This window comes from Ziziphus jujuba, chromosome 1 (genome assembly GCF_031755915.1).
Source record: "Ziziphus jujuba cultivar Dongzao chromosome 1, ASM3175591v1".
Classification (NCBI taxonomy): domain Eukaryota; kingdom Viridiplantae; phylum Streptophyta; class Magnoliopsida; order Rosales; family Rhamnaceae; genus Ziziphus; species Ziziphus jujuba.
In genome coordinates this window covers 24,194,991-24,262,277 of record NC_083379.1, presented here as the reverse complement: position 1 = coordinate 24,262,277, position 67,287 = coordinate 24,194,991, and the positions used below count along the sequence as shown (strand labels likewise).

General features: G+C 31.6%; 2 protein-coding genes across 4 annotated transcripts; one reads left to right on the top strand and one right to left on the bottom strand.

Annotated features, from left to right (window-relative positions):
• The first annotated feature begins 24,756 nt into the window (after window positions 1-24,756).
• On the top strand, window positions 24,757-37,639 carry LOC107425212 (homeobox-DDT domain protein RLT1). Of its 3 annotated transcripts, none has more exons than XM_048467299.2 (18): window positions 24,757-25,591; window positions 25,739-26,191; window positions 27,700-27,782; window positions 28,450-28,800; window positions 28,906-28,995; window positions 29,097-29,261; window positions 29,369-29,591; window positions 29,972-30,072; window positions 30,728-30,814; window positions 30,897-31,049; window positions 31,156-31,311; window positions 32,326-32,535; window positions 32,675-33,349; window positions 33,450-34,031; window positions 34,425-35,057; window positions 35,155-35,259; window positions 35,911-36,174; window positions 36,569-37,639. In XM_048467299.2, exons 1-18 carry the CDS (start codon window positions 25,435-25,437, stop codon window positions 37,340-37,342), a joined length of 5,262 nt encoding a protein of 1,753 aa, XP_048323256.2. In that variant the 5' UTR covers window positions 24,757-25,434; the 3' UTR covers window positions 37,343-37,639. The 3 variants fall into 3 exon arrangements, with proteins under 3 accessions (XP_048323256.2, XP_060669124.1, XP_048323257.2); XM_048467300.2 differs by having other exon boundaries at window positions 24,758-25,591; window positions 27,703-27,782; XM_060813141.1 differs by lacking the exon at window positions 30,728-30,814.
• A 658-nt stretch (window positions 37,640-38,297) lies between these two features.
• On the bottom strand, window positions 38,298-41,332 carry LOC107425032 (uncharacterized). Its single transcript, XM_016034963.4, has 3 exons — window positions 40,888-41,332; window positions 39,933-40,372; window positions 38,298-39,497 (listed from the first exon to the last, which is right to left on the bottom strand). Exons 1-3 carry the CDS (start codon window positions 41,050-41,052, stop codon window positions 39,059-39,061), a joined length of 1,044 nt encoding a protein of 347 aa, XP_015890449.3. The 5' UTR covers window positions 41,053-41,332; the 3' UTR covers window positions 38,298-39,058.
• Between the last annotated feature and the right edge of the window lie 25,955 nt (window positions 41,333-67,287).

Sequence of the window (67,287 nt, the reverse complement as noted above, 5' to 3'; positions counted from 1 at the left end):
AAAACTTTTTACAAGGGGCACTGCATATTATCTTGAAAAAATTATTAAACAAAAATAAATATGAATATTTTTTTTATAAAAGAAAGCAAATAAAGAAAATTAGCACCATTGCACCCGAAACTTTATTAAAGAATGTTTTCTAATAACTTGCACGCAAATTCATAAATTACTTACACGGATAATTCTTATGTTAAATACTAAAAGGAAACAAGAGGACAAAGTGTAATTTTATATACTTTAGGATACAATTTTGCAAAATTTTTTAAATAAAAAATAATTAAAGAGGATTATTATTTTTTAATAAGTTCATAAAAAATTGCAAATGTAATTTTCAAAAATAAAAATAAAAATCTTTACATATAATAAATATTCTAAAAAATTAAATAAAACTAATAAAAAATTCGAATATGTAAAAAAGAAAATTGCAAAGATTTTTACAAAAATACAAATTTAATTTTTTAAAAAACAAGAATAATAATTTCTGCATATTTTCTAGATTAGAAAAAAAAATGTAACGACCTATAAAGAAAAAGTGATCAAGTATTTCTAAAATATAAAGGAAAATTTTGAAAAAATATTTTTATAAGATATTTTTTTATTTATTATATATATATATATATATATTATACTAATATTTATTATTTACAATATAACAAAATCTTATAATAAAATCTTATAATAAATTTTATAAAATATTATTGTTATTTTATAAAATATTTTTTATAAAAAAATTTAACAATATTTTCATAATAATTAAACTATAATAGATTTTGTTAAATATTTTATAAATAACAAATAGAACAAAAACTTTTGTAATAAATTTTATAACATATTATCGTTAATGACAAAAACATAAATATAATAAATATGTAATAATTAAAAGAACATATTTTATGAAATAAATTTTCAAAGTTTTTCTTTCTTTTCTATAGATCTTTATGTTTTTATTTAATCTCTAAAATATGCAAAAATTATTCTTTTTATTTTTTTTAAAAATTCACACTTGCATTTATATAATAATCAATGCAATTTTTTTTTTCGTATTTAACTTTTGATATTGGTTTTTATTTAATTTATTATAAGATTTATTATATATAAAGATTTTTATTTTTACTTTTGACAAATTACATTCGCATATTTTTTTAACTAACTTATTAAAAAATAATAATCCCTTTATATATTTATTTTAACTTTCCATTACTTTCAAATTGAAAATTTTCGCAATATGCATTCTAAAAACAACTCAAATGGTAAATGGTATTTTAACATTGGCATTTTTACTTTTGGCATTAGTATATGCTCTTTAATAGTAAATATTAATGTCAATGTCAAATTTGAGGGTTATACTAGATCCATCTTGTATATATGAAGTAACTATTTTACCTTTGGATAGTTATCAAAATACTAAAAAAGGAAAAGACAACATTTTTTTTCTTACTTTTGTTAGGGATTATAATATAACTAAATTAAAAAAGAGAAAGCCACTTCATCCAAGTCTGATCAAAATAGGTACCTAGAGGTGTATTCTCAGTTCTACCACTGAACAAAGCTTATGGATTAAAATATAAAAAAGAATATGGTTAAATAAAATTAATTATTACATTAATGAAAAGAAACACTTTATTTTATCAAATATGGTTATTGAAATGTGATAACTATAGAAGAAAAGATATATACACGAAAGAAATACTTTCACAAAATTTAATTATTTTCATAAGAAGAAAAAGAGATTAATAATTATATAAAATACCAAATTATCCTAATATTGAAGTATCTTTGCTTAAAATGGGATAAATATTAACATTGCTAATGTTGTTATTTAAGTATTATTATTTTTCTATTTAAGAATTTAAAACCCTATTGCGTGTCATTTTGAAAAATAATTTTTTATTTTACAAATTAAAAAATGATCAAAAATGTGTTTTATTAAATGATCATTTGTTTCCAATTATTCTATCTATTATATTTTTTTTTATCACATCAGAAAAATAAATAATTATTTAAAAATCACTTTTTCAATGAAATTGTTTAAACATTCTATCAAATTAATATGATAAGAAAAATAAAATAGACACTGTTGGAATGATCTTTTACTTGGGGATGGCAATTTGGCCCGAACCTCGTAGTGTGGGCTCGAGGCATCCTTTTAAAAACTGAATCGGGGTCAGACCGAGCCCTAAGAATAAAAACACAGCTCGAATATGCCAAGATATATATATATATATTTATATATATATATATATATATATATATATATTATTTTTAATTTATGTAATTAATCAAGATACATTTTCTTCTTACAGTTTCAAGCCCTAACACTCATTAACAGCCCTAAACTCCTCTCGCCAACATCACCTTTACAAACAGTTGCTGTCGCACTAAGCCCCACCACTAACCCGCCGCCACCAAACTTCACTGTCATCACCTTCACTTTTACAAACAATGTTGCCGCACCAAGTCTCACCATGAAGCTACCACCACCAAATTTCATCGTCATCACCTTCACTTCATAGCCCTCACAAACGGCCAGCCACAAACGGGCTCTGTTTGATCTATTCTTATGCCTTTGTGATTTTTTTTTTTTTTTAACACATTTCTGCTGGTTTAGGGCTTTGACAGCAAAAGGAATTAGTTAATAAAGGGGTCGGTTTGATATGTTCTTGTGCCTTTGTGATTTTTTTTCTTCTTTTTTTTTTCCTTAACACATTTCCTAATTACTACTTAATTTGTTCCTAGGTCCTTAAACAAGAAATCAAATATTTCTTAGCAACCAAACAGCCAAATTCTTGGAAATATCTTAATTTAAAAGATGTCACTAGCGCTGAATTTGTCTTTATTTATTTGGTAATTTCATTTGTAAAATTTTCTTACCAATTTCAATTTTGATTTTGATTCTGTTCCTTTTTTCATTTTAAAATTTAAGATTGATGAAGAGGATGATGCCATGGACATGATTGAAATATTGTATTCGGTTATTTATTTCTCTCGGCATTTTCAATTCTTTTTTCTTCTAAAAAAACTTGTCTTTATGAATTATTTGGTTCATTTTAGGTGCGAAGAAAATGAAAGGAATTAAATTTAAGATTAAAAAATGATAAGGAAAGAAGTTTAAATTATCGAAGTTTACCTTATTGAATTGAATTGGTTCTGATGCAATTGTTTAGCTTCCTTGGGTTGTATTTAGTCTCTAAAATTTAGGAACCTAAAATTTAAAATTCCAAAAGGTATATTGGACTTGATTATGCCCAGATGAAAATATCGGTATCGATGGAAATGTCGAAGGTAAAATAATTTTATGGAAATATCGATGGAAACATCGATATCGAAGGAAATATCGATATCGATGGAAATGTTAATAAAATTACAGAAACTATAAATATTTAATTTAGAATGTAGATTTTTACATATGAGATAATTAATATAGTAAAATAATATAAAAAAATACAATAATTAGAATATAAGGATAATAACATAGTCCATAAATATTAAAAATAATTGTAAGTAAAGAAAATATAATATTTATTATCACAAAAATATAAAAAATTTAATAAATAATATTAAGATATATAAAATTATTAAACATAATTAATAATACATTATTAATACCAAAAAGAACTCCGTGATACTTCAAACTGATTTGTTAATTCCATACCACCAATTTACAATTTTATATTATAGTAGCAAAAAACTACTTATATTATAATAGCAAAAAACTACTTATTAATATCTTGATCATTTAGCCAAAATCAGAGTAACAATTTTAAAGATATTTTGGTCATTTAGCAATTGGATCCCCACATATTTAAGTATTTAAGTGTTGTACAATTTTGTTATTAAATTATTATTTTTCTGGGTAATTAAAATCCATCAATCCATTAATTATCTTTATGTATATATATATATATATATATATTTTCTAAATTATTAATATTTTATTATTTTATTATTTTTAATTATTTTAATTTTTAATTTTTTTATTCCTTTTATTGGGGATATTTTTCACTCTTCCACTCTTGTGTTCATTCTTCTTCCCGGATCACTCAAAAGAAAATAGAAAGAAACCAGCAACCTCACGGCAGCAACTCCCATAAACAATTTCTTTTTATTTTTGGACACCCACCAAAAAATACTTATGCCAAATTGATACCCACATTCTTAGGAACCTATAGCTACCTTTATTCCGCCGTAAAATGGCCTAGATTCACCGGAAAACCATGAAAACCGGTGGAGATTATATTTTTCGATCGCCGTTTTCCGGTAAGTACCAAGTCGAATGGATGGCTCTTGACATCTTAAGTAGCCCCTTGACGAGGGCTTTCATCAAATCTATCCATTTTTAGATTCACAGGTGTTATCTTTCTCTTTCTTTATAGTTTCCCTTTCTTGGTTTTGTTTTTTATTTTCTTTATCTCATATTTTCCATTTTTTGATCGAAAATTTTTAATCTTCTTTTCAATTGAATCGATGAGATTTTGGCTGAGGTTGGTTTTTGGATTTTTTTGGTTTGGAAAAGATTGAAAGAGATGAGAAAGAGGTAGCCAAGATTTCGGTGATTTCCATTAGTTTTCCACCAATATCCATTGTATTTCCATAAATTTTATGAAATTTCAACCGATTTCTTCTGACAACAACAATATTACACGGCACCGGGGATGTTTCCACGACACTACTGACAGAAATTTCTTCCCCCCTCTATTGGTGTCGATGGTTGGCGATACCCGATACTACCGACGACATTTCGATGATTTCGGCGATATTTTCTTCCTTGGTTATGCCTAATGCAAAATTACGATTTTTCTTTAAATTCTTATGAACCAAGCATCTTTATTCTACATGGGCATTCACTTTTTCTTTTGATTTGAGTTGGTCTTTACACCTGTAATTGGAATTTAATTGTTTCAGAAAATGGTATTGTAGTATTTATGATTCATATGAAGCTTATGTTGTTAGATAATATTTTATTGTTCGTCTTATAGAGAATGAAAGAGCTACAGTCTAGTGAGCCATCAACAGAGAAAAAGATGCTTAGGTTGAGTGTAGAAACTGATGGATGTTATGGGTTCCAATATGTTTTTGACTTAGACAAAAAAGCCAACCCAGATGACAGGTTTCTTTCTTTTGATATGTCCAATACATTTACTAAATTATATACTTTTGATAATATGTTTTTATTTATTTATTTATTGGAATATGAACGTTTTTTGTTGCAATTTCATTTTGACATTTATCCTCTTGTCCTTGTATTTGTAGAGTTTTCTACAGATTGTCGTCCAGCTTAAAAGATCTAGGATTTTCTAATTTGTGTCTCAATTCTCTGGCATCTAGAGTTTAAAAGATCTGCTGTTTCGATTGACTTAAAATGCAATTTTATTTTACTTTTGATGGAAATATGTTTGGGATTTTGAATTTTCTCATACAAATTGCACCTTTAAGTATGCTTTACTAATCTCTCACATAGGTAAGAGTAGGTTCGATGAACAGATGAAACTTTGCTAGAGCCAATCAAGTTTCAAGATCTGAAAGTGAAATATTTGGAGGATAAATATTTTTGTGTGTTTTTTCATGTATCCTAATCACTAGCTCGATGTATTTTGTTGTATTTTATTGTATTGTTATTATATTTTATTCATTTTATTTACATTTTATTTATGTAGATTTTTTTTAAAAAATTATATCAATTATAAAAAAAAAAGCAGAAAAAATCGTCATGTCCCATCTCCGATTGGGAAATCTCCTTCTCCGCCCCAACTCTAGAGAAATGGAAAAAACCGCGTAAATGAAATGGAAAATTCTCCACTGGATGGAGATGGGATTTCAAAAACCGGTTCGGTCTCGTCCCGTCCCATTGTAAGTTTTTTTAAAAATAAAATTTTTCTTAAAAGTTTTTCAAAAAAAAAAAATAATAAAATAAACATAATTAATTAACTGTCATAAATAACATTCTACACATTATTATTGGATAATAATTTTAAAATTGTTTATATATTTATACTACCTAAATTTACATAATATTAATTTATATAGCACAAAGGTAGCAATTCATAGTTATTATTGAAAACTCTCTCCGCTATTTTTGAAAGAATTTTTCTATTTGTCATCACTGGTAATGCTTACTAATTTATATTTTAATTGAGACATTTAATTCTATTAATTTTAAAAAAAATGATAATTATCACCAATGGTGATGGGATTCATATTTATGTGTAAATAACTAATTACTTCATGTTAAGAGTTTATTTTTCCATATAAGAACTTTGTTCTTGAAAACTTGAAATTGATTAATTTAAATGTAACTATATACTAATTAACATACAAGCGAAAATCCCACTGGTAATATTTAACAGTTATGAGAAATAGCAATGCTCTGATTTTTATGCTAAAATTTTAAAATTGAAAAATAATTATTTAAATTGTCATATAGTATATAGTATATAGGGCCCACAAATAATTATTCATCAATAATGACAAATAATATTTTTTTTTAAAATTCAAAATCTGAAAAAAAAAATTGAAAACATATTTCAAAATATAGGTAAATTTAGAAAACATCCCAAAAATGTTTTTAAAATAACTAAAAAATTCTGGAAACAAAAGTATTAAAGGGAACAAATAATATTTGTTATCTTAAAATAAAAATAATTATTTTATATAAACACATATATATCATATTTAACATATATTATATACAAATATAGATAAGGTTTATCATTTTCAATAATAAAGATTTTTTTTTCAGATATATATCACATTTAATTATTATCAAATATATTTTATCATTTTCATTCTTATAAAATAATTTTAAATATATTATCAGATATATTTTTGAATTCTTAAAATATGAAATACAATTTACTATTTTCGTTTTTCAAACTTGATTTGTAAAAATTGTTTTAGAAAACCTCACCAAACGGGCCTAAAATACCAATTGAATCAATTTTGTAGTTACAATTGAATAATACTGAAATTATTAAAATCTGTTATTGGACTGACAACAAATGTATATGTTATGCACAAAATTCAATAAGAACAATGAAAAAATTTAACAATAATTAACGATATATCAAATCCACAAATGTATTATTTTATTATTTTGTGTTTTTTTTTTTTTTCAGGCATCATACAATTTGTCTTTTTTTCTTTTTTTTTTTATTTAGTTCTTTTAGCCTTAAATTTGATTTCTTTCCTTTCCTTTGCCATTCCTATTTCTCCAAACAAGTTCAGTTAATTTGGGATTTCATAGTCTCAATAGTCTCAATCACAAAACTAGAATCTCATGAAATCTTTTCTTGTTTATGACCAATATTAAGTATACTTAAAAATGTTTTTAGTATGGGTCACACAGGTCCGCAACTTTATTATTCTTGGGCGATGCTCAACAGCTTTTGGGTTATTTCGACCCATTTCCCATGTAAAGGGGACCCAAATGAAGGATAACCATCCCACCTCACTAATTTTTGTTCCACCCAACATGCTTCCCATTTTAACCGTCATTTAATAAAAAATTAACCATCAACAGGATTCTCTTCGTCTTTCTACTTCCCTTAGCTCGCGCTCTGCATTGTACTTTAACTTCTTCGGTATATTTAGATAATGGTAAAATTAATAAAAATTTAATTTTTTTATAAAATAATAAATTTTTTATTTGGATATTTATTACGAGATGAAAAAATATTGATCCGAAGAATTAAATTTTTCACTAACGTAGAAAAATATGTGGAAAAATTGTTCCCATCTATAAATGTATCATGTTGAGAAATTAAAAAAAAAATAGTTTTAATTTTTTTTAAAATACATATTTGTTCTTAATTTATTATACAATATTAAATTTAATTATTTACATATCCCAAATTTTCTATTACTCACCAAATATACTAGAAAAAAAATTAATTCTTAGGAAACTAAATCTTAAAAAACTAAATTCTGAAGAATCAGTTTCCTTTCAACTTTAACATTTCCCAAATAGGATCTTATCTTTCCCTCTCTCCCTTTTTCTCTCTAAACTCGCTAACTTTCCAAACCTGGTAGGTGGGAATAGAAATATAAATAACTATTTTATAGAATAAGTTAGGGCATATTTGTTAGGTGAGAAGATGGTAAAGAATACAATAACTATTGCATAAAATTCGATGAACTTATGTTTGGTTAATTTTATGTCAAAAGAATATCCATTAATTATGTTCATAAAAAATACCCTTATACTTAGAGCATCTTTAATGGAATATCCATTGATTATGTCTATTAAAAAAAAAAAATTATCCTATTAGATTGACAGATAGCCTTTTAAATTAAAAAACCCTTCTATAGTGGTGTTGTACAAAAGGTTTGTTAAGGTAAGGTGGTAACCAAAAAAAAAAAAAAAAAGAAGCTATAATAAAACTTTTCCTTGTAAAATCTCCTCATCAATTCATAGTCTCTTCTCTCTCCTCTAATCTCTTTTCTTACATGTCAACTAATTTCATTTAAAAATATAAACACAATCCATTGTAAAAAAAAACAAAATTTAAATAGATATTGTGTATTGATAGACAGTATGCCATTCAAACTATAATATCTTCCAAATTCCTTACTACATAAGTTCCGATGAACATAATCATTGAAGATTCTCTCAAGCTCGACGAAGTAATATCTCCTCACCCCCTCACATTTCCTTTTGAAGTTTTTTATAACCTATTTAAAGTGAATGAAAATAAAAATTCGGCCCCCATTAATAATATACTAAATAAATTTTCCAAAATCAACTGTTATTTCAAAAGTTTCAAATTTGAATATATGTTATTTACATTAAAAATGAAAGGAATTTAGTTTAAATCTTAAATATATAATAAACTCAATTAATAATTTATGTATTTGTTTTAATAATAAATTGATGAACCACGGTAAATATATTTTATCCATTAAGTTTTGGTGTTAGTTTTTTAGTTAATTTTTTTTAATTAATATGCTTTTTTTATGTGGTATTACATACCTTTATAATTTTTTTTTTTTAAAGTACATTTATAGATGCTGCTAGTTAAATATATTAATTTAACAGTTAGACTAAAAGTTGAATTTACTCATAAACAATTTTTCTTTAATGATTCGGTAAAAATTCTGTTTAAAATATTAAAATATAACAAACTTGTCTAGAATTTAAATATTTGATTTTACCTATTTTCTTTATATCATATTTTTTGTTCTTGATATTTATATGGCTTCTTTAATACCTTTCATCCATTTTATTATAATATATTATTATTTATTTTAAATATTGAATTATTGTATATTAAAATGAAACGACATACATATATATATATATATATATATATATTTCTTTACATTAAGGTCCCCAAACTGACCATCCTCACTGTAATTCTTAAGGATTAACTTTCTTCCCTTTTGAAAGAATATCATCTATTTATATGATTAAAAAAAAAGAATATTTATTCCTTATCAAAACTTTTTTTTAAGCCGAAATATAATAAACTTTAAACTTAAAAATCTTAAAAATTTTAAATTTAATGTATTATCTATTTAAAATATATAAATAAAAATATTTTGAAATCACATAAAATAATATATTTATATATATATATATATATAATATATTCAAGTCAAAAATATAAACTATATACTGAATTAAACATGAACAAAATTTTTAAATGAAATTATAGAGAACATAAACATAAATATAAATAAATACTAAAAATTTTAAAAGAATACAATAGAAGAATTCAAAAAAATAAAACATAATAATAATTTTTCATGCTAATCATTAAATCTAATTCATAGACGTAAACAAACAAATGAAAAGTATTAGTTACCATCCTAACTTTTGAAATAATAATTTTTTTCAATTTTCAAAAAATAGCTTTTGATTTCTTGTTTACTTCTTTATGGAAAAATGATGGGATTTTTTTTTTTTCGAACTTTATTCTTTTTAGGATTTGACAAAGTTTATTTAGGTTATAAAAGTGTATTTGAGAAAATGCTTTCTTGTGTTAAATTATATGTAAGTGTATGTATAAGCTCATTTACCTTGTTTATTAGGAAATTTATTTTAATTTAAACCTTGGAATTTATCAATTAATATGTGTATACTTGTGTTTTACATATAGTAGGAATTGCAAAATATGCTCTCTTTTTTTTTTTTTTTCCTTTAATTTTGTTTTGGGAAAATCATTTAGGGAAATATGCAAGATTTAAATTACATGTAAGGTCATCTTTGACTTTTAACCAAAGATAGTCTTTGAAATTACCCAATATGCCTCTCACCATTGTTGCCTATCAAACCTCAAAACCACTTTATTTCCCTCTTCGCCTCCTTTTTCCACTCCCAAGTTGAAACCCCCTTCCTCCTAATACCACTCTTAGAGATAGCTCCACTAGACTTTCAACTTGAAAATTTGGTAGAACCTCCTTATAAATTGGACATAACCCTAATTGTACCTATAGATAAGAACATTTCTAATGATATTTAACTACAACCATAGTCACAATGGCTACCAAAACTCCAAATACATATACATATTTCCGAATATCAAAAGCAATGGGTCTCTAATTTGATCATCTTAAAAAAAGAAAAAGAAAAAAAAGGAAAAATAAGAGATTTAAAGTTGTGCACATTAGGGTTAGTCTTTAAGAGCAATTTTAAGGTTACAAATATCTGATACATGGGAAGACGAATATGTACCAGTACAAGTCCATCAGAATAGCAAAAGAAATATATATATATATATATATATATGTGTGTGTGTGTGTGTGTGGAGGAAGGATGAATGTGATGAAGATGTTTGGATGTGTGGTGAGTGAATAACAATATATATAAAAATATATACTATTAATAGTAGCTTAGAGGAATAGTAGAAAACAAAGAAAGCTTGAGACAAGCATAGTTTGTGACTAACAAGATATAGAACTACACACACACACACACACACACACACACATATATATATATATATATATGCATGTACAATTTTGAAAATCCATTTTCTCAAAGTCTTACTTTCATTCTTTTTAAAGGTTCCTCTATTTTGAAATAATATTTTCATTAAACCTATTGAATATGTCCCTTAAATATAAGAAATTTCAAAACTCATTGAAAACCATTGAAATCCATAGAAAATTTTCAAATGTCATAATATATTATTGAAATCCATAGAGAATCGAATTCGTAATTACATCCAAACCTATATGTAAATATATCTATATATATATATATATATACATAAATTTCATAAAACCCATGTGCCATAACTATTACTAAAACAACCATACGTCTACACGTAGCATACGAGGATGTCGCAAACTATCTAGCAGGGGGAAACTATTTACAGCCTTTAGCGTGTTGAGGCAACACAAGGTTAAGACCTTACATCCAATCTAATGAACCACATGTCAAAGTAGAAGATGACAATCTATAAGCATGCATATCATATCCATGCCCTCATGCCTTGGGCAACACATGTGCTATAATGGTTAGGACAAAGGGTCGCAATCTTGCAATGGTGAGATAAAAATCCTATTTCCTTTTCAACTGAAATCTTGGCACAAACCTAAGCTATAAAAAACTTAGAACGATCCAATGAAATAGAAAGGACAAAAAAAGGATTTCTATTTTTTAACAGTTTAAGGAATGGAAATTGAACTGCCTGTTGGCTCTCTCAAAGCCAACTTTCATTTTTGAACCTATTTTTAAAGAATTCAAAAAAAAAAAAATAAGAAATTTGAAAAAGCAATGTTTTCTAGTTCTAAGAATATTGAAAGAAAAAACAAAAATTTTTCTAAATGTTTCAAAAGACATTAAAAAAAAAAAAAAACTAGTTTAGTGAACCATTCTATTTCTTAGAGAAATAGTAAAAGAACTCAAAAAAATAAACCTAACTCTATTATTTGGCTTGAGAGAACTGAAAATATATTATTTAAGTGAAATTAAAAACAAAGACATGTCTATTTCATTGAGCCTCTCTTTGAGACATTGTCCAGATCTTTACGCCTTTTGTGTGGGTCGAAAGTTAATAAGGAATTTTGCTACCTTTGGACCCAGAGAGACCTGAATTCACACTATTGTCATAGAATTACTTAACTTGGATATCATATGAGCCGGCCAAGCAAAACCTTTTTATAGCTTCTTCGATTTCTCGATAAAGAGAAATATGACCAACAGTTGTTCAAATGTATCAGTTAGGGTGTAGCACTTTGCCTCTTCATCTAACAGCATGACACCTATATTGCTCTCCCACAGCCTCGTTTACACAACTTAGGTTTCTCACATTTAGCTTGTCACTACTACGAGAATCGCTTTGCTTTCTTTTCCTCCGGCTATTAAGAGGTAATACCAGATGAATCATTACCACAGGGCATAGAGAGGGAGGTCATAAGAATCTATACCGTAGATTTGTTTAAGTCACTTCCTTTATTTTTGTCCAAGTTACTTCTTTCTTTGTCTAGGTTTCTTCTCTTTTTATCTAACTCACTTCCTTTTTTCTTGTAAATTCCATAAACTTAGTACTGTAATGGTACACATAAAAATATCCATATTCACAATCTAAACTAATATCCATATTTATTTTTCCACAAAAATAATATCAAAATATATGTATTATATATTCTTTCTCAAATGCATAAATCAACACGAATAAAATATATAAATCTTTAGAATAAATAAAATATCATTTAAAACCATGTCAAACCATATAGTATCTAAAACATAAACATAACGATAACAAATCTTGTTCGTAACCCCAAAACTTTTCAAAAATAAATATTTACCCACAGAGATAACTCAAGCTTAATGCCTAGCCTCCGGACTCCAAGCACCTAAAATAATACCAAAGTATTCCATCAAGCTAAAGAAAAGCATATTGTTTGATGTGTGCATGCTTAAGATCCTATATTGCTCTCTCAACCCAACAATTCTTAATTTACATATTAATTCTCCAAAATTTTACATAAATTTGATTTTCCTAAAGTTCAAATTGGGCATTTTTTATATCTCCATGATTTCTTAAAATTGAGCTATGAGTTTTCTTCCATACATCACTAGAAATTCATATTAACCAATAATTGCTATGGAAAACACTTCATAGTAAACTAATTGCTCTAAAACTGAAATACCCTAACCTATAATTGGGTCTTTCTTAAAACTCAACCAATATCCACAACTATACACCAAAAGAAAGCTCAAGAGATATAAATCACATATTTTCCTTTGATTGAAACCAAGAATATCAATGGGTTGCCGAAAAAGCTAAAGAAAATTTGATCCTAAAGCTAAATAGTGAGATCTGATAAGATAGATAGGTTGTTAGGCTTATATAACACAAAAAATAAACTTAGGGGATTGAAGACTAGTGGAAAGTACCTTCCGTTGTTGTCAAAACTTACCAAATTTTGATGACAAAAAAAAGGTCCCACAATAACTTTCTTATTAGATTTTGGTCAATTTTGACTACTATTAGATAAAATCTTAGTACCAATGAGTTTATTACTTCACAAGATCTAGTTTGGGAGTCTGCTGCATTTAAGATTGTTCCTTCGGTATATCAGAATCCTTCAAAGAAGAAGACCTCCTAGGCAGACATGGTAGAACAAGATGATTGTCATTTGAATGCTTCTTCATCTATAGTTCCTCTCAAATTTGTTTTTCTTAATTTACAAAAGTTTACTTCTACTTCGAAAGGAACTTCTAATATTGTAGTTGTCGAATCTACCGTGAAATCATATGTAGTTGTTGTGTCATTCACAACTAGTGTAGTATCTCTTAATTAGTCTGCCTTTAGTGAATGCTTTATGCTTTATCAATACTTTTTGATTACACGTGTAATCCTCTTGAAAGGAGATACCCTATGGAAAAAAAGGACCTAAAAACCAAACACGGTTCAATTTGGGAGCTTTAAAAGTAGAGTTTAATTTCTCTTAAAAAGGGCTTTTATCATGTGCTTTTCCATTTATAGGAGGATATGAAGAAATAGAGGCTATTGGATCTTTTTATTTGAAACAAGGAGTTTTACGGTTGCAAGCTTGGACTCCTTTTCTTAATCTTGCTTTTCAGAAGTCCACTAATATACAGGTTTGGGTTTGATTTATAATCTCCACTAGATTTTTTAGCATCCTTAAGAACCTTGCAACAAGAGTTGGAGTTTCTCTTTGTATAGCTCATTCTATCATCACTGATGAATTTGATCATTATGCTAGAGTTTTAATTGGTATTGATCTTTCTTCTCACTTATCATCCTCTATTATGCTTGCTAATAATGGAGACTGCATTGAGGTGAACTTGTATCATGAAAATTGTTCTGCCTTTTGTTCTTCCTGTAACAGTGTGGGTCGTGAAATTACTCAATGTAGGGCATTGAGAAGGAAGTTTGATTCTGATAAACTAGTAGAGACCAAGAAAGATACTTCAAAGGTGAAACAAATTTATAGGCGGAAGTAAGCTGATCCTTAAACTCCTATTCAACATGTTGTTGGTACTGTTTTCAGTAATTCCATTCTTAATAACGCTAATGAGAAGAATTTTGATGGTGTTGTTGTGGATGTGGTACTTGATGATTTTGATAAGGAGTATGATAATAACTTGGACTCTCTTCATGGATGTCGTTCTCCTCTAAAACTTTTAGGAAAAAAGTGTTCGTGAAGATAGTAAAATCGGTTTAGAGGAAGTTGAACTCTATGATAAGCATGCTACTTCTTATGTGGCATAACATAAGAAGTCTCCATCTTTGGTGTGTGTTCCACCTTGTGAGGCTTTGGCTTCAGTGGTTGCTTTGGAAAAAAGAGAATTTATATGTGGAGTTCCTTTGGCTATTGCTCAAGACAATGAGGGCCCTTGGACAATGAAGACTTAGGGTCGTAGTATGTTGCCAAAAGTAGAGAGAGATAAGAGGATTGTGGACAAATGTTTTGGGGAGGGGGGTGTTATTACAAATTCCAACACTAGGGATTCTTTTAGAAAGAAATCTTAGTGATTGTGTTTTATTTGAATTGTAGAGGCATTGAAAATTTATATTCTCAACTCACTCTCTATGATTTTTGTAAAGCTTATCATCCAATTTTGGCTTGTTTAATGGGGCCTTTAGGTCTTTTTTATGCTGTTTTTGCTCCTTGTTAAAACTTTCTTAATTTGAAGCTTCATAGTTTGAACTCGCAAGATAGTTCTATTCCTATGATTTAGATTTTAGTTGTTTGTCTGTTAATATTTTTCATGATAAGCATCAAACTTTCGTTGAGGTTTGGATGCACAGTTCTTTTTAAGTGATTGCTTTTTGTTTATGCATATGCTTTGTATGCTCTTAAATGGACTCTTTGGTTTTTCTTTCTCAAATGGTTGTGTCTTTGTCTCATCCTTGGTTGGTGCTTGGTAATTTCAATTCTTTCTTAGGTGCACATGAGAAATGTGGTTTGCCTCATTTTGGCATTGCCTGTGATGATTTTTCATCAAGGTTTAAACAACTCAGATTTTTATCCTGATTCAAACAAGAGATATGTTTTTTACTTGGGCTAGAATGGGTGTTTCTTCGTCTATGATGAGTAAGCTAGATCATGCCTTCCGTTCTCAATCTTACTTGGAATTTTAGCATTCATTTTGTTGCTCTACGGTTCTGAGGCATCATTTGGTCATCATCCTCTTTTGGTGACCCTGTTTAAGGATTTTATTTCTCACTTGAAGACTTTTCATTTTCACGCCTTGTGGACTTTTCATTCAAATTTTTCTAATGTTGTATGGAATACTTGGTTGCTTCCTGTTGATGGTAATGCTCTCTTCCATGTTATGGGGAAAACTGAAAAATGTGAAGCTTTGTAACAACTTGTACAAAAATACACATGTTCTAATAAGTTTGACCCAGTTTGATCAAGTGAACAATATGTGGGTCCAAGTTGACTTTTTTAATGGTCAATATTTTTGGTTTGATTGAGTTACCATTGTATAGATCTCATTGATACGAGTTCATAGACTGGCGGCACGCCAAATTCTGAGTTGTTTTGAGAAGTTTTAAGCATAAGTTTTATATCAGTATCCAAACCAGTCCCTATTTTTTATTTGTTAGTGATCCAACGTTCTATATTGTGTCAAACAGGAAACCAATTTCTAAAATATCCATTTCATCCCTAAAACCCTAGAAATTTCTCCCCAGACCCATGGGTTCGAACAAAATCGTTTTGGATTCGTTTAATGTCGAACTGGGTCATCGCCATTTTTACCCATTCTGGCCAACTACCACTTCCATGCACCAACTAGGGAGGAAGCCCATGTGGAGGCGAGCTCGATCGTGAAATTTCAAGGTGAACGGTGGCCGAACGTGCCCGGATCTGGCTAGCAGTTGCCGCCGATGAGGTGGGTTACTAGATTTTGCATCTTTCGACCATTTCAGGCCAACCCATATGCCTATCCTACCATTTTTTAACCCTCTGAGCTCATTTCCATAGTTATTTTGCCTTGATTCCTCATCATTTGAGAGATACGACAGCGGGACTGAGGTGAGGATACTGATGGGTTCCTTGTCACTTGGGCTTTCCGTTAATTTAAAGTTTGTGAATTTTGGAGGTCGTTTGATAATTTTTCTATTTTTGGATCAATTAGTTAAATGCCGGATAAATTGGGACTGTGTTTGGACAAAATTGATCAAATTGGACAAAATTCAAGTTAGATTAGTCAAATTAGATATTATTAGGACCCATTGAAAGGTTCAATTTCGAAATATTATCCTTTGGATAAAAAGTTCCAATTTTGGATACTGGATCATAAGGGTATGCAATATAATCAGATCGGTCAGTATTCAGTTTGCATAATTTTATAGTTGTGCAAATTAATTTAAGACATTTGGTGTTTAAAAATGTCTTTGGTTTAGTTATTGCAGCCTGAGAAATATTTTTATTATATTACAGACACTCGTGTTAAGTTTGAAGACGGTCTTGCAGGGAAGCAGGAGTAAACATCTGCACTAATATGAGTGATTATATCATTTTAAAATGCTTTGGGTACAGAGTATAATATATATATATATAGTTTAAATATTTTATGTATGTACCATTTGATTGAAATGTTTGTTTTATGCATATATAAATATCCGTTTTCATATATATGTGCTATTATTTTATGTGACTTTTGACAGTATTTTAAGTGATATTCAAATCTAATGAGTTCATAAATGGACTTGTGGTATTTAAATATTTTGATATTTGATTTGAAGTTTTAAATCATCTTGGAAATTATTTGATTGAGAAAGCAGATTGAAAATCACATGATTCTAAGCATGTTCAAATATTTTAAAGTTTTATGTACTTAAAATTGGTTTATGGTGAATATATTTCACTGTGGTATTTCTGGTTTTAGCATGAACTGATATTTTGAAAATTTTGAAATATTTAAATAAGCGGTGGAATTTAAATATCAAATTATGATTTATAATACAGTATCGTTTAGAAAAGTACATATAATGTTACAGGATTGTTTAAGGATATTATATTGGTTATTTTTAATTGATGTACCATAGAGTACCAGAGTGTCGGTTCAGTATTATATTACAGCACACTGGGTTTGCCATAGTACTATGAGGTTGGTTTCACCCAACGGTTTATTATTGCCACGGACCGTGAGGTCGGATTTATCTAACGGTTTATTATTACCACAGTGTTGTGAGGCTGGTTTCACCCAATGGTTTATTATTGCTATGGACTGTAAAGTTGGGTACGTCTCGACGGTTTATTATTTCCATGACACGTTTCGTATATTGAAAGTCGTGAGGTGGGTATATCCCACAGTTTATGGATTGGTATATCGTATGGTACATTGTGTACGTTTGAATATATTGTTGGTTTTCAAATATTATGGTTATTACTGCGCTTTCATATTTATTTTGTGGAACTACATTTAGAATATTTTATGCTCACTATTTATATCATGATTAAGACATTTTATAATATTACAATGGTCGTTCACTTTATACTTTTGAGCATTGATTTTATGCTATTAAATTGGGGTATAAGTTCGGATTTTGTGAAATGATTTTTTAAATGGGAAAATTTTCAAATGAATGGAATGAAAGGTCTTGAGAGAACTATTTTTATGGAAATAAATTATTATTTTTTTATTATACTATGCCACTCACTAAGATTTCTTTATCTCAGGTTTTATTTGTTTTAAATTCGTTCCACTAGATCTAGACAGTTAGTAGCAGTCTACCTTGTACTCAGTTGTCACTTTGTTCTTCTGCGACAGCAGCAGTATTTATCTTTTCTTATCTTACCTTTATCTTTCCGGACTCGTTCATTACTTATATGTACTTCTAAACTTTGTTAACACTTCTAGAATGCTCTGATCTATGTTTTGGACTCAGTAGAAACCATATTACTTTTGTGTGTAGTAATGGCCTGTGGTACTATAGGTCAGTTGTGGACTTGTGCTGTTGTGGACTTATTTTATATTTATATATTGAGGTATTATTGATATTGCTGATGTTCGTTGTCCACGTTTTAAGGTGAGGTTCCATAGGATACTCTCTAGAGATAGTTCGGTGGAACTTCACTAGGTAGGATCACCCAGGAGATCCTGGGAGGATTCCTGGGGCAGGTCCTATCAAGCTTGCTTTAAAGAAAATGTCTAAGACTGCTTTTGGTGATTGGATGATTACTTTAGCTAAATCTTGTTTAGAAGAGATCAAATTGGGGTTAAAGGTTTCTCTGACGAGTTTTTTAGGAAAGAATGGATGCTTATGCTGTTTTAAATGATCTTTTATCTAAGTAGGATCAATCTTTGAGAGATCATTGTAGAGTTAAGTGGTTGGAGCAAAGGCATAGAAGCATGACTTATTTTCATGCCTTTCTTTGTTCTTAGAAAGCAAACTGTTATGTAGATATATTTTCTATTAATGATGTGATAACCTTTGATAGAGACTTATTTAAAAATCATATTTTAGGCTATCTTTTAAGCTTTTTTGAGATGATGTTCAGTATGATGCAGTTTTGGATGCTTTTGAAAATGTAATTCCTGCTTTGGTTTCAAAGGTGGATAATACTTACTGCTGTTTGTACTCTTAAGGAAGTTAGTGATATTGTTTTTTCCCTTGATCTTGGTAATGTTGTGGGCACTGATGGCTTTAGGCCAATTGTTTTAAGAATTTTTTTTGTATAAATTTAGTTCTAAAGTCTTGGCTAAGAAATTGGTGTCTGTTTATAGTAAAATTATTTTGGCTAACTAGTTTGGTTTTATTAAAGGTAGAAGTATTGAAGATGCATTGTTGGAACTTGTGAATGTGCAAATATATTGGATAAAAAGTGTGTTGGAGGCAATTTAGCTTTGAAAGTGGGCATTAGAAAGGCTTTTGATTCTTTGAGGTGGCTTTTATTATTCATGTTCTTCATTGTTTTGGCTTTTCTAATTTTTTTTTGGTTCTCGTATCTAGAAAATTTTTATTTTGCCTGAGTTTTTGTCCTTCTAAATAGGTCATTGAAGGTTTTTAAAAGTGTTCAAGAGAGATCCATTAAAGGGATCCTTTTTCTCCTTTGTTATTCGGCATTGCTAAAGATATTTAAATCGTTTGCTTTCCTCTTTGGTATCTACTAACCACTTGTTCCTATATCGTTTTCATTTCGTTTGGCTACTTCAACTCATTTTTTGCGTATAAATGATGTGATGAATTTTTATCGAGGTACTATGTCTAATGTGGTTACGGTTGTCTCTCCTTTTGCTGATTATAGTGCTTATCAGATCAATTTGTTAATTCGCAAAAATCCTTTGTTTTCTTTGAAATTTTTTTTTTTTTGGCTCGGCAGTAGGCTATCACCAACAATCTTGGTGTTCAAATTGGTGCTCTTTCTTTCAAATATCTAGGTGTGTATATTTTTAAAGGTACATCAAACCAATCTTATTTGCATCCGCTTATGGATAAATTTTTAAGTAAATTTTATTATTGGCAAGGCAAACTTTTGTCTACGACTAGTCGAATTTGTCTGATTAATTCTATGACTATGTTGATCTTTGTTCATTCTTTTGCTATTTATCATTGGCCTAAATCTTTATTAAAGGAGATGAATATTTGTATACTTAATTTTGTTTGGTTGCATGCATAATTTGGTTGCAGATCTTTTGTGTTTGAAATGCCCCCCAAGTTGCTAGGATCCCTTCAAAATCTATTGAAATTGTGCCTGTTTATTGGTTAGCTCCTAAGGTAGGATGGATCAAAATTAATACTGATGGTGTTGCTTTGGATTATCCTGGAGTGGTGGGCTGTGGGGGTGCTTTTCAGACTGCTTGGGTTTTGTGTTGCTTTTTCTAATGAAGCAAAGATTTGGGTTGTTATTCATGCTATTCGCTTTACTCAAATTTACTCATAGGCTTATTTATGGCTTCAGAATGATTCAACAGATGTGGCAAAGTTGATTCAAGATTGTTCGTTAGAGGTTCTTTGGTCTATTTGGCTTAGCTGGTCTTTCGTATTAACTATCTTTCTACTATTCCTTTTCAGGTGTTACATATATATTGTGAAGGTAATAAGGTTCCAGACGCCTTATCAAGCTAGCCTTTTCTATAGAGGTGGCAATTCGTGTTTACGTGTCATATTCGTATCGACCCGTTTAATAATCGTGTAAAAAATACTCAACTCTAACTTGACCCATTTATTACTTTTTAACTAATCCAACCTGTTTATAAACAGGTCAATCCGACACAATCCGTTTAACATGATTACTTTTTCACTGGTCGTGTTGACTTAACCTATTAACCCGAATATTGACCTATTAAACTAAAAATTAACCTATTTATTGAAAATTAACATATTAATTCAAATTTAATCTATTTATTAAAAATTAACTTATTTATTAATATATCTATTCTACTAACTTGAAAATCAAACTTCCTATTTGAAAATGATTTAAAAATAATAATTAAGAAAAACAATATAAAAATAATTTAAGTATTCAAAAATTAAGATGCAATATTTAAATTTTACAGTAATATACCTTCAAATTATATTTGCAAATCCTAATCCACAATACATAAATCTCAATACATGTGTTTTTATAAAAAATTACTTTTATAAAGTTTTTTAATTTATAATATTATTTATTTATTAAATAAAATATTATGGGTAAAATTATAATTTAAAATTAAATTTAAATGGGTTGTAATAGGTATATAATCGGGTTAGGTTGAAACTGACACGTTTAATAAATGGGTTATAACGGGTCAATTTTAAGTTAAATGGATCAATTCGAAAATGACACGATTAATAATTGTGTTATACAGGTTGATCCAAATCCATTTATGATAAACCCAAACCTATTTATTTCGTGTCATTTTCAAATTGTGTTGCCGTATTATAACCTAAATTGCCACCCTTGCCTTTCTACCACAAAAGAGTCTTGGTCTTTTTCTCTTCCTTCGGATTGTTTGGAAGCTCATTAAGATGATATGTGGGGAGATAGGACCTTTCACTTTTGTTAGTGTTTGGCATTGTTTTTCCCTTCTGAGGTTTTCCCTTTGGATTTTTTAGGTGTAGGGGTTACGACTTTTCCCTTTTTATTTTTGTCATATGTGAACTTTCTGTATTTGTTGTATTTTTATTTTGTTTATTAATTTATTTGTTTAGGGAGGTTTTTTTAGCTTAGGGTGCCTACATAATAAGGGTGTCTGGGCTTCTTTAATCTTCACAGTCATTCCCTTTTGGATTTTATTAATATCGTTATTATATAAAATATAATTATAGTTTTGAAACTATTACAAAGCCCCTCATTAAGTGTTTGCAAGTACTCTTCCTTTTTTTCCCATTTTTCTTCAGGCTATTTTATTATTTTGTCTTTTGATCTTACTAATGTCTACAACATAGGAGTCAATTATAGATGCTGGTGTGAGATAGGGTGTGTGTGGGTTGTGGTCAATGTATATTATTTTCTTGTTGTTGGCACATGATTATTTTACCATAGTTTCTACTTGTGTTTTTGGATATATTGGAAATTTATTTGGAATTAAAAGTAGGGTTAATATCATATATATCCCCCGTAATTTACTCCTATTTCAAAGTATATCTTGTGGTTTGAAATGTTTTAGAAACATCCTCTATCGTTAATCAATTTCCATCAAAATTAATGGTGAAAGGTAGAATTGTAATTACCTAAAATTAAAATTTAAAAAAGTGAATATTAAATATTGAAAACGGTGTAGACAGTAAAAGCTTTTTTGGATTTGGACAAACCCATTCAAAAAAGATCTGTTCTCTTCTTTCCATTTCTCTTTGATCTTCTCCTCCCCCCCACCTTCTGCAATGGCTAACAAAACCTAATTCCCAATCTACCAACCAAAGAATTATATCATTTGATCTCTTTATCAGCCAAAATAATTGTGAGAAAAAAAAGAAGAAAATGCATCATGGAAGTATTTTACCATGATTCCACTAATACTAATACCAAAGTGGCTTTGATACATTATTCACAACAATCAGATTCTCATCTACACATAATAAAAGGTTCTATGCACGCTCAAAGATATAAAACAATTATTTTGAAAGATGTATATATCATTATATATATATATATATATATATATATATATAAATATATATATATATTTATATATATATATATATTTATATATCCCTTTATTAATCCTTTTTATATGTATATGTCTTTTCTAACAAAACTTCTTTTAAAATTTCATCAACCAAAAAATTATAATTTTCTTCTATATAAAAAAAAAAAAAATGTTCTCTTCCTTTCTTTGTGTATCCTCTTGCATCCTCTTCTCTCTTACTCATAAAAAAAAGCAAAAGAATGATGTCAAAATTTCATTTAGAAACACATAAAAGAAAAATTTTGGTCGAAACTATGCCCATGTCTTGTATTTTTGCTCACATTCATGAAGCAAATTTTGTTAAAGTGTGGCTTTTAAGTTTTATGGTTTTAGGTTAACGATTCAGGGGAAAAAGATGAAGAGATTTTTTCTCCTCATTCCTCACCTCTCGTCTAATTCCAAATAAGGTGAGAGTTGATCTTGCGATGCTATTATCGGTGGAAGTGGTGGTAGGAGTGGTAGCGACATATTCATGATGGTGATGGTAATGAGGGCTTCCATAACTAGCAAAGTCAAAGACTTTAGAAGGAAACAAGGAACTAAAGAACGTCGTCCATAGCCAGAAGTGGCCACCTAAAGTTTGCAACGGTGCGCCGTGTATTAGAGATTTCATGTCGTTTAAGGGACATTTGGCCACTTCTCTACAGTTTCTACTTCTTCTTTAAAGAGTTTTACATTCCCAAGAAAACCACTGCAAACCATTGCAAGTGAGAAAGAAAGAGTTTTGCATCAATGTATTCTCTGAAGCTTGGATTTTTTTATTGCCTTCCTCATTGTGGAGTTAATCTTATTATTGTTATTATTATTATTTTGTGTAGAAATATTGAAAATAATCTAAAACCATTGGCAATAAAGGGAAGGGGAATTGTCTTTGGATGAAAAATGCTCAAATTTCTTCATATATTTCTAAAGATCTGTAAGGATATATGTATATGTATATATATACATATATTTAATATATATATGTTTATTTTTATCAGAAAGCATAAAATCTGTTAAGAGTATATTTTTACCTTTTTTCTATTATTATTATTTTTTATATTTTTGGAAAGAGATTTTTTTTTTGGACTGATGAGTAAAATTTTTTTTAGTATTTTTGACATAACATATTTTATTTATTTCATAATTATAAAGCAATAAACATTTTTTTAATGACATATTGTAAATTAAATTTAATATCTTTAAATATGTAAATATACAATAAAATTGAAAAATATATAATATGAGATAAAGTATTTTGATGGTAAAGTGAATAGTTAGTGGGTTTTTTAAAGTAAAATATTTGAATTAGCATATATTAATAAATATGCTAAAATTTAAATTAGTGTTTTTTTTAAAAAAATAATTTTTAAATGTAATAAGTCACTTTTTAAAAATTTTGGGCGTATTTATGACTTTTAATATCACCAGCTAGAATAGAAAATGTTAGAAGATGGAAAGGTGTTAACATAAAGGGTATTTTGAATTATTTCAAGCCACAAATTATTCATATGAAATAAATCCTTAAAAGTATTTATTTGAGAATATATAACCCTATTGTTAAATTTGATTATATAAAGATTTGGAATATAACATGAGCCAATTGAAACTTATGAATGATGATAGTAGTTTTATTTATATGCATATTTGGTTTTAATATGATTAGGCAAGATAAATAAATTTTGTCAAATATACATTCGACATGATAATTTCAATAGAAACCTATAAATTATTATATACAATTATATTATGTTATTAAGTAATGCAAAATTTTGTGAGGTCTAACTAATTTGCTCTTTGATATTTTCTAACAGTCTTTCAACAACAAATTTATTGGAATTGATGAAGATATAAGTAATGCTTACACAAATTTAATGTAAATCAGAATAAGGAAATAGAAGGGTATTTTAAAAATTTTAATAAAAGATGTTTTAATATTAAGTAGAAAAGACAAATTGTGCGACTGGAAGCCCCGTGATATTGAAAACATTGAGATTGGAAAATCGGCTCACGTTATTAAGTCCAGCCCAAATTGTCTAAAAGCCAAGTGTGGGGCCCCAAAAACATAAACCAGAAGCGTTTACTTGAATGTCGCTCCTAAGATCCCAAGCCACCAAAAACATAAAACATTTCCAAGACCAATATACAAAATAACACAACCAAAAAAAAAAAAAAAAAAAAAATTGACTTACATTGAAAAAAAAAAAAAAAAAAAAAGAGAAATTTTTAGAAATAAAAAAAAGTTCATCGAAATTAAAAACACACGAACAAAATTTTATTTTATTGTAAAATAGGTGAGCTGGAACAAAAAAGGTCAAAACGAAAAAGTATAAAAAGAAAAAGAGAAAACGAAAAAGGAAAATCAAATTGCTTTTGGATTTTTTTGTTTCTAAACCACATTAAGGGCATGTATGACAGAAGAAGACCGTTCATTTAAAAAACTCAAAAATTAAAAAAGAAAAGAAATTAAAATTATGGAAGGTGGAATTAGAGTGAGAAGGGACTGTTGGTGGTGTTATGTTGGTAAATTATTTGGCCTTTTCTATTTTCTTTTGTTCTTTTTATTATTATTATGCAGATTGTTATTGACATTCTTCCTTTCATATCAATCATCTAAAATAAACACCCTTTTTTCGCATTTATTATTTTATTTTTATTTCGTTGTTATTAATATTTTTGAAATATTCGATGATGATAATTCTACGCCTCTCTCTCTCTTCCTTGACTATCACGGTGTTATTTTAGTTAAAGGGAAAGAGAGGAATAGGAAGGAAAAAAAAAAAAAAAATTAGATTCTTCTCTGTTTGTTGGTTTGGAGGAACCCTAGTTTTTCTTCTCTGAGCTAGTTTGGGAAATTTCTGGGGGTTTGAAGTGGGAAATTTCTCTGCTTTGGATCTTGATCCTCTTCTTCAATGGAGGGTGGTTCAGAAGGGGAAGATCACAACATCAAGAATAGTGAGAATAATAATGAAAGTAGCAAAATTAATAATTCAAATGAGGGACAGAGCAAGCCCAAGCGCCAGATGAAGACCCCCTTCCAGCTTGAAACCCTCGAGAAAGCTTATGCCTGTATGTGCAATTCTACTCCTTTGCTCTGTTGTTTTTTTTTTTTTTTTTGGGGGTTTCTTTTTATTATAAATTTTATGCATGTTAGAGTAAATTTGTTTGCTTTTATTATTATTTTTGTTGATTTCTTTGTTACTGAGTTTTTATCAGTGGAAACGTACCCGTCGGAGTCGATGAGGGCCGACCTGTCGGAGAAATTAGGCCTCTCCGATCGGCAATTGCAGATGTGGTTCTGTCACAGAAGGTTGAAAGACAAAAAAGAAGGAGGACCCCCAAAAAAGGCGCGGAAAACTGTAGCGGCGTTGCCGGAATCTCCCATTGATGAATTGAGGGCAGGCCATGAACCGGGTAGTGACTATGGGTCGGGTTCCGGTTCGGGTTCTAGCCCGTTTGGTCATACTGAGTTACGGAATGCGGTGTCTAGGAGTGTCGGAGATGATATGCCGATGGGGAGGAGATACTACGAGTCCCGGCAGACTATAATGGAGCTAAGAGCGATTGCTTGTGTGGAGGCACAGTTGGGAGAGCCATTGAGGGACGACGGCCCGGTCCTTGGGATAGAGTTTGATCCGTTGCCACCTGATGCATTCGGGGCACCTTTAGGTATAACTAATGAATTTTGCTATTAGATTTGACGTCTGCTTTTGCAGCTCAGTACTAGTGGCTACCTTTTTTTTTTTTTTTTTTAATTTTTTTTTCCCAGTAGGATTTCATTGCTAAGTATAGAACTTGGTGCTTTAAATGTTTAAAGTAGTCTATATTTCCATGTTTTGGCAATTATGGATTTCAATTGCGTTTATTTCCATTTTTCCCCCCTAACAAACTGAAAATAACTTGGTTCTTGATGACTTAACAGCTGTGATTAGCTTATGCATGAGCCTTTCTGACTGATAAGTGGAATCAAGGGATAATGTGTTTTAATTAATTTGGTGGGTTCGCTTGATTGTATTTCAGAATGGAGTGCATGCCTCTTTCTTAAAAATTTCTTAATGAACTTACTGTACTTGGTCCCGTGTTCCTTTTAAGCGGGGTCAATCAAATGTTAGTTTGGTATCTACGTTTATTTGTGTGTCATGTCAATTAAGTGATAGATTTGAATTTATTCAACTTTTCTCATATTTCAGTGGTGTAGATAACTAGTTCAAAAGTTTAAGTACCACCCAATTTATCAGTTTGAAAATGTGAAAATAACAATCTTGTGTTACATATTTAGTTTTATGATCCTTTGCTATTTAGCACTTAAATCAAACTTGCCACACAAAGCTAAGCTCAGTCAAGAATTTAGCACATTTTTCCCTGATAATGTACTTTGAGCTCCGTTCAGTTAATGCATGTTCAACCATTTCCTTGACCCTGGGTGTTGATATTCTGCGTATGCATGTTTTGGTTGATAGCAACATTTTGTTTTATCGACAAAGAATGATCCCAAGTTAAGTTCGTTGGACAGAACTACTGAGGATCTATATTTAGTAACTATAACCTTAGGTTTATATTCTTACTGCACCCTAGGTGAGGATAGCCATTAGAACTGCTCTATTATGGTTCTGTAAACTTAGTAGACCAAAGACATATGATACTTGCATGTGGGAGAAAAGAAAAAGATCTATGAGGTCAGGTAAAGAAAATGTGTTCCCAAAGAAAGTTAAGGTCAAGTGGAGAACAAATGACCCTGAAAGTGGATATATATGTGTGTGTGTGTATATATATATATATATAGTTTTTTTTCCCCCTCTCATTTGGATAAATTTAACTAGGTAGGAAACTTGCCCTTGTTCCCTTTGTTATATCGACACTACTTCTTTAGAAAGAGTTTGTATACTTTTGTTCCAAAATTGTTTTTATCTGGGCCTTTATATTTAACAGATGTCTGCATGAATATGCTTGTTTGAAGAATTCTAGATTTTTTATTTTGTTTAGTTTTCTTGATGGTGTACGTATGGTATCTATTCCACCAATTTTTAAGGATTTTCTCTGTCAAGCAAACTTGGATTTTAACATATGATTATCCCTATTGCATGCTGGTGATTCTTCATTTTAGAATTTGAATTGTTCTTACTTGTACCATAAAATTTATATTCTGCCTAATCCTGATAGTATTGCTTTTACTGAAGCAGTTGCAGAACAGCAGAAGCGGTCTGGGCATCATCCTTTTGAGGGAAAATCATACGAGCGACATGATGCAAAATCAAATAAAGTTGGTGTCTTATCCTTCAAAAAAATATTTGTGTTTCCTGCATTGTGCATGCATCATTGTGGATGTGATCTGTTCCTTTTCTTTCCTTCTGTAATATGGTTAGTGCGTCTGATGAATATTGTAGTGGTATATTTGTCCCATTTATCACATGATACGATTTACAGCTACTCATTCTCGTAATATGTTTCAAATGAAAATGGTTCCTCTCATTCTCTCCTTTTGAAAAGACAAAAGCAAACTTCATTTTTTCTTTCTTTAAAATTTCTGTTTGTTTTGAGATATGTCATAGGAAGAAACATTCGGTACCTCTTTTCTTGCTGCTTAATGTGCCGTAAGCTTTCTGCTTAATAAGCTCTTCCCTAAACATATGTTGGCTTGAATTAAACAATGATTATTTATCTCCTTCCAAATAACAACAGCATGAGATCACAGTATCTCTAAGATATTTCTTTCTACTTGTCATTATCGTTCCCCTGGGCCAGCATCTTAGATTTCCTTGACTAGATTTTCTGTTTACTTACATAGCACTAGCTCATTTCTAAGTTTCTTCCATGAAGTCTGCTGATCCTACCCACATATAGGAAGAGATTATGTTGTGAAAAGTATTTACTTTTTATTTATTTATCAGCAGCCATTTTATACTCAAGCTGTGTGAGTTTCATCTCAGGCTACCACAAGGGTTCTCTATGAGTATCCATTCCTTCAGGACCAGTCTACTTCAGCAGTTGATGTTCTGCCTGGCAGAACTTCATCGTTTGCTGTAGTAAATGAACAGTTATCAAGGGCCCATGTTGTCCAAGGTCAAGTATCTCGAGTTCGTCTTTTGTCCCAACAGGACAAACAAGGAGTTGCCTTTCCATCACCACCTAGAGATGATGACCGTGTGCCACAAAGGGACTCTTTTACAAATAGTAGAATGATTAGTGACCATCCAATTATTGTCTCAGACAATCCATATGGGTCTGATGGACAAATTATCCCCAGTGATACCGTTTTGAGGATGGAGAGGAAACGCAAGGTATATAAGAAGGCTTTGAAAAGAATTTGGATAGTATTTGATTTACTATTAATTTTAAATACTACTTCCCGTCTGCCAAGGCTCATTTTTATATTTGTCTTGTAGAGTGAAGAAGCTAGACTTGCAAAAGAAGTTGAAGCTCATGAGATTCGTCTCCGAAAAGAGCTTGAAAAACAAGATAATCTTAGGCGAAAGGTTTTATGTTATTAATCATGAATCTCTGTTCTCTCAGTTTTATTTGTTGTATTCTTCTAAGATTTATATGACCTTTTGATATTGAAACTTTTCATCTTTAGAATGAGGAACGACTGAGAAAGGAAATGGAAAAGCAAGATCGTGAAAGACGGAAAGAAGAAGAGAGGTTGATGCGTGAAAAGCAACGAGAAGAGGAAAGATCAAGACGGGAGCAAAGGCGTGAAATGGAACGGAGGGAAAAGTTTTTGCAAAAAGAATCTTTAAGAGTAAGTTTAGGGTACAGTTATGTAAGTTATTCTTTTCTCATTGTTTGATAAGCTGGTTCAGCTGATATGGTTTCCACCTATGTGCTTCCCCACTGATTTTATTGCAGGCTGAGAAGAGGAGGCAAAAAGAAGAGCTTCGCAAAGAGAGAGAGGCAGTAAGACGCAAAGCTGCAATTGAGAAGGCTACTGCACGCAGAATAGCTAGAGAGTCAATGGAGCTTATTGAGGATGAACAACTTGAACTGATGGAAATTGCTGCTGCAAGCAAGGGATTATCCTCAATTATCAGTCTTGATCATGACACTTTGCAAAACCTTGAGTCATTTAGAGGTTGGTATTGCTTGACATGCCCAACTAATAATTCATTATTCAATGCTCCTAAAGCCAAAGTCCAACCTTTTTTTGGATTCTTCTCAGTTTATTGGATCTTAATGGGGAATTTTAACTTTTTAATTTTTTATTTTTTAAAGACATGCCTGATTATGTGGGAATTATATTTTCAAAAGCAGCCTTCTTGATTCACAAAATTGTTGTCTAACTGCCATAATTATTAGAGAATTATCATAAAGTCAGCTTTACCAAGCATCTAAAGAGGCCTATAATCAATCCCAAACGGGGCCTAAATCTTCGGAATTTCATTTCGTTTTGTTTTTAAACATAATATGTATGTATTTTCCTTTGGCTTACCACTTATTTATTTTGTGCTTTAGATTTGCTTGGTCAATTCCCACCTATGTCCGTGCAGCTGAAAAGACCATTAGCAATTCAGCCATGGATCAATTCAGAGGAGAATATTGGCAATCTTCTCATGGTGCATTCTAATGTCTCTCTGTCTTACTGTTCCTCCCTGCCTCCCATACACACACATACACTATTCTCCCATTTGGATAAACAATATTGGCACCCAAAAAAAAAAAAAAAAAAAAAAAAAAAAGAAAGTTCATCTTTTCTTTGTTGGGCATCGTCATTCAATATGTTATTTACTTGTGTGTACTACAGTGTTGGTAATATATCTTCTTCAGCATATCACATTATTCACCACTTCTTGGTCTTTTTTCTATATGTTTTCTTGCTTCGGTAACCATGTTGCTTCATGATAAGCTGGAGATAAATTTATTAATTTAGAATGCATCATTCCTTAACATATTAAGATAAAGGTGGTTATAAACTCTTCAATATGAATAGTGAATACTGCATTGGGTATTTCATTCTTCCAGTAATCAGTTATTGTATTTTTTAATATTATAGTTTTAGTAGTTAGTGGTTTCCTAAGGTCTAGGTAGTAGGTTTTACATCAACTCTATGCTGAAAAGTGCCAATATTCTTTGTTTATGTTATGATTTGATTAGAGCGTTCATAAATCACAAAAATATAGGTTACTTTCGTGCTGTGCCTATATCAAGTTCTACTTTCTGCAGTATTCATGTGAATGTTGTGAATTTTTTTTTTTTTTTTTCCTTTTTCAGATATGGAGGTTTTTGATTACTTTTGCTGATGTTCTTGAGTTATGGCCTTTTACACTAGATGAATTTATTCAAGGTTTTCATGACTATGTGAGTCACTCTTGTGCCCTTTTGTTTCAATTATCTGTACTCTAATTAGTTAAAAGTAGATCTCATAAGAATTTCACATCAGGATTCGAGGTTGTTGGGGGAGATTCATGTTGCTCTTTTGAAGTTGATAATAAAAGATATTGAAGATGTTGCAAGGACACCTTCTTCTGGATTAGGAACGAATCAAAATGGAGCTGCCAATCCTGGAGGCGGCCATCCACAGATTGTTGAAGGGGTAAGCTGTCCGTTTTGTCCCTAACATATTTATTTGTTTCACCTTGAAGCTTCCCACCATTGTTGTTATTGAATAACTTTTTTCTTTATTCTACTGAATTTTTCAGGCATATGCATGGGGCTTTGACATACGCAACTGGCAGAGGCACCTGAATCCATTGACATGGCCTGAAATATTCCGACAGTTAGCGCTGTCTGCTGGATTTGGGCCACATCTGAAGAAAAGGAGTGTATCATGGCCATGCTTGCCTGATAATCATGAGGTTTTCTTCCCAATTTCTTTTTTATTATTTATGTAATATCCCTTTTTATCAGATTAGATTTATGTCCTAAGGCTTATGGATTTATGAATCTGAAAGTTTGGTTTGAATCCAAACTAAATGTCATAAAATATGTTTAACACGTGTTAAAATATTTAAATTCATTAAATTAAGTGTAAAATTTCGGCAACCAATCATTGTCTATTTTAATTGTCTATCAAACTAGGAGAGAGGGAGTTCCCTTGGGGACAGCCCAGCAAAGGGGGTTGGATGGATAAACGGGCTGATTACTGTTTGTGTGTTCAAAAACTTTAGTTTAGTCAAAGGATGGATGAAAGGGCTGATTACTGTTTCTGTGTTCAAAAACTTTAGTTTAGTCAATGTGTGACTAAATACCCAAAATTTGTCCTAGCGCTGAACCTGAGGCATGCATCAAGACATTTCTCAACCATGCTAAGAGCCCTATGTTTTAGGAGGATACTGTGAGATAGTTGTATGCATGCCAGCAGAAAAGGGTATGTTGACAATGATTAAGAGGTAAGAAGAATATCATGATGCAATATGGTTTACTTACCTAAAGGGAAAAGCATGATGAAGTTCAGTAAGTAAGACAGAAGATGGTAAAAGCTTGGCAATTAACAAAAAGAGAAGTTATGTGACTTATGTTATAAGCAGGAGAAAGGAAAATTTTAAAATTGGCTACTTAGGAAATCCTTCTTAAAATAAAAATTTGTGAGCAAATCAAATGATTGTCATCAAAGTTGATCCGGGACTATAATGGCTTCTTGTCGGGCATCATATTGGTTGGTCCAGGGCTTGATGACTTAGATTTTTGGCATCTCCATGGAAATGTGTTCATTGTTTCATGTTAACGTTGGGCTACATTAAGGCTTCTGTTACTGTTCAAAGTTTGCATCATCTTTAGGGTATCAGATGTTCAATTTGGATCCTTATCCCCTTTTGCCTGTTGTTTATTTTTAAGATTAAAAGTTGTGGGGGTGTTATACATTATGGCAGGGTAAAGGTTGTGAAGATGTAATTTCGACACTCCGCAGTGGTTCAGCAGCTGAAAATGCATTTGCAATAATGCAAGAGAAAGGATTATTACTTCCACGAAGATCTAGGCACAGACTTACTCCTGGAACAGTCAAATTTGCTGCTTTTCATGTTCTTTCACTTGAGGGAAGCAAGGGACTTACAGTATTAGAACTTGCAGATAAGATTCAGGTGAGCTTTGAATGCCACGAGCAGAATTCTTTAATGAAGAGGTGATTTATTTTATTGTGCAGCATTATCTGCTTGACCTGCTGTGTGATTATATCCCTCTTTCCTGATTTTTTTTTTTTTTTTTTTTTTATATAATAAGAAATCTGGACTTAGGGACCTGACAACCAGCAAGACCCCAGAGGCTTCAATTTCTGTTGCTTTGACCAGGGATGCTAAGCTTTTTGAAAGAATAGCTCCTTCAACGTATCGTGTACGAGCTGCTTACAGAAAAGATCCTGCTGATGCTGAGGCCATACTTTCAGCAGCCAGAAAGAAAGTTCAGATATTTGAAAATGGATTTCTAGCTGCAGAGGATGCTGATGATGTAGAAAGAGATGAAGACTCTGAATGTGATGATGTCGATGAGGACCCTGAAGTTGATGAGCTAGCTACTCCATCAACTGCAAACAGAGACTCTGATCAATATAATGAAGTCAATACTTGCTTAGAAAGTGGGAAAGAAAATTTATGCAATGATCCACTAAATCTGCAAAATGAATTTGATAAGGATTCCTCTTCCGTTCCTTTGATAGCTTCCAAGGATGTGGACTGTTCAAGTGCTACCACTGAGCAATATGTTGTTGGTGAGGACAGAAATGCAAGTAATCCTGAAGAAGAAAATATGGAGATTGATGAGAGCAAGTCAGGTGAATCTTGGACTCAAGGACTTACAGAAGGGGAATATTCTGATCTTAGTGTAGAGGAGCGTCTTAATGCTCTTGTTGCCTTAATTGGTATTGCAAATGAAGGAAACTCTATCCGTCTTGTTCTTGAGGTTAGCATTACTTTTTCAAATTCATAAACTATTATGCAATCTTTTCATTTAATAATTAGAATCTAGTGTTGTATCTTGAGTTTGATAAACTTTTCAACAGGATCGTTTGGAAGCTGCAAATGCTCTTAAGAAGCAAATGTGGGGAGAAGCACAGCTTGATAAAAGTCGCTTGAAAGAGGAGAATATATCCAAATTAGATTTTCCATCCTCAGTGGGAACCAAAGCCGAAATGCATCTTGCTAGTTCTGTTGTGGAGGGCAGCCAAAGTCCATTACCAGATCTTGATAATAGAAATATTGAAGCATCTAATAGAAATAGTGAAGCATCCCCAAGCATTGCAGAAAATCAAAAATTAGTTAATGTTTCTCACATTATTCCGAATGACCTTAATAGTGTTCCTGCAGAAAAAACATCTGTAGCTCCTGATTTTTCTATGGGTCCTGATAACTTTTTGACTCAGCAACAGGCTTTTGCAAATAAAAGGTCACGTTCACAGTTGAAATCTTATATTGCCCATAGAGCTGAAGAAATGTACGTGTACAGGTCCTTACCTCTTGGTCAAGATCGCAGGCGTAATAGGTACTGGCAATTTGTTGCCTCTGCTTCCAGCAATGATCCCGGTTCAGGCAGGATCTTTGTTGAATTGCATGATGGAAATTGGAGGCTTATTGACACTGAAGAGGTACGTAGGTTTTTATGGACATCGATATTAGATTCGTGCATGGCAGCATTTGTGTTATGTATCTTCATGTTATTTATGGGTTATTTATTTAGTTATTGTTAATATTATTATTATATCTATATATATATATATATTTATTTTTCCTTTTTAGCGGCGGAGGGGCAGGGGCAAGGAGGGAAGTGTAATAATGTGTTAATGTGGGTAGTTCAGTTTCATGCTAGCATACCTTATGATTTTATGTATTAAACTTGTGGTTGATTAAGCATGGCTCCTGTTACTTTTTGAATTCCTCTTCTGCGTGGAATGTTTTGTTGCTCTATCTAATGGTTAAGTTAGTTCTTGAGGTGATGATTGTTAGAATACAAAAATTTATTGTATACCCGGTATGTGCAGGCTTTTGAGACTCTATTAGGGTCTTTGGACTCACGTGGAATAAGGGAATCCCATTTACGCTTGATGTTGCAAAAGATTGAGGCATCCTTTAAGGAAAATGTTCGAAGGAATGTGCAGTGTTTGAGCACCGTAGGCGGAAATGGAACTGTTGTCAAAAATGAAGTGGATGAAATGAATTCTAGTCCTGACTGCCATGCTGCTTTTGACAGTCCAAGTAGTACTCTTTGTGGTTTAAATCCTGATTCAATTGAAACATCATCTTCTTTCAGAATTGAGCTAGGCAAAAGTGAAACTGAGAAGAAGGCTGCCTTGAGAAGGTATCAAGATTTTCAAAAGTGGATGTTTAAGGAATGCTTGAATGCATCAACGTTATATGCCATGAAATGTGGGAAAAAGAGGTGTGCACAGCTATTGGAAATTTGTGATGGTTGTCTCACTACTTACTACTTTGAAGATTCCCACTGCCTTTCTTGCCATCAGACCTTTGGTACAATGGGTAATGATTTTAAGTTTCCACAACATGTGATTCAATGTAAAGAGAAAAGGAAATTAGAGCTTCAGGATATCCATATTTTAGATACTGCTCTTCCGTTAGGAAACAGACTGCTCAAGGTTTTGTTTGCTCTCATAGAGGTGAGTGTGCGTCTGTGGAAATGACTAATTGCTATTATGATTTAACCTGGCATCTACGTGTTTGGACTTTAGATCATTCGTGTATTTTAACTGACAGGTATCTGTTCCACTAGAAGCTCTCCAATCCTCTTGGATGGAGGACTTTCGAAAGAATTGGGGTGTGAAGTTGAATGTGTCATCATCCGTTGAGGAACTTCTACAGGTTTCTTTATTTACTTTTTGAGTTCTATAAGTTGTAGTCATGATGGAATCATACATTGTAATGCATATTCTTCATGTGACGATACATACAATACACTTCTTTTCCATTGGTCCTGAGATGGTTAATGGAGATACTATTCTCATGCAGAGTATTTGGTTTGCTAGTGCTACAATAGTTTTGGATTACAAATTCTAGTAGACGCGTATGTACATCATAATAACTGTTTTTGTAGTCACATTAATTTTATTCATAATAAATATGGAAGTGTTTAATCCGTCATCAGTTTCAAGGACTTTTAGTTTCTTTTATGTGATAATTTTGTTTATAGCACATAGTGGAATGTGATTCTTGAACAAGTGTAAAATGAGTTTTTAGAAATTTAAACAAAGAATGTTTTTCTCCATAAAACAAGTTTGCCTTTGTACATGCTCTAAAATTTTGGGATTATCACCTTAATATTATGCCTTTGTCCTCTTCATCTTATTGCAGCTCTGTGGTCTAAGTGTTAAAGTAGAACATCGCATAATGCATTGATTAAGCTCTGTCTTGATTTGTATTTGAAGCCAGCAACTGATAATCATTATTGTTTCGTATAATGTTTCATAAATTCGGCGCATGATTAGTTGCTAATCTGGACAAAATTTCTTGCAGATATTCACTTTGTTTGAGAGTGTCATGAAACGGGACTTTCTTTTGTCAAACTTTGCATCAACAGGGGAATTGCTGGGCTCCTGTAGTCAGCCAGGGGCTGCCGCACATGATTACTCAGATCCTGGATCAGTTACTGTACTTCCATGGCTACCACATACTATTGCAGCTGTGGCTTTGAGGCTTTTTGAGCTGGATGCATCAATTATATATGTACCACATGCAAAACCTGAGCCTGTTGAAGCCAAGGAAGTCAAAGAATATATAGTGAGTTTCTTTTTCACCTTTTCCCCCCCCTATAGGATTGTCCCTTCCTTCCTCTTCTGTCTGTTATGGAGAATTGTCTTGAATATCGATTGAGAAAAATGTCGTAAAATCAATATGTGCAACTCTTAACACAGAATGCTATGCAGTTGGTTATTCTAGTGTCAAGGCCATTCTTACATGTATGGTTTGCTTTTGGCCCATCCTTGGTGGGCCATTAATAGGCACAAGTATCCATTGATAAGCGCAAGTATCACATATTTGCTAAATTTGTTGTTTTATCCATCTATCTATATGTTGAATTGATATCATTTATATTATACTACCTTTCACCTTTGTTGTAGAGCAAGCAATTTCTTAACTTATTTTATTTATTTATTTTTAACCTTATGCACAGAAACTTCCCACAAGATTTGCTCCTTCAAGGAATGATAAAGAGATCGAACTAGCAGAACTAAGCCACAGGGAACACATGAAAGAGGAGAACTTTGCTCATCTAAAAAGTGCACGTAATAACTACAGACGTGGTAAAGGGGGTCGTGATCAGCGCCGTGGTAAAAAGTTGCAACGAAGAGTTAACAACTCCAAATCTAGTGCTGCCCGAAAAAATGCTAGAACCAATGAGAATACAACTCAAGGATTAAGACAGCTGGGACGAAGGCCACTTGGACAAGGAGGTGCACGGGGTCGCCGTACTATTAGAAAGAGGAGAGTAGAGAACAGGGCTGTTGAGGAGACACTGCTAGGCCACATCGCTGACACTCGCAGCAGCCCTGAGAGTGGAGGGGAATCACCAAGAAACCTGGATGAGGAATGGGATGATGAAAAAATCAATAACATTAATGTGAAAGGTGATGATGTTAATTCTGTAGAAGCAGTGGAATCCGATGACAACAATGCCCAAGCAGAGGAGTATGAGCAAGGAAATTGGGAGCTTGGCTACGATGGTGTTTCTGGTGGGTGGAATGGAGATTTAATGGAAGTGAGTGATGAAGATGTGGATGCTTCTGAAGATGATGATGATGATGATGACAATGGCATTGAAGAGGTTGGTGATGGAGATTCAGAAGAAGATGTGGATGTCAGTGAGGAGTCGGATGGAATACCGAACAGGATTGAGAATGATGAAGGCTCTGAGTCAGCAGTTTCTGAAGATTACAGTGATGATTGAGATATCAATGTCAATTGATTGGTCCATTAGCATCTAATACATGTATGCTGCATATTATTTTTTATTGTGCAGCTTCACTAGCGGCCAAACTAGTATTAGGGGATACACAGGTCAACAATTTCCCCTTGTTTCTTTTCATTTGAAAATTTTTGAGTTAATGGTTGAAACCGTAACTTGGTAGAGGTAAAAAAAAGTACTTGATTAGATCTCCAGTTGTAATTCGTTAATGGAAATAGGCATTGTATTAATCGTGTAACAGAAAATTATCCAATAAAGGTAAAGCAAGTTATACTTCAATATATGTTTTGTATGAATCTCGACGCCGGTGACAATTTAAGAATCTTAGAGCCTATTTGATCATTAGATTTCAAAATAGTTTTGTATTCTATAAAACAGAAAATTATTTTTAAAACAAAAAATTATCTTTTTGGTCATTAGTTTTCAAAAATAATTTTAAAAAATAAATTAAAAAAATAAAATTTAGAAAACATTAAAATGATATTTTCTGTTTTTTGTTTTTTAATTTTGAAAACCATTTTCAAATATTATTGGCTAAATATTTTTGTTTTTTAAAAATAAATAAAAACAGTTTTTATTTATTTATTTTTAAAATAATGTTTTGAAAATTGAAAATAGAAAACATGGCTGTGAGCTATACAGTTGCATTTCATACGGTAAAGATGATTTCTTTAAAGCAAGTACTATGTACTAAAAAATTCACCCAAAAAAAAAAAAATACTATGTAATAAAAAATGCAGTTACATGAAATTTTTTTTTTTTTCAATAAATATTCTTTTTGGTAACAATGGGGGATCAATGACCCAAAAATTTTTGTATCCCTACAACTGGTTTTAATATATGATTCTCCCCTTTAGGAGCTTTATGTAAATACCAATGTAGGTGGCTGAGAATGGCAAGGTAAATAGCCATAACATATTATTAAGCAAGAAAAATGGGACACTCGAATAAAGTGTATATTACCAATCATGGTTTTATATGTAATGGCTTACAAATAACTATAAATAAATAAAAGACTTAATCTGCCTGATATATATATATATATATATATACACACATTACAAATAACTATAAATAAATAAAAGTCTTAATCTGCCTGATACACATATATATATATATATATATACATATACACACACCCCCTCAGGTGTGTTTAACCTTATTATTATTAGCTTATTTGTTTATAGAAAATTGAAAGGGTGTTGAACAATTCAATTCGCACAGATACTTGTCCATGCCCACTTCAAGTGCCACAGAACAGAAGAAACTGAAAATACCGACTGTCCATACCTTCCATCGTTAGGCTGCTGAAGCTTGAAATATGTTACACCTGAAGTCATCAAGTTATACTCAATTTAACATCGGTAATTCATAAATATTCCATAAAACTCCATCTGCAGGCTTAAAGGAAAACATGCAGGAGGGGACCACATACGAATCAATAATATTGATTTTCCAAAACCATCACAATCCTGTTTACTCAGGGGACAAAGTTGATAGCCGGATTAATCAAAATTATTGAGTACTTTCCTTTTGGAAGAAAATTTGTTTATCCTTCTTTATTTGTCTGAATAACTAAATGTGTCAAACCATACAAAGCAAACTATTGATACAACTCCAGTCTCCAAGCCACGTCCAAAAAAACATATCCACAAGGGAGTTTCAAAATCTCATATTACAACCTTCTCTGCAATCCAATCAGGGCGCCAGAAGTTTCTTAATTCCGGACTTCTGCTCTGAAGTCAACCTGGTTGGGAATTTGATGTTGAACTTGATCCTTAAGTTGCCCTTTCTTGAAGGTTCTTTTGGTATTGGCATTCCTTCCTTTGGCACCACCTCTTCGTAGTTTGGATGAATCACACTGTTGATGGGAATGGTGAGGCTTCTTCCATCTAGCGTGGTGAGATGGACGGTATACCCTGTTAAAGCTTCTGCCAAGGAGATCTTCAGCGTGACAACTAGGTCGTTTCCATCCCTTGTGAATGTGCTGTGTGGCTTCTCATCGATAACGAATACGAGATCCGCAGGAATAACATTCGGCTGCTCATTACCCTTCTCTGGGAATGTGATTTTTGTTCCCTTTTTCCAGCCAGGCTTGATTTCAATGGTTAGGATTTCTTCCACTGGCAAGGTCTTCCTGAACAGTAAGATAATAGACAAGTCAAGACCCAGAAAAATTAAAAATGGCGCTGCTACAATTGCTGGAAAGAGGACAAGACATAAGATAGAATACAAGATAAAACCAACTGGGGCAAATGGTGAATTCAACCGTAATTTCCACCATCAAAACGGACATACCAGAGACGAACAACAATGACAATGGCTAAACCTGAAGTCCACCTTCAGATAAATTTCAAGGAATACAAATAACCAAGTTCCATTCAATATATCCAATTCTCAATATACTAGGAGACATATTATTCGCATGCTCACCTAAAAATATATGCAGGACACTCAGAGCCACAACCAGATGAACTACAAACCAAAAATTTAACACCAAAACGAATATGCAGAGACTAACAGCATGCATATATACATATGGCCAAATGCAAGCACGATTAGAAGAACTTACCCACTGGCATCAGCAATTTCCCTGGAGATCTTCATCTTCTTAGTAGTCCCCTTATAAAGCTCCTCTAAGCTACAGGGCAGTGTATTCTCTATGGGCGGAGCCTTTCTCGGAGCGTGACTCATTGGCCTACTTTCCCCAAATGAACTAAATATGTCATCCCCAAACATCCCACCGAAGGATCTCGAACCCCTCATGCCACTGCCACCGCCGACACCACCGGGACCTCCCATTCCTCCAAACGGACTTGAAAAGCCAAAGAATTCAGCAAAAATGTCGTTGGCATTTCGGGGGTTGAATCTGAAAACGTTCGGACCATCCCCAGTTTGAAAGAAGGTAGCACCACCACCGGGTCCCCCTGCATCAGGGGGCGGAACTTGCCCTTTTAGACCTTCTTCTCCGTATTGATCATAGATTGCTCTTTTTTGGGGATCACTCAGGACCTACAATATCAAGGAGTTGTCAGATTCCAGCACAGTGCTATAATAAATTAATATCCAATAGAATGAAATTTCCAAAGGATTGATTTGAGAACATTTTGGGCGCGAAACTTCGTTGCTGCTTTTTCAACATTTTGGATTAACTTTGAAAGATAAAAACAGAGAAATTGAATCTGGTCATGCTAAAAAGGTAAGGATCCATAAACTCCAGAGTAAAAAAATGAGAAATTGATATTATTTATAATTAATTAAGGATGATCCTCAAAAGCGAATTAAACAAAGCCAAATTTGGAGAGGAAAAAAAAAAAAAAAAAAAAAAAAAACTAAGATAGAAATTGCTCTGTTTAGTATTACTAAAAAAGCCCCAAAAAAAAAGAAAAAATCAAAAAAGGGTGAAAAGTCCATGCAAATCAGTCTTCTGGGGAATGGATTCTTTGCACTCATATACACAAAATTACACAAGAATATGACTGGATATCCTAAACCTAAGATGGAAGAAAAAGAAAAGATTGACTAACCTCATAGGCCTCAGAGATCTGTTTGAATTTGGCTTCAGCTTCTTTCTTGTTGTTGGGGTTCTTATCAGGGTGCCATTTCATGGCAAGCTTTCTGTAGGCCTTCTTCAAATCATCATCCTTTGCGTTCTTATCAACCTGCAAAACCTTGTAATAATCAACACCCATCTTTTTCTTCGACCACTTTTTTTCTATTTTATTCTTTTTCTTTTCTGCTGCCGAGAGAGCAGTTTTAGCTTGTACAATTTCAGCGGCTACGGAGGTTGTTTATTGCTTCTTCTTCTGGTATATATGATTTCGATAATGCTATTGGTGCTGGCTTTTGGTTGTCGTAGTTTTGCTTGGAAAAGATTTGGTGAGGTGGTGAATATGATATAATGCATAGAGAGAGAGAAGGACAAGGATTTGTCTGGAAGAAGCGGGAGAGATGGATGCCAGAAAGCTGTGGAAGTTTCCAGATGGAATTCTCAAACTTCACCGTTTCTTCTTACTGTTTCTAAGTATGACCCTTTTTTTGTTTGTTTTTTTTTTTTGACAATAATTTTACCCACGTCCTAATAAGTGAATCTCCCAAACAAATCAGTTATTTTTAGATGGCGTTTTATCCCTCCTATTATTTTTGGGTTTTTTTTTTCTTTGGTTTATTTATTGGTAAGTTCATATTATTTTTGTTTGTTTTTCTAAGAATGGCAAAAAAAAAAAAAAATGCATAATATTTCTAAATCAACCCAAAACGAGAACTTAGCTGTATTATCAATGATTTAACCATAGAATCAAAATATGTATAAATCAAAACGTGCTTTGAATAAAATTGTTAAAAGGAAAAATAAGCCAAAATCTTCATTCAATTGCAATGCAAAGCGAACCAATTTTGCAATATTATGGCAAAAAAACACTTAGAAAAGGAGCAAATCGTTCATGCCAACCAAAATAAAAAAATAAAAAAAAAAAGAAAAAAAAAAAAGCAAATTGATACCATATAAAAGACGTCGCTTTAGAAATATTAAATTGAGCAAATTAAAATTTGACTTTTGACCCAAAAAAAAAAAAACATTTGACTAAAAAATCATGGGGATATTCTATAATTTTTTCGAAAAAATAGTCACTTTCTTTTTTTTAAAAATAATACTTCCTAGTTTTTAATTATATAAATAATATTTTAGTTTAGCTATTCAATAAAACATTTAAAAAGCTTAAGCTCATGTGTAAAGAATTGTTTTATTAATTAAAATTCATTGACTAAAAGTGTCAAATAAAAAAAAATGCTAGCACCGAATGGAAGGTAAAAAATTAATTATATAGGGGACAAATTTATTTATATTTTTTCATTTTTTTATTATTTAACTTGAATTTTATGTTCTTGAAAATCATTATTAATTATTTTTTATTTTTTTATCTATCAAAATAGATTTATTTTTCACTTTTTTTTATTAGCTTTTACTAATTGATTTAATAATTAGAGATAAAAAGAAGTTTAAAATCAATATTTTATGACTAAATAACGTTGTAGAAGTTAATTGTTAAAATAAATAGATAAAAAAGATAAAAATTAATAGATGAATCTGTTTTAATAAATTTAAATAATTTTTCAAAAGTATAGTGTCTAAATAAAAAAATTCCAAAACAGAATGGGTGTAAATGAAAAATTCCTCCCACATAAATATAATTAGGCTAACATAAGAGGGACATAGTTGCTTTAATATAATGTTTTTCTTGAATAATTTTTATATTATATAAAGAGATAAGTTTTAAAATTAAAAAAATATCAATATACAAAAAACTTTTTGGCGAATATTTCATCACAAAAGGGAGGTAACTCTAAACCATCTCACATAATTAGGATTTGCAGTTAAATCTATTTTGGATTGTCTAAATTAAAATAAATTGAATATCTTAATTAGAATATTTTATATCTCTAAATAATATATATGTATTTTCTTTTTTCCTATTGAAAATAATGAACCTATATAAAGGTATAAAATTATTAACAAAGTACATAATAGTTTTTATGTTTTTCGTTAAAAATTCAAAATTCCCATTTTTGGCTCAAGTGTCGGAAGGTTTTCTGCTAGTGCCAGATTAGCGGCCTCAACGATCTTCTAATGGTTCCCACCCCCCCCCCCCCCCCCCCCCCCCCCTCTCTTTTTTGCGAATATGATAGGTTCATAGAAAATGAAGAAGAATATGCCTTATAATTATAATTGTTCATTTTTGTATTTAACAGTTTAGCATATCAAATAAGGGAAGATTCAAGCGCTCCCTATTTATTATTACTGGTGCATTCGCTTTTACCGTTGATTACCAAACTGCATCATGAGAATATAAGAAATTGCAGATATATTTTTTATTCTATCAGTAGGCAGAAAATCTAAGAATATGTTAGCTTTTATTTTTGTCTAATTGTTGAGAGGCCTATAAAAATTTTTCTAGTGTAGTACTATTTCAAAGAGCCAATGAGAAGCTAATGGTACGAGAACATCAATCACATCTCCAAAATTTTAAATACAAAAAACTAGCAGCCTTTCCATTGAAGGAACTAAACAAAGACTCTACGCATGGAAGAACTCTATATGTATATATATATATATTTTTTTTTTTTATTTTTTTTTGTGGAAAAGGAAAATTTTATAAATTAAGAGTCTGAAATACAATAATCGACCTGAAGAACATGATATAGTCAATGTGGGCCAACTTCAGGCCAGATTTCAAGGGTACAAAAACCAGTAGCATAGTTAGCAGTAGAGTGAGCTACAGTATTAGTTCCCTATAGTTAAAAGAGCATACCAAAGTCACATTATTAGAGAGCAGAGCTTTGATATTGTCAACCAAAACACAGAATGGACCCAATTGATGTCCAATGCTTCATTCATTCACTAAACGGACAGCACCAAGGCAGATTTGCCTCCAAATAGAAAGTTATCACCTCACGGATTGCAATGAGCTCAGCATAAAGGATCGACCATGAACCTGCAAAGGGTTTTGATACGAACCTATAGCGACATGCTTCTAAACCCGTAACAAAGATTGAATTAAGACCGTCTAATTACAAGTTATCAGTGGAACACCTCGATCCGTTATCTATATTTGAGGTAAAAACTTTAGTATGATGAAGACGCCACAATAGGGTGTGGAATAACCTATTAATAAGTCAAATTTGAACTCCACAAACAAAGCTTGAAAAGTTCGATATAGTTCTTAGAGAACCAAAGAATCACTCTCACTTTGAGTCAAAATTGTAATCTGAATTTTATTCATGACTTGTGTGCTTTTAAATAGGCAAAATAAATTATAAAGCTTTCTTAAATTTGCTAAAAATAATTATGGATGAAAATTAGGTTTAGGAAACCTAATTTGGTTAGGTTTAAGAAACCTAATTTATCTCCTAGTTTCCTAATAAAAATAGGAAAGTAATTTAAAAACCTAATAAAACTAAATTGGGAAAATAGAATAGGTAACATGCCAACATCCAATCAAAACATAAAATAATAATCAATATTTCCTAATTATAAAATTCGGCCAAGCTTAGTTGGAAGCCATGTAGGCGCATATCACCCTCCACGTGGCAAAAGTGTCATGTCACCATAAGATGCCACATCACCATCCATGTCATCAAAACTTGCCACATCACCATGTTGGAGGATTCCTTGCATTAAGCTCTCTTTCATGTTGGCATCCACCGTTCCAATCATATGGACCAATTTGTTCATATTCAGTAATGAACATGCTTCCTTGATATATGAACACCTCTTGAATTAAACCATTTAGTGATTCTTTAAACCGCTTTGCTCTAGCTCTGCTTATTGGTCCCGTAGAGATTTGAAGTGGCTCTCTCGACTCCATCTTAAGGTGCTCCTAGTCATGTCCTCATCAGGTTTAGCTAAAGCCCCCATCAGTTTTCCAGCATATTCGTGACAACAACGCCAACTCCAATCCTCTAAGTGTGCACTTTAATAGAAGCATCAAAATTTATTTTCAAATTATCCCCTTGTGGTGGTGACCATTGACGCCTAGCTCATTGATGCTTTCTTGTTGCAGAACTCCCCAATGCCTCCTTATATTCGACGTGCAGACGTGCTACTGTATCCAAAACTAAAGCATTAGATTTGATGAAATTTCCATTCATGATGGCATTTCTATTGTTCCATAAACACCAACAAGTCCATGCAAATTTCTCAGTTTGATAGGCGAATAGAAGAGCGAAAGCAGAGTAGCATAAAGTAGCAAAAGAATCATACACACCCCCTTTTAGACGTGGATAGAAATCAATTGCTTCCATATATTTGCCACAGTTGGGCATCCCCATAATGCATGTAATGAAGTTTCTTCTGCAGTTTGACACATTAAGCACTTACTATTGTTAATAACATACCTTGAGGCTAAAGAATGTAGACATGGAATTGCCTCATGGGAAGAATGCTAAAATAACATCTTTACTTTATTAGGTACTTCTTCTAACACTCCGTCCTCAAGTACATCGGAATTTTTTTCACATTGATCGAGATTGACTGGATTTGACCATCATTGATCGAGAAGAGATAAATTTTAACTTTTTATTTCAGATGGAATTCTGCATTTACTGATGCCCCGTTGTGAAGTACATGTCATCCTGAGTTCATAGACTAGTAGCACATTGAAAACGGAGCTACCATCTAGAAGTTTTGAGAAAAACAAGTTGTGGTCTGAATTATCCGAGGATGATAGATTTACTTTTTCTTTTTGTAAACTTTAGCATTGAGTCTTATATGATTGTAAAGTACTTGTCAACACAAGTCCATGTACTAGCGACACGCTTAATTTGGACATTTGGTTGAAAAATTATGGACCAAAATTTTTTTTCTAATACCACATTATTTTATGTTATTAGTGTGAGTGTGTAAAACGTGTGCACTATGTGTGCCATGTGTCACCTCCTTAGCCAATCCCATGAGTGCACAATGGCACCCATGGGTGGCTATTTAATTGGGCAAAATTGGATGTGTGGGGCATGTGAGAGGTGAGAGAAGGAAGGAGAGAAGAGAAAGAAAGAGGTGAGCGAGAAAGAGGGGCGGCCACCACTGTTCTGGCCGTTTTCCATTAACAAGTGCCAAATCACCACCATCGCCCTTCCATTTTCGATTGGCCAGCCATGCGACTGGATCAAGGCAGTTTTCAATGAGTGGCCAGATTTTTCCATCAACGATTTCTCCCAATCCAGACCTCCTTTTTTCACACCTCCAATTCTGTTGAGTCACCCATCCCTTTCCCCACCAAATTTCACGACCATTGGCCACTGGACATGCCATCGGCAGTGAGTTTCTCAAGTGGGCATGGCGGGTCACTGTGAAATCTCATTTCAGCGAGTTCTCGGTTATCCCACCTACCATATCCCACTAATTTGACTTCCCTGAATCAAAATCCGAGGTCGGTTTTTTTTAATTCGTGATGGTTTGTGAAATCCTAGGACATTAAGTCCAAGAGCTTTCCAGTGAGATTTCAACCACCACAGGTTCGATATCCAGAAGGAGCACGTCTGGGTCTTGGGATCGATCCTGTTGGGGATCTCGATTGTTATGCATGCTCGAGGTGAGTGATCCACCTTCAAATTTATTTTCGGGTGTTAAATTATGAATATTTTGTGTTAATTGGATATTTGAAAATTATATTTTATGTGTTGAATATTTAGTTACTTTCTATTTGAAATTTTGATGCCAAATTGGGGTGAAATAAATATATGTGCATTGAAATCATATTTTTGATTTTAGATAATTATGAATTTAATTTTTATTAAATTATTGTGAATTTAATTGCGGATTACTTATGATTAATAAAAATATATTTACACAAATTTATGCACTTTTGGGTTTTTATGCGATTTTTATGCAATTTTTATTTATATTGAATTCTAAGGATTGATGGAATATTGTTTAAAATTTTTTATGCCAAAATATCTATCTATCTATCTATCTATATATATATATATATATATATATATATTTGCGGATTTGATTCAGTTATGGTGAAATTGATGGATTTACGTTGAAGGATTTAAAGTGATGGATTTATAATGAAGGTTTAAAGGTGATGTGGATCAATGGATTTGAAAGTGGTATTTGTAAGATTTCAAGATTTGGAAAATATATTGATTTTATGATTTTTAGATGCATCATATAATGCTGGTGTTCTATACCGTATATGTGGATATGATTAGTGCGCAGGTTTATAGGTTATCCTGTGGATGCCATTGGACTGAGGGCTGGCAGGATATAATGCATAGTGAGCATCACCCGCCCCCCCTTCCATGGCTAGAATGACTATTGATAGCATTGATGTCGGTGGCACGCCATAGCAACCGAATGCAGGTTCTCTTCTTAACCTCCTCGCCAGGTAGTGTTCGAGACGCTGGATATCTTCAGGTATCACTGGTATATAGTTGGTGTATCAAATGGTTTTCTCGATATGATATTCAAAATAGAAGCGTTTTAAAAAGTATTTAAACTTAAAATGGATTGAATTGTGTTTTTATTAATTATTTAAAATTTGTAATTTAAAATGCATTTTAACATGATTTTTATGATATTTGATTATCCATTTCAAATTTTGTTTTAAATTAATTTTAACATTTTCTCATTATTTCATCGATTATTTAATTAAAGTTGCACAAATTACTTATTGTAATTAATTTTGCCTTCATGTCAAACTTCTTTAATATAAATCTAAATTTATTGTATTTTATTTGTATTTTATTTATTTAATACTTCCTTGATTTTTGGGGTATACAAATATTGGGTTTTGTGAAAATGTTTTAAAAAGAAAACATTTCCAACTGAGTGAACTGTGAGGGTTTTGAGAGAAAACATTATTTCCAACCACGTATTATTTATTTATTATTATCCGATCAAGTTTATTATATTGTTATATTATTATTATTATTATTATATAGTAGATTGTGTCACTTACTAATATGATTAGCATCTCACATTTTTAATCCATTCTCTTAGACCCAAGTTAGTAGATGTTGATCGTCTGGGGGCGAGCTCGACACCTTTGTTTGTCACTGAGGTCCTAGAAACCTTCCTTTCTTTATTTCCTACCTTGTAATATTTCTTTTTATTTCTTGTTGTAATAACTTTTATACTTAAAAGTTCTATAAATGCTCTGTATACTATGTTCGATGTATTTAATTAGTATTGGACTAGTTCCCTGTTTATTTTGGAGTGCTGTAAACTTGTGATAATGAATTGTAGTGAGGTGGGAGGAATAAGGAGATATTGTTAGAAGTGTGTTTTCTGTGTAGGAAATTTTCTGGTAAGTCCAACCTTTAGGGGAGATACTGTTAGATTTTCCATTGGAGGGTCCGGTAGGGTTTCTCTGGGATCAGACTTTTTTTAGGGTTTCGGTGAGGGATCTTGGATGGGTCCTAACACTTCTATTCTCCAGAGAATTCACCACCATGATAAAATTTGTACATCACTTGGTCCACTAACTTTGCTACCCATACCAAGCTTTCATGCTTCCCACTACTTTGTTTTAATGGTATACACACCATTCTCATTTTATCTCCATGAAAATTGGTCCGAGCAACCCATCCCAACAAACGGTATGTTCTGAATGGCTGTAACTTCATCATTAAAGAAGACCAATTGAATGAGGTTCACATTCCAAGTACCAAAAGGTGTTATCAAATATGCTACACTGGAATTATAATTAAGTTTCCATGGCGATAACACATGGAAGGCCCCCAGCCATGGCAACCAAGGATCTTTACATATACATATAAAGTGTCCATTACTAACACGCCAAATCCCACCACTCTCTAACATTTACCATCCCCATACCAAACTTTGCCATGAATGAGAAGGGCGTCTTCCAATACTTGCTTCCCAGGAAGAAGACCTAGAAAAATATTTTACCTTTAAAACCTGCGCTAATAGCAAGTTAGGAAATGAATAATCCTTTAGCACTATTTGGTTAAGAAAGCTTTATTAAACTCTTTCAGTGATTTGAAACCTAAGCTCCTGTAGACTTAGGTTGTGTAAGTTTCAGCCAACTTATCCACGGCACACTTCTTTTACCTCCATATGAACCCCACCAGAGGTGATTCGTTAGACTAGTTAGATCTTTAACTAATTGTTTAGGTAATTTAAAGCAACTCATGGTGTATGTTAGTATTGGTTGTGCAACTGCTTTGATGAGGACTTCTTTCCCCCCTTGTGAATGTAAATTTCCATTCCATCCATCCAACCTCTTTCAAACCTGCATTATGATGGATTGAAAACCTCTTTTTTCCAATCCAGGTATTTTTGGTGACCATTGTTGCCTTGTAATTACAATGACTGGGTAAGGTTGAGAGGTATTAGGACTAAACGTAATCACAACTTTCTGTAAATTAGTCCACTCACCAGATGCTTGTTCATATTCATGCAAGATGCCTAAGATTTGTTGGTAGTCATTCTGAGTTGCTTTTATGAATAAAATTGTATCATTAGTAAAAAATAGGTGGGAGACAGTAAGAGTAGTAGCAACAATTGAAATACCATTAAGACTATTTGAATTGATCGATTGCCAAAGCAAGCTAGACAGTCCCTCTAAACCAAATTAGACATAGATAGGGAGACAAGGGATCACCCTAATGCAAACCCCTACTAGGTCGAAAGAAAACTACACTATTTTCCTTGATTAAAAGTGAGTACAAAACCTCCAAAACACATCTCATCACTAGATTAATCCAGTTTAGGTCAAAACCCATCTCCTGCATTATCCATCGTAGAAAGTCCCATTCAACATGATCGTATGCTTTGCTCATATTCAACTTAATGGCCGTTAAACCTTCAGAATCCAACTTTCTCTTTGCAATCGTATGCATATACTCAAAAGCAAGTAAAACATTATTTGTGATTTGTCTCCTAGGGTCAAAAGTACTTTGTTCCTTAAAAATAATGTTAGGTTAGAAGTTTTTAAGCCTATTCACAATTGTTTTAGATATAATCTTATACATAATAGTATAAAGACTTATAGGCCGGAAGTCAGTAACTTACAATGGTTCATCTACCTTCGAAGCCAAAGAGATGAGAGTATGGTTTATGTCTCTCATATCATCACCATCATTGAGAACACGAAGACAAGTTGTAGTCAGTTTATCACTAACTGAAGACCAGTAGTGTTGCTAAAATAATGTCAGGAGGCCCTCATAACCAGGAGCCTTTGATGGATGCATTTGGAGCAGGCTAGTTTTAATCTCATCTATAGTAAATGGCTTACATAAGGTTGAATTCATTGATGTCATCACCCTCCTTTAGACACCATAGCTTAGATTTTCATCAATTGTAGAACCTATTAAAGTCAATAGTGTTTTAAAAATAATGCAAGAACTTCTTAGTGATGTTACGTTGATTAGTGATCCATTGACCAAAGTAATCTGTGATGCCACTTATATAATTCTTGCAAAGTTGTTTGGTTGCATGATCATGGAAATAATTGGTATTACAGTCACCTTTTTGCAACCAAGAGAGCCTAGAATGTTGTCTCCATTGTGATTCTTCCTTGTCCAGTAGACAACAAATCTCATTCTCAACATCATGAGGAAGTCTAATATTATCAACTGTAGGAGACTTGGATTGAAGGTCTGATAAGAGGTGGTAATATTCCTTGAGACATATTTTGATATGATTGAAAGTATATTTATTCTACCTTTGCAATTTACTAGCATACCATGACATCCCCTTAGTAATGTCTTCCATTGACACAGTTCTAGTATTAAGAGAATTCCACTCCTCCTCAACTGTCTTAGCACACTCATTCTCCCCCATCCAAATAGATTCAAAATGGAATCGTTTACCCAAACATAAGGCATGGCTATGAGAACCTTCTAAAAACAAATAGATAGCATTATGATCCGATGCCGAAGTTAGAATATGCTACACCATTGCTCAAGGGAATAGAATTTGTCCATTAACATAAGCAAAACATCTGTAGAGATATTATTTCATATTAGCTCCTTCAATTCGTCCATTTGACCAAGGAAATTTGTAGCCAGTAAATGGTATACGGCATAAGAAACAGTTTTCAATGACTGCCTTAAATCGGTCAATTTGATATTCAGCTCCTAGTTCAGCCACCCTATTTATCAAAAGGTGATAGAATTTCATTGAAATCTCCAATTATAAACCAACCCATGTTTGAATTCGAACTTAGTATCTCAAGTAGTTGAAATGAAAATTGCCTTAATGATGAAACAAATAGATGGAAAGAGCCTTTATTAGAGAGATACATCATCGAGTCAATGTGACCATTAGACAAGGATGTAATAGACAAAGGAATATCAGATTTCCAGAGGAGAGCCAGCCCTTACCTCAAGCCAACCCAATCTACACCAAAACACCCTGGCATTTTGCATTTAGTTCAAAAATCTCTAATTGATGTGCAGAAAGTTTTGTTTCCATCATGAAAACAATATTAGGGTCATGTGTTTTGAGTATCTGAACAAATGCTCTGAATGTTTGAGGATTCCCTAAGCCTCGGACATTCCAACTGAAGATTTTCATGGCTCATGGTAGGGCTGTTCAATAGACCCCACCACTTTAGAAGATAAAATATCTTCTTTTCTGTAAGTTGAACTCTTAACCTGTTTGTTGCTACCAATGGGTTTTATAGTGATACGTCTAGCTCGCTTGACACTAGAACCTTTGGACCTTATTAGTGACCCAATCGAAGGATAAAAGAATGTTGAAATAGTGGTACCTTTCTGCTCTTCATGAAAGTTAATGGCTACTGTAGTGTTTGGATTTACTTTCATGCTAAAGGTTGTTTACACGTCTGGCTCGCTTGACACCAGAACCTTTGGACCTCATTAGTGACCCAGTTGAAGGATAAGAGAATGTTCAAACAGTGGTACCTTATGCTATTCATGAAAGTTAATGGCTACAGTAGTGTTTGGATTTGCTTCCACTATAATGTTGTTTTCCGTATCATGCACATTTGAAAATCCCATGTCATTTAATTTGTCCACATCAACAGTAGTTACTAGAAGCAGTTGCATGGTTGCGAGTTTGGGTACGTTTTGTTGGAAATCCATTTCTGTAACCGTCATGGATGGTAACTAAATTGGCGATGATGGATGCACTAGTAATGATGGCAAACCATTACAAGTAATAACAAATGCCTAATCTAGTTTTGAAGGAACCATTGAGTATGATGAATTTTCATATGATGATTCATTTTACCGAGGTTGCCTATGTTGCATAGATTTCTTTCTCATGATCAAATTAATAGAGTGGTTTGCACGTAGCCATGTACTATATTGTTCACCTTCATAATTATCAACCAAAGAGCAATCTTTTTGGGTATGTCCTAGTAAACCACACCGGAAATAGAAATCACATAATTTTTCATATTGAAACTCCACCTAAAACGGTTCTTAATTAGCTAATACAATTTTCATGCCCCTACATAATGGCTAACAGATGTCTTGTTTTACACGTACCCTCATGAATTGGCCAAAACAGAAGCCCTTTTCGTAAGAATCTACTATAGTACATTCCCTCAAATGTTATCCAATTGCCTCTCCTATATGTTTAGTCATGCAATGCAGAGGAACATTGTGTATTTGGAGCCAGAAAAACACATAATGAATAGAAATTGAGAGAGGAATAACAGAACCAGATATTTCTTCCATCAAGATCAAATCTCATTTGAAATGCCAGGGTGCACTATGAATAACCCTTTCCTTATCTTCCATACTAATGAAACAACACAAAAATGTTGTGTCATTAAGTTCTTTGAATTGAACTGAACAAGAATTTCCCCATAAGGAGTGCATCATGTCCATAAAAACATGTTTATTTAATTGAGATGTTGTGTAGACTTGCACCGGTAGGCATTAATTCAGCAAATCCACATCCAGATGATTGTTAGGGTTAACAACCAAAGCAGAACATTCATCTGAAGTTAAACGTAATGTCTTTTTAAACTAGTTTAGCTTCATCCATTACTCAAGAAAGAAGAAGATAAAACTCCTCATAGTAGTAGAAGGAGACAAAAAAACCTCATAAACACAAAGTCATGAGTAGAACCTCCTAATGAAGAGAGAACTTTTTTTTAAAACTATATATATACACATATATGGAAGAACAATATATATACACATATATGCACAATAGAGAAAACAGGAGTATTCAATAAATTATATCTCTTCTTTTATTTTTTATTTTTTGTAGGATCATCTAGAAGATTTAAAAGCTTTTTATAATTAAAGCTTTTTTGGATATATTATATAAAGCACATATACTTTTCTTCTTTGATCTTGATAACAACCACATGTTTCCTTATTAACTAACAAGATTTTGTTATGGAGATAGTTTTTATCATGCAACAATGACACCTATGGAAAAAAGGATCTGCTTAAGACTTAACCAGCTAAATAATCGAATAAAAAATGGATGTATATCATCTCGGGCAATTAGAGAAGATCAAAATATAAATAAAAAAATAATAAACAAAGCACTGCGAACGGCTAGATATATTATTCAAAACTTCTTGGAAAAACATCATGGTGAATACATGCCTGCTATTTATAGCTTATGGGCAACTGAGATTTTCCTTCACTTGGAAAATAAAAGAAACTTCTTTGTATTTCATTATATATAAATGCTTAATATATTTGTATTTATTATATATACATGCTTAATATATCATACTAGGTGTGCGTAATTGCTTTGCATGTTTACTTGAGTCAATAAATATGTTGAATTATTATTGATAATATTAATTATACCAACACATGCAAATTTTGTGCTCAAGATATCTTTTATACCACATTTAGTTGCAGCACAATGATGTATAAAAAAAATAAGATATTAGACATTTCATAATTCTCAAAAACGTTTGCAATATTATTTAATTCAAAGCTTTTTTTCAAACATCAAGATCTCCTATTTGAGAAAACCAATCTAGAATTGGTACTATCTTTAGTTACAACCAACCAAAACTTTCATGTTCACTTTGTTAAAAAGAAATAAAAGTTGTCCAGTGTAATAAATGCTACTAAAAATTTTGAATAATATAATTAGGAGATCATGAATTTACTTTGCTATGTTTAGTGCGTTCATAAAAGGTAAGGATAATAATTAAAAATATTAAATATTATAGGTTTATTTAGTCAGTGTTGGGTGCTCTATGATTGGTCCAAGCCAACTGGCCTTTTACATATCCTAGCAATATCAAAAGTACCTAAAGGTGTAAGTCATATGAAATATAAAATCGATTAATCAAGGCTAAATTATCTTGTTTTATAAAACATAAAACATTTATAAAACATAAAACATTCTTTTCTTTAGATCTTACAAATTTATGGGGTTTAGGCTAAAGCTAGAATTGATTTTCTAGGGTTTTAGGATTAAAAACACAAAACCCTGGCATGTTTCCTATTGAACCTGAGTGCTAAAAACACCACTAGCCATCATCAGAGCATCAGATTGCCATAAAATTTTACAGAGAGGTAAAGCATCACTAAAAAAAGTTGCTAGCCAAAAATCAGCAAAAATTGATACTGCATGCTCCAATTGAAGCTAAGCATGTGAGGCACATTCACAGCCATTTTGGGTGGCACATGTGAGCGCATGTAGAGGTTTTTGCCAATACACTGACCAATTTCATCCTCTTTCTATCTTGCTTCTGTCCATAGTCTTGGTGCCTCGAATTGCAATCCAAAAGGCAATGAAAGATGCTGAACAAAAATGATTGTGAAGTTTTCTTTGGGTGTTTTACATTTTTTTTTATTTTTTATATAAATATGATTTTGTTAAAAAATAAATAAATAATGTTGTTAGAGAATTAAATAAATCAATGAGAAAATCTAATTTTTTGGTTAACCTTTTGATTGCATCTCCAACAGAAAAATACTAGTAAAGATCTACCATGAATTAAAGCCAAAAATCAATTATTTATTTGTAATACCAAAATTATAAATAATATGAATATTTGAATCCTAGGTGCTATATATTTAATAAACATTACATATACATAAAAATAAATAAATAAAAATATGGATCCAATTTATTACAAATTGATTCAACTAGCGCTTTGATACTAATTGTTAAAATCATATGATAGAAGCTATGATCATACAATTGAATAAAACATGTGATAGGTGTTTTTCACCACCCATTACTAACCTCCTAATGGTGCAAGAAAACTCTTCTCAAACCCATAAGACCTTGTAAACTATTCTTTACGTAACAGATCTGTGAGTGAATGCAAATGATCACAAAAAGAAACAACAATGTTACTTTGAAAAATACACTGAAACCTTACAATTATTTTTCTTCAAGATTTTTATTTTTTATTTGAGATTCTAATTATTTGAAAAATATATGTAAAATTTTATAATGTTGGAGGCTAGAAGCAGTATAAACTACTAACCCTAATCTCCTAAGGTTCAATAAATACTTTGAGCCCAATTAATAAGCTCCTTCTTATACCTTGATAACCAATTAATTGAGTTTTATTACTTAATGAGCTAGTTTTGAGATCATATGATTCATTATTAATTAAGGTTCTTGGTTAATAAATTTGCTTGACCCAAAAATATAAATCTAGCAAATATGTCACATCATTTTTTTCAATCATAGGTTTATATTTATACTTTTTGATTTTTTTTCATTGCATTTTAATTGATGAACTTTTAAGAAAGATGAACTTTTGCACATGGAGTTTTCAATGGTGTTGTTGATTTTAGTTTATCAAATTTGCACACTCCTCTTTGGCTTAAAAGCTTAACCACATCCCCTTCTTCTTTTTCTGGTGAAATAGGCACTTCTTTAGTCATTATTTTTTCATATTTTATTTTGGTGATCTGTGTTGTGTACTTCTTTTTTGCTATTGTTCATTTAGCAAATTATTGTCTTTTACATTAAGTTTTCTTTTTCTTCCTTTAAGAATGGTCGATAGTATCTATTTTAATGATTTTCTTCTTCTTCTTTTTTTTCTTTTTTCCTTCATACAAGATTCTACCGAAATTAGACGAACAATCTAAAAATGTAAATGTATAATGAGTGGAGATGTTCGATACCATTACAATGATTTGCATTTGAATGATTGCTATATGCACATTTGGCTATAAATATAATTGAAATGCTTGATATATATTTTGGCAATATATATTTGAAAATAAATAAGATAGTATCTTTTATTTTATCCCATGAATAGTGTATGAGAATTTTTTGTCATCTAATTTGCGTTATTCATTATGCATTTAATATTAAGATAATAGTTACCTATTTATAATAGTTATTTGTTTCCTTTTAGTCTTTTCTGGGGTTCATTGCCGAGGCAATTGAATACTATGATCAAACCTTATCCAAAATCACGCTTCAAACTCAAAAGTATAATTAGAAATGGTAGCTATTGGCAAATGCTCATTCGCTACTCAATACCATAGACGGGAAGCCAGTGGTCATTAGGGTTAAACGCAAAGCTTTTTAGTCTCATTTGATGGTTTCCATGAGTTGTGATCTTTTTTTGATTTTCTTTCCTTTTAGCTTTTGCATTGTTGTAAGAAATGGAAAGAAAACTGGAAGTTTTGGAGAATAATTAAATGTATTATGGTACTGGGGAGAACTAAATCTTAGTCTTTTGAATTGTTTATATACTTTATAGCTGAAAATAAACAAAAGGCCACTGAAGTGCCCATTATTGGATTTTGAGAATTTATTAATTCTTTATTCATATGGAAATATGTATTCCAAATTCCTTATATTCCAGTGTTGTTAATAATTTGACCAATCTTTTTTGGTTTCCTTCGATATTATGTTACATTAAAGGTCAAGTAGGACTAGCAATACATCCCTTGCACAGTAAAAATTTTGTTCAATCTCTTAGTTTCTAAATTATTGCTCTAATTATTTATAATTGTTAGAATATCAAATTGGTCATTATTTGGTACATAATAAATTATTTGATTTGCAATTTTACAAATATATTGGCAAGTTTGTACTAATGTATTATATTGTTTTATATTAGGGAGCTAGAAGATTTTTGTAAGGCATGTGGTGACAATGTGTGCCATTGAGAGCATTGGTGATAACGTAGAATCTTTTATGGTCAGTTTGGCTGTTAATCTATCAATATTGTTATTTATCAATCTTTCATGTAAGCATGTGTTTAGAAATAGGGTACAAAGCTATGCTAGGGCATTTCCAATTTCACATTGCATAGTATTTGTTGGTGATTCTCATATAGCAACTTTTTAGAATATTGGTAATAAATGCTTTACTTTTTCTTTTTTTCTTATTCAAGATATAATTCATCTAACATATTTGAATTGAAAACAAAGAATGAGGAGCTAAGACACTTTTAAAAATGAAAATATAAGCAATGTTCTTTTCTTTTACATTCACTTACCCACCCAAGTCACTTATGCCTAAATATAACCCATGTTTAATGTCCTTGAAGTGATTAAGACTGTTCATATCTATAACATTTTGGCAATCCATATGTTATAATTTGTAATTTTATAGATTTAATAACTAGCAATTAATAACGAATAAAAAAGATAAAGAAAGAAAAGGATAAACAAGATAAGGGATTTATAATGGTTTAACCAGATTGCCTACGTCCACTATGAAGGCTTGGGAAAAAACTTTTATTTATGACTGAAAAAACACAGAGAACATTCACTCATCATCCTTTCTCTGCAATAGCCACTAACATAAGGAAATCTCATAGGACTCAAATCTCAATAATAGAAAACACTTCAATTGGCTAGAGTTAAAACATATGACATAGAAAATGTTACTTTTAACTAATTTGCTATACCATCTTTTACTACAAATACATGATCAACTTTTGTCTAAAGCCATACGAAAATAAGGAGCTACATGTGTGTATATACCAATAAATTAAGGACTACACATCACCTGTTTCTATTATGCATTTTGTTTTAGATGATGATTTTTTATTTTTTATTAGTTTCTTGATTAATAATTTTTGCTAAAGATAATAATTTTGTAAAAAATGTATAGAAATTGTATATCTGTTTCACATAAATAACTGGCAACTTTATAAATTTAAACCTTGTTTCTTGTCAAATATTCTTTCAATTATATATCTTTTAAATTTTGGCTTGCTTATTATGATGTTGAAAGTATGATCTTTTTCCAATGTTGGATTGCCCAAGTATGCTTCAAACTTCTTAAATTTTAGCTTGAAATCGTATTTGAATGGTCAATTCAAAAACATTGGTGAAGAAATATTCATATTCAATAGTACTTTAACTAGGAATAAAATCCATTTCTACTTGACACTTCAATCTTATTATAGATTATCACATTACAATTACTTTCTTCATAAGCTGTTACTCATGTCAAAGAAATTTAATTTGGTATAATAGACTAATTGTTTTGATTATATGATTCAAAGCTTAGTTAGATATTCAAATATTGGACTAGGAAACTAAAAATTGAATGTTGAGGCTTGGGGTTCGACCCTAAAAAGTTAACCATGTAAGGGGAATAACTCAAGCCTCATATATACCCTTTAAGATACCCATGTCTGGTCAATGTTGGACTTATGTTCGCACACTCTACAATCATCCCCTCAAACTAAGGACTTTCATCTTTTTTCTAGATGACATCCCATTAAACTAAGGACCATCTGCCTTTTTTTCCTTGGCTGGCACCCTTTAAATCGACAACCACTATTATTTTGTCCCCATTCCATCAAGACACCACCATGTCTTCTTCATTACGGTGGTTAACCTGGCTCATCGTGGCACCTAGCATGGCTTTCTCATTATGCCTTTGGCATGGAGGTCCTAATTAAGATACCACCTTGACATGAAATTTTATGTTATGAAATTTTGACTGTTGATCATGATGTTTAAGTTCATCATCATGATCAACCATTTTAACAAGTGGTATCAGAGTTGGGGCCTAAACAAAGCCATATTTATGCATAAGATAAAAACCAAAACTAATTGAATGGTGGTGGGCCCTTAAATAGTAAACCATGATGTTCAATTTAAAGCCCATGATAGATATTTTGTGTCTAGGTGGTGCAGTTATTGGGACTTCCATGCCAGTGGTACACGGAGGAAGCCATGCCAAGTTTCATGTTGTCACTTTAATAGGGTTTCAAATAAATGGAAAAAAAAGAAAAAGGTATGTGATCAATAATTTGAACGGGTGCCAAACATGAAAGAGCCAGTGATCCTTAGTTTGAGGGGATTTGAGGGGATGGTTAACATAAGTCTTACATTGGCCATACATAGGTATCCTAAAAAGTATATAAGAGGCTTGGTTTACTTCTCCTATAGGGTTAACCTTATAAGGTTGGAACCCTAAGTCTCAACAAGTGATATCAGAGCTTTAGGTTGAGAGATATGGTTCACTGCACACAAGCTCCAAACAAAGATTTGAGCATATTAGATGATAGATCTCTTTGAGATGAAGAGAATGAGCCTAACTAAAGGATCATGCACTGTCAGATGTACCAATCAAAATGTCATCCAGTCTTCATGTGTCGGTCCACATGCCCATGCTTTGTACATACTTTGCATGCATTTCCACAAGCTTCAGGGTCTGCGACATAGAATCTTATTTAAATCCTTTTCAACAAGAAGATTATGGTTGCTTAGTTTGGTGCACTTTGATATTTGTGGCCCCTTGGATGTGGAATCATTAGGTGCCAATAGGTCTTTTCTAACGTTTATTAATGATGCTTCTAAGAAGGTTTGGATTTATTTCCTAAATATGAAAAACCAAGTTTTTGATCACTACAAACAATTTCATGTCATGGTAGAAGCTAGGAAAATAGTTAGTGGTCCTTAGTTTGATAAGTTCCACTTTCTACAATCACTCTTTCGAACTATAGACCATAACTCTTTTTTACCTACTACCCCTTCAAACAAAGGACTATCTGCCTTTTTTTTTTTTTTTTTTCTTGGTTAGCAATCCTTCAAACTGATAACGACTATCTTTTCCTTATCCTATATTGAGATGTCACGATGTCTTTTCATTGTAGTGGATCACCTAGTTCACCATGGCAGCTGATATGGCTTCCTTTATGTACCCTTGGCATGGAAATCCCCATTGCCATACCACCTTAACATCATATTTTATGTTATCAAATTTCAACCGTCTATCATGGGGTTTAAATTTACCATCACAGTCTACCATCTGGGGCCCACCACCATTGAATCACTTTGAGTTCTTATCTCGTTCATACATATATGGTTTTGTTTGGGTCCTAACTTTGATACCACTTATTGAGGCTTAGAGTTAAACGTTTAGGAAGCTTAGGTTAATCTTTTAGGGTGAAATCCCAAGCCTCAATAGTGAGGCTTCTAATTTTTTGTTTTATCCTTTTTTCCTTATATTGATTTTCAATGTTTACTAGTTTTAGTATGCTCTGTGTATCTCTTTGGCATAATCTTATTTCAAGTTATTTTTATAAGACTTTTTCAAAGTTTGCTCTTTTTGAACAACTAGCGAAAAAGGAAACAAAGTGGCTATGTAGAAAAATTTCATGAAATGTGTCAATTCTATGATGTTGTTTGTGTTGATGTTGAGGAAAAAACCAATAATGAGCAACATCAAAAGTAAGTTCTAGCACTAAGTTGTTCACTTTCCTATTTGAAAAATTCTTATTGGAAGCTGATTATGTTAGATATTTTTTGTGGGCTAATTATAATTAGTTACTCATTTATAAGGCTTATTTCTATTAGTATGAGACTGACTTAGTTTCTGTTTTGCAGGGTTTGTTTTTAGATCAAAATCTCTACTTAAAGGCTAAAAGCTCTTTTGTTAAAAAATAAAAGTGTTCGGTAAGAGTCTACAAGCACTTGTTGACCCAAAAAAAAAAAAATTTAAGCTGTTTTAGAGAAGCCCAAATTTTTTACTTCTCTAGAAAAACTCTTTTAGTTATATAGAAACTCAATGAGTATTTAATGCAATTTTTTTATTTACAACCAAACACTTATTAGCTTTTTAATGAAAGCTCTTTTATAAAAAAATATATTTTACAAAATTCTATAGACTAAAATTCTACTTTTATCAGTTATACCAAACAAACTCTTATTTACTCATTTATACAGTAGAGCTTTTAAACACATACTCTTTATAATACTTCAGTTGGCCCATTAGGTTGTAGGACTAACTTTGTTTAGAAGCCTCTTTGTCTTATCTAGTTTTTTATATTATTAATTACCTAGTTTTTTATATTATTATTATTAATTATTATTTTATGTGTGTTAAAATAACGGATCTTGCACATGACTCAGTCTTTAATAGGCTAAGGGATTATTGATAATGTAAGTCAGTGAGAATATGATTAAGTATATTTTATTAGGGTTTGAGATCATTTTTATGGTCATTTAGAAAATCTAAGAGAGAGAGAAATGGTTATAAAGCAGTGTGTTCATTAGGCACTACTATCACGTTTATTCTTTTTTTTTTTTTAATTTTTATTTTGTATTATCACAAATTAAGATATCAATGGCTACTTTTGGAGATTAGTGATTCTAATAAGTTTATTTATTTAATATAGTGAAATATTATGTGTATGATCTATGAGTAATTATAGTGCTTAACTGATCTGATTAAATATTATTAGCATTAACAATTGATATCAAAGCCACACATTTTATTCAACTTTATTTCATAGTATTTATTTAATATATGATCTGTGTTTTATGATATTTTATATGATTAATGATTTTATTATCAAAAATCATGATTTGTACTGTTATTATGATATCTGTTTATGGTGTATATATATATATATATAGGAGCCATATTGATATTTCATGTACTATGACCTATGAATTATAATTGATTCTATGAAAGTTGATTTATTGTTAATAGTTCATTAGTTTATCATTATCTTGGCCATGCAAAATTGAAACATATTGGAATTTGTTTTTTCTTGACAATCTAATTGTTTACAATTTTATGAAATTCCTTTTCGACACTTTTGATATTGGGATTTGTTTTAAATTGTTTTGTCATTTGAATGGAGTTGTTTTGGCCATCATTTTGTTTTGTAAAACTCGTTATCAATGAACCTAATATGAACATTTTTGGTTCAAAATTGTTTTTGGCCAAATTTGGGACCTAGGATGATTGCTAAACTCATTTATTTGTCGAATGGAATGTTTAAATATGTTTGATTTGGTTTAAAACACCTTGAATACCCATGAACTTGTGGAAGCCATAGCCAAATGTAAAGGTTATTGAGCATCATTTTGGGCTTGTTTTTGGGCCACATTAACCATGTTTTATGATGCCCATACTTGGACGGATCAAGCGCCACTGGTTTGGCTAGAAATGAAGGCCGGAATAATGAGATTTTGTTGGGTCGAAATTGAGTTGTGTGACCTGATTGGCTGCAAACTACGTTGACCTTTGAACTTGATTTGAAGAGGAAGATGAAGCCAATAGTGCATCGTTTGGCTCCTCCCCTAGCCAAATGACATGTCTTTTAGTAATTTATATTTTATTTATTTATTTTTGTTTTAATTCTTTATTGAAAAATTAACTTCCAAATTCTATTTTATATTATTTGTTTATTTATTTCCTTTTTAATATTTTAAATATCCATGGTAAAAAGAAATTGAATGTGTTTGGCTTTCCTTAAAGAGACTTTGTGTTTAGTTGATATAGTAGTATAGAATTTTAGATACTAACCTATGTATAGGTATCTTTTGTGCTACAAATACCTTAAAAATGGTTGTAGTTTGTGCTTTAAATTAAAGGGGTTGGGAAGATAGTATTTGCATTGTCTTATGTTTTAAATGCATTTTTGTGCTTGCATTTCCATAGTTTGTAGCGCCCCTAATTTCTAGCAATGACTACTATGATGAAATTGGATAAAATTAGTTACCGATAATGGAAGAAAATGCTGTTAATGAATTTTATGTTTATGAAGCTTAATATAGCTTTAGATGGATTAATTGAAGAATCCAACCAATGATAATAATGTTGCAGTTAAGAAACCTTATGAGGATTGGAAGCACTCTAACAAATGTTGCATGATGATGATGAAAACTATACAGATTCATCCATATATGCTGGCAATCCAAAGGTGGACACTGCCAAGAAGTTTTTTAAGGAAATTAAGAAGAAGCTAATCAAGTTTGACATGAATGAAGAGTATCATTACTTAGATCTTCTAAGCAATACGAAGTATGAAGGGGTCAAATCTATGAGGGAGCATATTATGTTACTTTTCTCCTATTATAACAAGCTTAAGGACCATAAGATGGATATCGGTGAGGAATACATTACTTACACTATAATGAGGAGCCTTCCACCTTAATTTGATAGCAATATGTTAAACCTTAATACAAAGGATGAAAGATGTAGTGATGAGACCCTCCAGGATCTCTCGGATGGTCCTGCTTGGTGAAGTCCCACTGGAAAAATCTCTAGAGGATATCTAATGGAACCTCACTTTAAATGTGGACAAAACGAACACAAGCAATATCGAATAATATCTCAATATATATATAAAACCAGCTAACTGTATGGACCTAAGGGAACGAATTTATATATTAATAAAATGTGAGATAAGATATCTCAGTGTTTGAAATAACAAGTGGTGTGCAAGATAGACTACCGGCTAATTGCCTGGACCTAGGAGAACAAATTTAAAACAAATAAAACATGAGATAAGATATCTTAGTGAATGGTAAAGTGTAATAGGAAAATAATACTTTATTTCTATAAAACATTCTCTCAAGACCTCTCGTTCCACTCTTTTGAAAGATTCCCATTTAAAAATCATTTCATTAAACCCAAACTTATACCCCAAGTCAATATCATAAAATCAAATGGTTATTAAAATATTATAAACTGTTTTAATCATAATATAAGTATTGAGCATAAAATGATATAAACACAATTTCACAACATAATTATGAAAATGCAGTAAAAACCATAAATATCAGAAGAACACATAATAAAACCAGAATCATGAACAGTGTACCATACGATATACCTAGCATTGTCAAGCAGTGTACGACGTCCTGAAACACTACCGAACAGTAAAAGAAATAAAACTTGTGGGAAAACCCACCTCATAACCCTTAGCATCCCAAGGCGATGTGGCAATATAAACCTGTGGGATGATACCATCCTTACTGCCCGTGACAATATTAAACTTGTGGGATAAACCCAACCTCATGGTACCCTGGTAAACTCATGCATTATAATATAATACTGATCCGAAACACTGGTATTATATGGTACATTAATTCAAAATAAACAATATAGTATTCATAAAATAATCTTATGAGATCATACTTTTTCAAACAGTACTATATTATAAATCATAATTTAATATTCAAACTCAACTATTTATTTAAATATTTCAAAATTTTAAATTATCATTTCATGCTAAAACTAGAAATATCACAGTGAAATATATATCACCATAAATCAATTTTAAGCACATAAAATTATAAAATATTTGATCACGCTTAAAATCATATAATTTTCAATTTGCTTTTTCAAATCAATTATTTTCCAAAATGATTTAAAATCTCAATTCCAATACCAAGATATTTAAATGCCATAAGTCCAACCATTAGAATTGGAAACTATTTAAAATATTGTCAAAAGTCATATAAAATGATAACACATAGATATAAAAACAAAAATTTATATATGCATAAAACAAACATTTCAATTAAATGGTATATATATAAAATATTCAAACCAAACCACATATATATTATACTATATACCCAAAACATTTTAAAATAATATAACCACTCACTGTACTGTAGATGCTTACCTCTACTCTTTTGTAGAATCGCCTCCAGTGATGAGAATCCGCCCAAGCCTGCACAACCGACAACCCACTGGGGTGCTGACCCGATACGGATGAAGACAGAGCCGATCACTAAGGCTCAAGCTAAGAGATTTAAGGACAACTTGGCTGCTTTAATCCAGGGAGTAATTATTCTCAAAGGGGCTTGTCAATGCTCGAAGATATAAGACCCGTTTTAAGCATCCAAGTGATAAAGGCTGAAACAAACCCGGATAGCTGTTTTCATGCAAATATGGACTCCAGGCAGCAAGAAATTGTTCCAACATTTTATGGGTTCAATGAATATCATTAAGAGGTTATGGAATCAAGTCAAGGAAGCTTCAAAGGCAATTAAAATAGGCTTATACGGACAGCAAGTAAATTTGGCCGAAAATGTGATGTTTAGCCACTAACTTTGACTGTTCTTCTTGTTCAAGCAAGTTTGACCTATTCCAATCAAGAGGCAACTTATGGAAATCATTATTAATCATATTTGTCATCCTACATGGCATATGGAAGCTGATTTGGAGCCCAAACAAGCTGGAGGTTGGTCAAAGTTAGCTTACTTAGAAAGATAGTAAATTTGTTTCCTAATTTGATTTTGCCTTTTTGTTTTAGCAAAAATTAGTCTTTCATTTGGTTTCTATTTATTTATTTTCTAGACAAATCAACTTAGGAAAGTTATTATTTTATTATTTTCATTATAATTTAATTAATTTCTATTTTAAAATTAAGGAATTAATTAATCCAAAGTAGATTAGGAAATGAGGTGATTTTCAGCCATCATTAGAATTCCTATTTTATGTGGTAGGTTTTACCTAGTTAATTAGGATTTTATTTTATTACTTTTTCGCCTATTTAAGGGCTTGTTTTACCAATAATATTCAGTACATTATTCATAATGAAAATTAATTGTGAGATTGAATTTCTCTTTGTTCTCTTTGAACACTTAAAATACCATTAGGGAGTGAGTGTTTTAGTTTTGACTTATTAATAGGATATCCATCACCTATTGTGGCATCTTCATTATACCAAGGTTTCTAATCATAGGTTGGTTAGGGGTTGAGATCAATTCATTAAAATCTGAACTTAATTGAGATCTGGACTAATATAATACCGGTTTAGGTGTATGTCGTCCTAGGTTTATATCATTTGGTGTCAAAGCTAAAATTTTGTTCAGATTTTATCTATCTTATTTGCTTTATTTTGTTTTATGTTAATCTGTAATTTTAGCATTAGGTTAAGGTTGCTTATATCATCATACACGTTCTGCATATTATCAAAAAAAAAAAAAAAATTTCATTTCTAGTTAAATTAGGTTTTCCTAGTTTTACCGTATTTTTTTTGTTTCCTAGTTTGTTGGTTGCTTTCATCTTTGTTCCTAGTAATTTAGTTTATCGTTGATTTTTTTTTTTTGCTCTTTTGATCCTAAATATTTGCATTCATATATTCAAAAAAAAAAAAAAAGAAGGAAAAGAAGTGTGTTTGCGGCAACATATATATAAATTTACCAAAAAAAAATTTGCAAATTTGTATTTTGTGTTGGTGGTCACCGGTTTGGTGGTTTTGGGTGTTGGAATTGCTATTTTCGGTGTTGATCTTTGCTACTGGAGTTGTTTTACATTTTGTGAGGGAAAAAAGAAGAAGAAGAAGAAGAAGAAGAGTCGAACATATAAAAAAAAAATGCAGTTTGTTGAATTTGGAGTTTGATTTGTTTGCTAGAAATTGTTGGAGCTGCTAAGTTGTTGCATATTTATTCATTATTTGGAGTTGCTGGAACTTTATTTGGATTAAAATTAGTTAAAATATTTGATACGAAAACTTGAATTACAAAGAACAACAACCAACAACTAATCTATATTTTTGTTCAATTTGATTCTTGTTCGTGTTTGAATTTCTTTTTCTAAATTTTATTTTTAAACTCTTAATTTCTTACCATCTGGTTGAGTTCTTATTAGTTCCAAAAATTCATTTGTTAAATTGTCTTATTTTTGCTTAGAAAAGCCGAGAATTAGGTGTTTAAAAATTCACTTGGTATTGCTTACTTTTTTGCTATTGTTTTGTTGATAAGTTTAATTAAAATATACTTGTGATCTAATTACTGTTTTGTGGGTGTTTTAATTAGAACTTTTAAATAATTTTTTGAGTGAAAAAATGCAAGAGAGTGTAAGCTTCAAAGAGGGTAAAAGCCGAAACTAGTGTGCAAATACGAGTGTCGAGACCTTGATTGAGTGAAATACGTAAGGGAGTGAATTTGGTGAGGTCCCATTTTATTTTTGTGTTATTCATACTAACATGGCAGATTCAAGGGTGAGAAGAGGAGATCCACCATTGATAATTAATGAAGAAGATTCCGTAGGATTCAAAGGAGATTCCCGAGCTATAAGGAATGGAGATAAGCACACAAACATGAGGGCCGTCTTGGAGCAATTAGAGTGGATAAATGCTCAATTTGATCACTTAAATCAAAGGATGGATAGGTTAGAAACATCACAAGAAAGGATGAATACAAGGTTTGATGCTTATGGAGGCCGAGGGTGATTTAGAGAAGAATTAGGGGAAGATAATTTTGAAGATGACTTGGATAAGGGGTTTGATGACATTTTTGAACCTCAAGGAAGG

Coding starts and splice junctions, on each gene's coding strand:
- LOC107425212 (XM_048467299.2), top strand. CDS start 25,435: ATGGAGGGTGGTTCAGAAGGGGAAGATCACAACATCAAGAATAGTGAG. Junction 26,192..27,699: donor TGCATTCGGGGCACCTTTAG/GTATAACTAATG, acceptor CTTTTACTGAAG/CAGTTGCAGAACAGCAGAAG. Junction 31,050..31,155: donor ATCCACAGATTGTTGAAGGG/GTAAGCTGTCCG, acceptor TGAATTTTTCAG/GCATATGCATGGGGCTTTGA.
- LOC107425032 (XM_016034963.4), bottom strand. CDS start 41,052: ATGGGTGTTGATTATTACAAGGTTTTGCAGGTTGATAAGAACGCAAAG. Junction 40,373..40,887: donor AGATCTCTGAGGCCTATGAG/GTTAGTCAATCT, acceptor TTGATATTGTAG/GTCCTGAGTGATCCCCAAAA. Junction 39,498..39,932: donor GAAATTGCTGATGCCAGTGG/GTAAGTTCTTCT, acceptor CTTACTGTTCAG/GAAGACCTTGCCAGTGGAAG.